At 30.8% G+C, this 72089-nt stretch overlaps 6 protein-coding genes and 1 pseudogene across 9 annotated transcripts; 3 read left to right on the top strand and 4 right to left on the bottom strand.

Moving 5' to 3' along the window:
- Positions 1–7375: 7375 nt before the first annotated feature.
- Positions 7376–8967, bottom strand: LOC123269191 (annotated as a pseudogene).
- A 31865-nt stretch (positions 8968–40832) lies between these two features.
- Positions 40833–41263, bottom strand: LOC123269247 (histone H4). The gene has a single exon (XM_044734850.1). It carries the CDS (start codon positions 41226–41228, stop codon positions 40917–40919), a length of 312 nt encoding a protein of 103 aa, XP_044590785.1. The 5' UTR covers positions 41229–41263; the 3' UTR covers positions 40833–40916.
- A 190-nt stretch (positions 41264–41453) lies between these two features.
- Positions 41454–41944, top strand: LOC123269227 (histone H3). The gene has a single exon (XM_044734828.1). It carries the CDS (start codon positions 41510–41512, stop codon positions 41918–41920), a length of 411 nt encoding a protein of 136 aa, XP_044590763.1. The 5' UTR covers positions 41454–41509; the 3' UTR covers positions 41921–41944.
- A 1207-nt stretch (positions 41945–43151) lies between these two features.
- Positions 43152–43642, bottom strand: LOC123269234 (histone H2A). The gene has a single exon (XM_044734836.1). It carries the CDS (start codon positions 43579–43581, stop codon positions 43204–43206), a length of 378 nt encoding a protein of 125 aa, XP_044590771.1. The 5' UTR covers positions 43582–43642; the 3' UTR covers positions 43152–43203.
- A 166-nt stretch (positions 43643–43808) lies between these two features.
- LOC123269239 (histone H2B-like) lies at positions 43809–44316 on the top strand. Its single transcript, XM_044734840.1, has one exon. It carries the CDS (start codon positions 43897–43899, stop codon positions 44269–44271), a length of 375 nt encoding a protein of 124 aa, XP_044590775.1. The 5' UTR covers positions 43809–43896; the 3' UTR covers positions 44272–44316.
- Positions 44317–52545: 8229 nt separating this feature from the next.
- LOC123269242 lies at positions 52546–54179 on the top strand. Its single transcript, XM_044734844.1, has 5 exons — positions 52546–52597; positions 52870–52922; positions 53047–53226; positions 53357–53859; positions 53972–54179. Exons 2-4 carry the CDS (start codon positions 52907–52909, stop codon positions 53482–53484), a joined length of 324 nt encoding a protein of 107 aa, XP_044590779.1. The 5' UTR covers positions 52546–52597; positions 52870–52906; the 3' UTR covers positions 53485–53859; positions 53972–54179.
- A 3113-nt stretch (positions 54180–57292) lies between these two features.
- Positions 57293–69023, bottom strand: LOC123269217 (protein Fer3). Of its 4 annotated transcripts, none has more exons than XM_044734816.1 (4): positions 68670–69023; positions 60141–60277; positions 59901–60072; positions 57293–57871 (listed from the first exon to the last, which is right to left on the bottom strand). In XM_044734816.1, exons 1-4 carry the CDS (start codon positions 68715–68717, stop codon positions 57719–57721), a joined length of 510 nt encoding a protein of 169 aa, XP_044590751.1. In that variant the 5' UTR covers positions 68718–69023; the 3' UTR covers positions 57293–57718. The 4 variants fall into 4 exon arrangements, with proteins under 4 accessions (XP_044590751.1, XP_044590752.1, XP_044590748.1 ...); XM_044734817.1 differs by having other exon boundaries at positions 59901–60060; positions 68670–69018; XM_044734813.1 differs by having other exon boundaries at positions 57294–57871; positions 60141–60301; positions 68670–68996.
- Between the last annotated feature and the right edge of the window lie 3066 nt (positions 69024–72089).

The raw sequence follows: 72089 nt of genomic DNA, 5'->3' as shown, positions 1-72089 counted from the left end.
AAGGCTAGCAATGATTTCTTGTGTGTCGATTGGTGGTAACCCTTTGAGGACAAATTTTTTGTCTAGTTCTTCTTTTTTGGTGTATCTATGGTAGCTTACTTTATTTGTATCAAGGTACTTGGTGATCGTTTTGTGATATTCTTCTGATGTTGTATAAAATGGTAAGCACGTTGGGTGTATATTTCATATTTATATCTGGAAGTATTTTTTTGACTTGTTGAATTAAAGCTGTGGTATATGTAATAGATAATGCTTTAATGTCTACTACTATTGGAGTTATTTTTAGTTTTGATAATGTTGTTGTTGTTTCCATTTTGTCTTGATAATCATCTTCTTCATCTGATTCTTTGTCCAATGAAAGAGCTTCGAACTTGTTGTGTAGTGGAATTCCTTTGTCGGTCTTCTGATTTTTGGTGTCTGGTCTCATGATGACGGAGTTGCTTTTTCTCTTTACAGAGTGTTTAGTTGCGTGTTCTTGAGGTTTACTAGTAGGTTTAGATTCCGTGTTGATGGAATTTCTAGAAGCGCTCGGATGAGCTGCTTCTAGGTTATTTTTGTTTGCAGGTATAGTCTGGTCTACGTTCATACGGAATGTATCTTCGACTGACATGCGCAGAGAGCTTGTTGCGTTCCTCACTTCAACTCGACTCGACCTCACAGCTTGGCTCAAGTCCACCGACCGACTCAGTCGTGTGCGGCGCCAGAGTGGTTATTATGCACAGATTCTGGTGCAGCACCCGACTGAGTCTGGTGCAGAACACGAGTGAGTCGTGTGCGCACACGACTCAGTCTGGTGTAAACTAATTTTTCTTCCATTTTTTCTTGCACACGACTGAGTCTGGTGCAGAACACGAACCAGTCGGGTTCTAATCTTTCCGTGTATCATTCAGCAATCAATTATTTTAATTTCGAAATAACTTTGATTTAAAAATTTCTTATCTTAAAACTCGTTTTTTCAGTTTACGAAAATCTGCATCCTTGAACAAGAGAAGGAGACTACCCTAAAGCGGGTGCTCAAATACTGTCTAATGAAACGCGAATATCAATATGAGTGAATGCCAAGATTTTTTGGCTAATACTGAAGTTTTGATAATTAATCTTATATAATTAATTTTCTCAAAATCGAAATTTAATAACAAAAATTAAAAAAAAAAAAAATATTCTGATCAGTCAACACTTGCCAAATTTATCGATAGTTAGAAGTTGAAAAAAATTGATTAGGTAAATAATTTGAAAAAATTTTGAAAAACGTGTTCAGCGAAGGAAAAAATAGACAAAAATTTTCATCATTCAAATTCTAATGTATTAGTTATACGTTTAGATCAATTTATTGCTTTATAAAATCTAAATTTTTTTATATCTTTCTAAATAATTTAAACATGAAATTATATGACGATCTACCGTCAACGACCATATCATGTTAAGCCAGCGTGGTTAGTACTTGGATGGCCAAACGCTTGAGAACACCACGTGTTTTTGGAATCTTTTATTTAAAATTTGAAATTTGTCAAAAATTAGATAAAAATCTGTTAAAAATATTCAATAAGAAATTAACATTATAATATTATAAATATTTAATCGTCAATATCTCTTGAAGTTAAATGAAAAAAACATCTTTTTGAAAATTTTCCGAACCATTGTTTCTTAAAAAATAAAAAAAAATAAATCAATTGATTCTAACCGGCTTAAAGTATTCGACCCAGACCTAATAAATAAACATAATTTGATTTTAAGATCGATTGGCGCAGTATAACATGAAATATATTTGGAGAAATTATTTTGTTAATGAAATTTAATTTTTTTGATCTATAACAAAATCTATAGGACCAATCATTAGATTAAACTGAAAAAATGAATTTTTTACGTTGTATTAAAACGATTTTTGCTTTCTTTTGAACATATGATATAAAATAATGAATAATATATAGTATGAGTAAAAGACACTTTCTCTTAATAACTTAGTGAAGTTAATATTGGTATATAAATATATGAGTTGTAACAATAAATTCACTATTTGATAAAATCGAATCTTGCCAACGCCCATAAGAAGGGGAAGTTGAGTATCGATCCGCGACGCCGCCATTGTTTCCACTTGACTACTTTCTTTTTCTTCTTTTTGTTTTCTTCTCTTTCTTTATTCTGACAATTAACTTTTGTTATTAAATCTCTCCATTTATTGAAATAATTAATTATCTCTTATAACAATTAATGATATACTTCAAATTTCTGAAGTTTAAAAAAAAATAGTACAATAATTATTTCATTATCAAAAATCATCCTTATAAGGTGCTGCACTCTTAGTTTTAATAAGCAAAAAAAAAGTGCCAGGTAGTCAGCAATAAATAAATAAAATATAAACTGGTATGATAACAGTAGATGGAATAAGAAGAAAGTTTTACAGTGTAGTGTAAGTGAGACAGACGAAGTAGATCAGGGCTCGTAACAGCGTGGTAGCTAGAACCTTATTGCCTGCCCGCTACTTCATTTTTCTCCTTAAAACTATTCTCACACAGAAGTGCTTTAAACTCAATATTTTACACACCTACACTTTTTTATATTACTTACTTCTATTGTTTTATGAGCTTGAAATTCATTAGAATATTCTATTATTCATTTTAAGTGGATAATTTTTTATGAATTATGTTAAAAATTAAGATTTAAATATTATTATTTAAATTATTTATAGTCGAAACTTCATCAAAAGATATATTTCATAATCCATAACTTGATACAAAAGAAAATATTTCTACAACATATAAAAACCAGTAAATTCTAATAAAATATTGGATTTTTTCATATATAATTCTGCAAAGGTTGATAATCTTAATTTTAATAATTATACTTCATGAAGCGTAGAAAATCAAGTTGGAAACTTAAAATCTGACTATAATTTTTGAAGTTATTGAAAAAATAACTTTTTTTAATAAATTATAATTCTTTTACACTAATTATCTGATTATGCCAGACGCTTTGTAGCAATTAACGTTGCATGATAAGTAGAAAATCTGGCTATACTTTGAAATTGATCAATGCAGTAGATGAAACAAGGTTGAGTTGCCATTTTAAATAATTTTCAAAATTTGGAATTTTAATATCATGAAAGTTTTAAAAATGTTGATTAAACTGAGACTTTTATACTAAACAATTTTTAATTTGTATTATCAAATCAAAATTAGTTTAAATGACAGTCATGTAATTAACATTTTTAATATAATACGTATATAAATGAAATATTTTATGAAAGTTTTAAGTTATTAAGAGACTCAATGATCACTTAATTTTGAGCCCTCATTAATGGTGAGAAAGCATGAAAACTAATTAGAAATAAATTTAAACATAAAATGGTTGAAAGAGGAAATTATTTTCTAATTTTCAAAAATCGAAAAAAACAATAATATTATGGAAGGTCCATGACCGAACCAAATCCAAAATTTCAACGGATAGTAATTTGTGGTTAGAACTAAAAAAATACACTCACTTTGAAAAACTCAAAAGTCCTATAGGTAAATTTACTTTACATAATTTCTTTTTTCAAAACAGTATATGAAAAAACAAAAGATTTTAAGAGAAAAAAATTTTAATTAGATTATTGTTGTGAGAATGATTAGCAAAAAACTGAAACAGAGCAATTTTTATTAAAAATTCGATATTTTTTTAACGATATATTTTCCATTAGAGCGTAACAAAAAAGATTTAATTATGAAATTTTCGTTTTTTTTTTTTTTTTTTTTCAAATTAAAAGATATTTATTAATTTGATATATAAAGATGTACAATAATCTATATATATATATATATATATATATATATATATATATATTATAATATATATATATATATATATATATATATATATATATATATATATATATAGGAGATTTTCACGTATATAGTCACTCATCACGATATCTCTGGAACCATAAGACCTAGAGACTTGAAATTTGGTAGGAATATTCTTTTTACCGAGTAGAGGTCAGCTAAGAACGGATTTAACGAAATTACACCCACAAAGGGGGTTGCGGGGGCGTTAACAATCGAAAATTCCCATTTTTAAACTATAGCTCCTATCGACTCCAAATTTAGTTGGAATCTCCTGTAAGAGATCTAGAAATAATCTATGAACGAACCCGTGAAAAAATTTTCTGATCAGACTATATCAGGCCTGATATAAACCGTCCATATCAGGCCTGATATGGAAATTGGCCATATCAGACTATATATGCCTTAATATAAGTATATCAGACTATGTACCCGCCTCCGTTAAAAAAATTATATATCATTATATTACATAATTATAAATGAAAAATGGCCCTATATAATTATATATAATTATTTCCATAGGAAAAAAAAAATCGGCGTGAGTGGGAATCGAACCGTGGATCTACCGCTTGAAAGACTAATTCACTACCCGTTTATTATAACTACAAGTAATGCAAATCGTATACATGATTGATTCGTAGTGAACAAAATTTTTTATCTAATTTATTAATTATTAACTGTCAATATTTATATATATTAATGGTATTTATATGGGATTTATAAAATTATCTATGTATACATGAAATCGCAGAAATGATTCTACGATATATTGTTAAGGTACTTCGTTGCTTTAGAATTTATAATTTCGTTGAAATTAAAAAAATAATCGAGGTAAAATCAGAATTGAAAGCTTAAATTTTGATAGAATTATTTGTTTAGTATATGGAACTATATATTGCTGGAGGGCCTGGCTAACAATTTTTGAACTTGACAAAACTAATAATTTTTGTGAAATTAAATTTTTTTTTAAGTTCCTATTATTTTATCCGAAAAATACTATATATTAAAAGATTGTTAATCATTAGAGTAACAGACTCTTAGATAGAAAAAGAGCATGTTTTATGGTAATCACAAAATACCCACTGGAGTAAAAAAAATTATATAGAATTCTATATGATTCATATATAATTTTATATGAGTTATATATACATCTATATAATTATAAATGAATTACATATGCTTCTATATAATTAGATATGAATCATATATAATGATATATAGTTTTTTTTACTCGGGTATGCTTTTATATGAGTACATAAGACTACTTATGTGCTGGTAAGGGTATGAGTATATCAGACTATATGAATCCATATCAAGTTATATCAAGCCTGATCAGGGATTTTTTTTCAAGTTTATCAAAATATATATAACTTTATAAGGTTATATCAGGGCATATCAGGACCTATTAAAAAATAATGTAAAATTAGATATAAGCATATCAAGCTATATCAAGTCTGATATAGACATATCAAATTGATAATAAGGCTTGATCAAGCCTGATATGGCCAATTTTCATATCAGGCCATATCAGGACATATCAAAAATTAAATATGGACATATCAGATCATATCAGGCCAGATATGAACATATCAAAAATTTTTATATGGCCTTATCAGCTCATATAAAGCCTGATCAGAATATTTTTTCACGGGAACTTTACGATATTACACTCCACAGAGGGTTGCGAAGGTGGGTATTAACAATGTAAATTTGTAATTTTCAAGCTATAGCTCCTACAGATTCCAAATTTTATAGGAAATTTCTGTACGTGATGTAAAAATAATTTATGAACGAATTTTACGATATCCTACCCCAAAGAGGATTGCGGGGGCGTTAACAATAAAAAATTCCCGTTTTCAAACTATAGCTCCAATAGACTCCAAACTGGGTAGGAATTTTCTGTAAGAGATGTAGAAATAATATAGGAACGAATTTTACGATAGCTCACCTCACAGGGGTTTGCGGAGGTGGGTATTTACAATTAAAATTTTTAATTTCCAAGCTATAGCTTCTATAGACTTCAAATTTTATAGGAGTCTTCTATATGTGATATAGAAATGATCTAAGAACGGATTTTACAACGAATCACCTCCAATAAGGATCGCGGGAGTGGGTGTTGACAATAAAAAATGTTCATTTCCAAAATATAGCTTCTGAAAACTCTAAATTCGGTAGAAATCTTTTATTTCTCCTGTAGAGATCATCTCAAAATGGATTTCAATAAAGTTTACTTCCGATAGCAATTGCGAGGGTGGGTGATAAAATCTAAAATTTTAATTTCCAAACCGTAACTTCGACAGACTTCAAATTTGGTGGGAGTCTTCATGTATCATGTCAAGTTCAGCTAAGAATGAATTTTATCAAATTCCAACCCCAAAAGGGACTGCGGAGGCGTTAACAATGAAAATCTCTCTTTTCAAAACAATAGTTTCTATGGACTCGAAGTTTTGTTGGAATATTTTATTTATAATGTAAAAATCATCTCGAATAGGATCTTACGAAATTTCTCTCTCACATAAGAGTGCGGGAGTGATAGTTGTCAAAAAATTCATATTCTTCAAATATATTTCCTACACTGATAAAAATTGACTTGACTCAAGAGCCAAAGTCTTGAACCAAGAATACCATTTTGAAGAAAATGATTTTCTTGAGTCAAGAGAATAAATTCTTGAGCTAAGAAATTATTCTTGGTCTAAGAAACTTTTCTTGAGTCAAGAATTTATTCTCTTGACTCAAGAAAATCATTTTCTTCGAAATGAAATTCTTGGTTCAAGAGTTTGGCTCTTGAGTCAAGTCAATTTTTTTATCAGTGTACAAATATAAAATTTGATAGAATCTTAAGAGAAACAGGTAGTTACAGGGATGGCCTCCAAGGTCAACGGATTAAAATATTTTCCTTTTTTAATAATTATATTTTCTTACCACAATCGTTTCTTTGGCAGCGGCGAAAAAGTCATTGTAAGGTTTCTTAAATTTAACTTTACATGTAGCTATATCGTCAACGGACTAAGTATTTTGCATACATTTTATTTTTGCTGATCACATAACCAATGAATTGTTCTTATTACGGGATCGCGGAAATGTAACAGATTAAAATGAAAACATTTTCTAAACACTTGAGATGTGGAAAAGAAATTTGGCTATTCATTTTAAGAGATTTCATAAAATCAAAAATTAAAATCGTAAATCCAAAAATGATTATTCATTTTTGGAGAAAGCCACGGGAATGTTATAGTGATTGCACACTGAAAGTTACAATGGATATTCGCTAGAATTATGACATGGATAAAAGGTACAGGCCAATCCGATAGAATTTTGAATCTGTGCAAGTCAGAACAATACTCCAATTAAATTTCAAGTCTAGATCTCAAAATACAATTCTATAAAGTGCCCAGCGGACCGGGCGGGTAACAGCTAGTTTATAATATATTTACACAATAATATAATAACCAGCGAAAATAGCTAGGTTTATTCACAAATTTACTCATCAGATTTGTTTCCAAGTTCACTCTTCACTGTAATATTGCATTATAAATAACATAATGCATACAAATACTTTAGAAAACACGATCTTGATAACCACCAATTAATACACTCATAGTAGGTCTCGCTGCTCCAGGAGGTATTGGTCCGTGAAGATGTTGCGCGGGTCCTAGTCTTCGTGGTCGTTCCAATAGTTCAAACATACTCTGCGTGTGCTGGGTCATCATTTTACTTAAGTCGGAAGGCATTGGATTGGTCCAGAAGAAATCATGGTTTAACTTGGTAAGTCTATTTTATATTTACTTTTTATAGTAAGACTATAAAAAAAAAATGCTTACCGTAAGATGGACGGTGTGGCTTAATGTATATAGAATAAGCGAAAGGAAATTTAGTATAGACCGGATAGCTTAAATGGTAGAGTAGCCGACATGTCTTCGGAAGGTTCTGGGTTCGAATCCCAGTCCGAGCTATCTAATAATTTTTTCTCGCATATTCTATAAACTCACATTAAGATGATCCTCTCCACATTCCTTTCTCAATCCTTTCCTACCAATATCCTGTTACGTGAATGTGGAACGCTTCACGTAATAATTACCGTAACTCCTATTCCTTCCCGCTTCACAGCATTATTTATATTTTTACGGCAAGCATTTTTACAATAAGCATCTTACTAAATTTATTTATATTAAAGTCTATTTTTCGTAAGTCTATACTAAATTATTAACGCCAAATCAGAGTCGGATCTTTGACTTGGATCAAGAATCAAAAGTTTATCCAGTAAATCACAGGCGTAGTAATTCTTGATGTATGGCTTTGTCTTTAACTCTTCTTTTTTGTCCTTTAGGCAATTCCATTTTATTAAACAAGTGGAAACTTTCAACACCTGGCCAAACTTCTGGTGTAATAGAACCATACACAATTGTGATATCAATGTCAGTTGTTTTTGTTCTGTGGCACCTTGAAAAATTGGAGATCTGGTCCACATTTCAGCCATTATGCACCCTGCACCCCACAAGTCCATGGAAGGTCCATAATTTCTATCTCCTAGAAGTAACTCTGGTGGCCTGTACCAAAGAGTTACTACACGATTAGTAAATCGATTAGCTTGACCAGATTTACGTGCACTGAACGCTCTCGCTAACCCAAAGTCAGCTAATTTAAGAATACCATTTTTAATCACAAGAATATTCGCTGGTTTTATATCTCTGTGTAAGATATGATTACTGTGAATGAAATATAAGCCACTGAATAATTGGTGCATTACTTTCTTAATTTCGCCCAAATTAAATTTGACATTAGCATTGGAGAGTAACCCAGCGAGATCGTGTTCACAGAACTCGAAAACTAGATAAAATGATGAATAATAGCGATTGTTTTGAGTAGCTGGAGTTCGACAAATTTCAATTAGATTCACCACATTTTCATGCTTGAGCAATTTGAGTATTTTTATTTTTCTTAATGCAGTGATAGGAAACCCTTCATCTCCGTTATCCGATAGAATTTTTTTCATGGCAACAAATCTTTTAATTTTCGATCTATCTCTAGCCTTATACACCTCTCCAAAGGTGCCATGACCAATTTTAATAATTTTTTTATATTTTGATGCTTCAGGACAGTGAAAAAAATTAAACGACTCGATATAATTTTCTTTTCCGTTAGAATTCATTTTTATGGAACTAATTTATTTCACACGATTAGAAAATATAAAGTAAACTCGATCTATCCCCGTGTAAAAATGATATGATATCATTATGACGCTCATAATGAATATCATAATGAATCTCATATTTTGGCACTAATATGAGATTCATATAAAAGCCATATCAATACATTTGAAACCTGTAATAAGTAAAATACTTATGGAAACGAATTTTTTTTTAACTAGATTATAAAATTTTTATTTTTCTTGTTGGAGAAAGAAAATTTCTAGTAATTTGATTATGTTTTATTATAAAATTTGATCTACACAGATCGGTCACATGGGGATTCGTGACCAATCCATAGTGCCAAACGCATAATTTCATACTGAAGTCATAATAGTATCTGCGTAAACTCATGATGAAATCAGGCTGAAATTTTTCAAATTCATTATATTGTAATGATATTGTTGCCTTTTATTCATAATTCAAGAAAATAGTATATTACACTACAAGGGCAGAAAGTTGAGATTCCTGCACTGCGCGCCATGTGCCCGAGGCAAAGCCGAGCATCACGGCGCGCAGTTCAGGGCTCTCAAATTTCTGCCCTCGTAGTGTATACTAGTTTTCTTGCCATCCGGTCAAAAGTACGCCAAAAATTGCGTTGAAAAAAAATTGATGCCTGCCCCCGACATTTGCGGCACGAGCGAAGCGAGTGCTGCTGGTCGGGAGGGCAGGCATCAAATACACCTGTCAATAAAGATATTAATTTATAATCTATCATACTACTACTTTCTTTTAAAAAAAGATCTTAATTTAATTAAATAAATTAAAAATTATAAATATATTAGAAATTAACTCTGATTTCAAAAATAAAAAAAAATAGAAAAATGAAATAATAATCATAAAATGCATAGAAAAAAAAAATTAAGAAAAAAATCTGTGTATTTTTTCAAATAATTATTTGTTCAATAATGAATTTATTTATTTGAAAATATCTATCAGAATAAAAAATATTTCTCGTTTTTTTTTTTGTAATTTAAATATTTGATAAGTCTCATTTCATTAAAATAAATATTTATTTTCTTTAATTAACTTAGTTTCAACCTAAAATCATCGACACATAACAAGACAGATACATTCATAACAATCACAAGTAAGGTTAGGCTTATAAACATAAGTAATAGAGTGAGCGCGACTACCGACTTTCGGACTTTCTGCCGTCTCGTGTCTCGTTGTCAGTGCATGAATACATTATTTCGGCTCCCCGTCGTAGGGCGCATGCGCGACTTGATCACGGCATAAAACTAAGGCTTTCTGCCGTGAAATCGCAGCGGGAACCCCGTACTTTCGACCGACGTAGTAAGAAAAAAATTTTTTTTCTGCCCTCCAGGCGGAAAGTGGCAACTTTCGGCCCGCTGCGCTAAACGAAATTGCCGCTTTCCGCCTCTGTCGGACAGAAATAGTATATTACACATCTAGGGCAGTAAAATAAGAAATGTCTCAGATCACATGTAATTGTTGTCCGAGGCGAAGCCGAGGTCAATAAACATGTGATCTGAGGCTTTCTTATTTACTGCCCATGGTGTGTATACTATTTTTCTCCTCGACGGAGGCGGAAAGCGGCATTTTCGTTTAGCGCAGCGGGAGGAAAATTGACGCTTTCCGCCCGGAGGTGAGAAAAATAGTATACAAACCTATGGCAGGAAAATAATAAATATCTCAGATCACATATATGTCGACCTCGGCTTCGCCTCGGGCAACATATATGTGTTCTGAGACATTTCTCATTTTCTTGCCACAGGTGTGTAATATACTATTTACTGTTGGAAATTCGTTAGGATAGTATCTCCATGATGATATTAACATAATTTCATTATGAAATCATAATGATATTGAATTGAATTCAAAATTTAATGATGATCATATCTGCATAAAATCATAATGATATTGTTAGCCTTTTTAAATCGTGATATAAAGTTATTGAGTCATAACTATATACAGGAAAAAATGCAAAATAATTAAATTAAAGAAATTTTTAGGACGATATAAATTATTTTCAAAATAAAAAATAATTATTTTAAGACGAAAAAAATTTTTCAGTTGAAAATTTTTTTTAAACCAGGATAGTCAATGTTTTTCTAAATATTCTTCCCAGTTAAGAAAATCAAGGAGGAAAGTTAAGTAGATCAACAGTATAGTGCATGATAAAAATACTGTTTTTCTCAATTGTTATACATTTCCTCTGATTAACAGAAAAAATTAAAATTTTACTAATCTACTTAAGAAAGATTCGTTCTCACAGGTATTTTTCTTATTACGGGTTTCCAAAGTATTGATATGGCTCATATATGAATTTCATATTAGTGCCAAAATATGAGATTCATTATGAGCTTCATAATGATATCATATCCACAGATTCGGTAGAATCTGGCGCCAAGTTCCGTTCAAATCCGTTGTCAACGGAGCGCCAGACTACCGACTATGTTTACTGTAAGCAGAACGGTATTTTGAGGTTGCAAAATTTTATTTAATTCTACGGTATTTTTTTTTCTAAATTGTATATTATAACAGTAATTCATACTTTATTTTACTGTTATTAATTAATTATATTCACTTGTAACAATTAATCTGCTTGAAATTATTAAATTTTATCAGCACAAACTATACCCTAGCGGATCCGTATACACTGTGTATACTAGGTGTAAATTCGGTGTAAACTTGGTGTGGTGTATACTGGGGGGATACAGTAGGTATATTTGGTATTTTTCGGATAAACACTTAGTATAGATGAAAAATACACTCAATATACTCGGTGTGAATTCGAATCATATAACACAAGTTCACACCGAGTATACACCAAAAAAATTTTTTATCTCCAGACAGTGACAAAGTTGTCAGAGTTGTCAGTGAGAAAATTTTTTTCGAATAAGGGAAGTAGGTATGGATCGCCTGGAAATGACCTGAAACGAACAAATAACATAAAATCAGATGAACGTTTCTTGGTGTATCACTTTCAACGCGTACACTGTAAAAAATTTTCCAAATCCCATTCTAAGAGAAATTTTGTTCAACAAAAAAAAATAAATATTTACTTGAAATAACCTAAAATAAATAAATAAGAGGACATTAAGACGTTTAATTTTTTTGGTGTAACATGTTGAATGAAAAATTTTAAAGGACAAAAAAATTTGTAAGTCCTAAAAACTTAAAAATTTTCCAGTCCTGTCTAAGAGTAATTTTTTTCGAATAAAAAAAAATTATATCTGTATGGACTGGAAATAACTTGAATTGGATAAGTAAAATAATTTTAACATGTATTTTTTTTTAGTTTGAAAACTTCACTGTTTATATTGTCCAAAAATCTCAATATTTGTTGACTTACGCAGGCACCTTGCGTAGTTTCAATACATTCTGTACTGTGCGTTAACCTACAAATAATATAAATTTAGTCATTAAGACTGTTGTGAATGATATATTCATTAATGTAATTATTCATGGAGTGAATAAAAGTAAAAATACTTATTTTACTAAATAAACAAAGGATCATCCTTATTTCTAATATTTTTACTTTCTTACATCATCGATTCGTTGCAAATTAGGTTTAATTATTAAGTGCACTAATCTCAAAAATAAAAAAAGTTAACATAACATACTAAAACGGCTTGAATTTTGATGTTTGAATTTGTCGCAATGTTTTTTGTGTGAGCTTATGTTCGGCGAAGCTACAAAAATTCGGCTGTCTTTATGTTATTTATCCATTTTCAGCCAAAACATACCTATTTTTTTTTATCATGAAAAATTTTCTCCGGAGTCAGACTTCAAAATTTTTTGGCTGGTGTAAACCCGGCATTAAAGATACACCGGAAAATGGTGTCTTGATGTCAAGTTATGTATCAGTTTTAGGCAGCTTATTGTTGATCTACACATATATTTATGAATCGAAAAATTATTCTATTTGACACTTAGAACAATTTTAATCTTTGGGACTTTGAAATTTTTTGACGGTGTTAACCTGGCATAAGTCATACACTGGAATATGGTGTTTTAATGTAATTGAATTTATCATTTTCTGGCTGTTTGTAGCCCATTGATATTTAAAAATTATAAAATTTTTTAGGATTCAACACTTAAAAAAATTTCAAGCTGTGGGACTTAGAAATTTTTTGACGGTGTAAACCTGGCATGTCATACACTGGAACATGGTGTCTTAATGTCATTGAATTTATCAGTTTCTGGCTGTTTGTAGCCCATTGTTATTTAAAAATTAAAATTTTTTTTACGATTCAACACTTGGAAAAATTTCAAACTCTGGACTTTAAAAAAATTTTCGGTGTATACGCGGCGTATACTTTGGGTGAATTCGACACGTATACACTGTGTATACTTGGTGTATACTGAGCATAAACCGATCCGTTAGGATAGCAACGCAAAAATTTCGATCCTGACTTTTTTTCGATGGGCAAAGTGATCTGCCACAGACTAAATAATCCGAGAACGCATAGTAATCCTTCACTAGATGGGAAACTACAGTTAAAAAAAGATATTTCACACCTGTGGCAAGAAAATGAGAAATGTCTCAGAACACATATATGTTGCCCGAGGCGAAGCCGAGGTCGACATATATGTGGTCTGGAGATATTTATTATTTTCCTGCCATAGGTTTGTATACTATTTTTCTGTCCGACAGAGGCGGAAAGCGGCAATTTCGTTTAGCGCAGCGGGCCGAAAGTTGCCACTTTCCGCCTGGAGGGAAGAAAAGATATTTCACAGCTTGCATCTACACTCGCCAGGGTGCACTGGAATTATTTTTACATAAATTGTAGCTTCAAGGGGATAGTTTGCTATAAAAAATGCAGCCAACGCGATTTTTAAGTTGGTACCAATTGTAAATTTTTATTATAATTACAAAAAATACTAAAATCCGAACAAAAACAGTTTCACTGTAAAAAAATTCGCGCCAAGTCCACGTTCATAAGACTATTAAGAAAAAAAAATTTCTTTTTTTCTTTACAAAAAGATATAAAATAAAAAAATTAAAAAATCCAAGTAACCGATATGATTGGTTATGATTTTCGGAAATTAAAAAAAATTTTGTTGTAAATTTAAAAATTAAAAAAAAAATTTTTGGAACGTACTTGGTGTGCGTCATTATGTATTTCAATTTTTTTAAAGTCCTAATAAATAGATTTTACGAATTTCATAAAAAGTAAAATATTTTGCAACCACGCACACTAAATACGTTCCAAAATTTTTTTTTTAATTTTTAAATTAACAACAAAATTTTTTTTAATTTCCGAAAATCATAACCAATCATATCGGTTACTTGGATTTTTTAATTTTTTTATTTTATATCTTTTTGTAAAGAAAAAAAGAAATCTTTTTTTCTTATTAGTCTTATGAACGTGGACTTGGCGCGAATTTTTTTACAGTGAAACTGTTTTTGTTCGGATCATTTTTACACGGGTCACTTCACTGATGAATTTGAATTTTCCGAACTTGCTTTGACTTTACAATATTTTCTACTTAATCTTTCAATTCGAATTTTTTTTTTTTTCAGATTTCAGAAAATTTTATTGATATAATAAGGCGTTACAATGTTCTTAATGGTATATCTAACCATTTGTACATTATTACATATAATTTATTATTTTATTACAATCCCGTCGATTGGACTTGGCTAGTATTTAATGTCGATACAATCTAATTTTAGTATGGTAATTACAATATCATTTTGTTCATTTTTAGGGAAAAAGTTACAAAAAACCTAATAAGATATATTTATATTTATGCTACTTATACCTACTATCACATTATGCTTAGACTAGTTACAATTGTTAATGACTATTTGCTGAGGTACTTTATATTTTAGCCAGGGGTTTTTATCCCTGATAATACAAGTGTTTGATAATATTTCTAACGTATTGAGTTTATTGGTATAGAAGTTTATTGATTGTATGTGTATTATATGTTTAAGCTCTTGGATTTTCAATGATTCATGTATATCTTTTATTCTAGTTCTCGGTTTGGCATTAATTATCATTTTAAGGCATTTATTTTGTATTATTTGTAGGCGCTTATAGTTTGTATCACTTGTGTTACTCCAAATAGGACAAGCATATAGTAAGATAGGTCATATACACATGTTATATATTGTTAACTTGTTTTTTATAGATACTTGACTGTTGCGATTTAGTAAATTATATAGCATAGAGATCGCTATGTTCGCTTTGTTAACAATTGTTTTTATATGATCGTTAAATGTTAATTTATTATCTAATGTAAGACCCAAATATTTGGCTTTATTTATAGTTTTAAGTATTTGCTCGTTCATTTGTAGAGTTGCAATTGTTTTCTTATTTTTATGTGAACATATCATTAATTCGGTCTTATCAACGTTGATTTTTATTTTCCAGTTATCATAGTATTCTTCAAGTATATTTATGTGATTTTGTAATTCGCGTATTAGTATATCTTTGCTAAAGGATGATGCTAGTATAGCTGTATCGTCAGCAAATAAAGCGATTTTAGTTGTTGCATATTTTGGAATATCATTAATGTACAGCAAAAACAATAGTGGCCCAAGGATAGATCCTTGTGGTACTCCGACTGTTATTTTACGAGGTGTACTATATTTATTTCCAATTGCAACCACAAATGAACGGGCTTTGAGGTAGTCCTTTACAAATTTTATTATATACATAGGTATTTCGTACATTAAGAGTTTGTGTATTAATGCTTTGTGCCAGACTGTATCAAATGCCTTTTCAATATCTAATAGCAATAATCCAGAGCTTCGATTTTTGTTAAAGTTATCAGCAATATAGTCGGTTACACGGGCTAGTTGTTGGATTGTACTATGTTTATTTCTGAATCCAAATTGTTCAGCTAATAATATATTATTTTGGTCTAGGTGACATCTGACACGTTTGTTTACAATTGCCTCTAGTAGTTTACCTAGCGTAGACAGCAGACTTATAGGTCGGTAATTTTGTGGGAATAGCTTGTTTTTACCTGGTTTGTGAAATGGCAATATTTTTGCACATTCCCATTCTTGTGGGAAGTATGATTTTAATATGCATGCATTAAATATATACATAATTTGTACTATAGCCTTTTTGGTAAAATGTTTTAGTATTATATTTTGTACCTGGTCAAGGCCAGGGGCTTTTTTTGCTTTTAGTGTTTTAATAGCTTTTCTTATTTCATTAGGTATAATACGTGGGATTTTGGTTATGGTCATGTTATAGAAATTTACACTATTGTAGGATTTATTGACTATTTTTTCTATTTTGTAATTACTCAAATTAGCTGTTAAGTTATGCGTGTCCTCGAAAACATCGGCTATCGCTTGAGCTTTAGATTTATTGTCATATACTAATCCGGATTTTGAATGTAATGTAGGTATGTAGGCATTTAGAGAGGGTTTGAATACGCAGACTGCTGTAATTAAACTCTGCGATGGAATTCACTCTGCGATTAATGAGTCAAAAGTTACTGTTGCCGTTTTCTTTGATCTGAGTAAGGCTTTTGATTCTGTTAATCATAAGAGGCTATTGCGTAAGTTATACTGTATGAATTTCTCTGAAAATGCTATCATGTGGATGAAGTCTTACTTGGAGCAGAGGAGGCAGCAGGTATTTGTTGATGGGCGTGCGTCATCGTGGAAGGATGTTTTGAATGGAGTGCCGCAAGGCAGTGTACTTGGTCCCTTGTTATTTTCGCTATATATCTCAGATCTTTCCAAGCGGTTAAATTGTCAATATTTATTTTATGCTGATGATTTGGCGATATATTTATCTTGTTGTCCGGACCAAGTGAATGATTGTATTGTGGTACTTAATGATGAAATAGTTAAAATTGTGGAATGGTGCAAGATCAATTATTTGAGATTAAACGCGTCTAAAACAAAGGCTGTTATTTTTGGCAGTAGAATTAAAGCTAACTGTAATAGCTGTGAGTATGCAGATGTCATTCTGGTAGATGGCTGTATCGTTCCTTATGATAAGTCTGTTAAGTATCTTGGTGTGCTGATTGATAATGTTCTTTCATGGGAAAGTCAGACTGTGAGCGTGTGTAATCGAGCAATGCGAGTTTTGGCGCAGTTGAAGGTCAATAATGAGATCTTCAACGAAAGATTACGTATAAAGCTTGTTACTACGTTAATATTTCCTATCTTTGATTATTGCTGTGCAGCGTATACAAATATATCTAACAGTTTACAGATGCGGTTACAGCGTAAAATAAACTCGTATGTTCGGTATATTTTTAAGATCCCAAGGTTTGAGCATGTTACGCCGTATTATAAGAGACTGGGTTGGCTCAAGCTGAAGGAAAGGAGGAATTATTTTATAGCGTGCCTTTTCTATAAGGAAATTGTAATGCATTACTGTCAGCAATTTGGTGGCAGGCTTGAATTTCTTCCGGTTGCGCTACGCAGAGGAGATGTGAGAGATGATTATTTGCGTTTACCGAGATCTACTTGTAGTATGTATGATAATTCCTTTCTTGTTCTTGGCATACGCATCTGGAATATGTTGCCGGTGGAGATTGTTAGGGCCGAAAATTACGAAATGTTTCGTAGTTTGTGCCGTGATTACTTTTTGCACGGTAATGATTAATTAAAATATTAACAGCATTACGTTATTATTATGCTATAAACTAATGTTATATTATTTTATATTAGAACTGCTGAACTTCATCATGATACTGTATTATCATTTACTTTGTATTTACTGTACTTATTATTTTGTACTATTTTGTATTATTTGATGATGGTCCTGAGGGAGCCTAGGCTCCAGGACTAAATAAACATTTATCTATCTATCTATCTATCTATGTTATTGGATTTACTTTTACTCATTTTTACTGCGTTCCATAACGATTGGTCTTTTATATTTAGAGCTTTTAATTTGTTGTTTACTATTTCATTGCGATAGTTTTTTATAGCTAATCGTGTACTGTGGACTAAATTATTATATATATTTTTATCTTGTTTATCAAGCGATCGACGATATTTCCTACGATAATAATTGCGTATTTTTATCATTTGAATAATGTCTTTAGATAATTTATCTGTTTGATCACTTAATGTCTTAAATGGTATGGTCTCGTGAATGGTTTTTTGCACTTGTTTGGTAAAGTCTACTACTGCCATATCAACATCGTCTATGGAATGCAATTTATTATTAATTATTACGTTGGTATTTAACTCGTATTTAAATTTATTCCAGTTTACTTTAGTGTACACTGGAATTCATTTAATTTCTTGTGAGTAATCACATTTATTAATAATTACTTGTATAGGATTATGGTCTGAGTCAAGCTCATCTAAAATTTCTGGTTTAATAATATTTACATTTTTAATTAATGCTATGTCAATTGTTGAAGCTAATGTATTATTAATAGGAATGCGTGTCGGGCCGTCGGGGTATTGTATACTTATCTGATTATTTTGAAAGAATTTAAACAAAATTTTCCCACTATTATTCATATTTTTACAATGCCACCGTGAATGTTTGGAGTTTAAGTCCCCAATTAGTAGAATTTTATTATTTAATTTGAAAATGTTAGTTAAGTCGTTTTTACTTAAGGTTGTGTTGGGAATTCGAATTTTCCAAATTTTAGAAGACTATCCTGATTTTTTCAATGTAATCAGCGAGCCAATCCTGTTGTGTTTAACGAAGTAGGAGGGATGAACATGATTCTATTAGCTTGTTACTGATGAAAGAAAATCATGAGAACAATGGTTAGAGTAAGGTAACCAAGAAACCAATTACAATGCATAGAACATATCCCACCATCGAAAATTCTCGTGTCTTAATTTATTTTTGGTTCCAAGTGATAATCACCACAGTGTTCTCTCTGATCGTTGGGTAAAGTAAAAAATTAACTCATAACGTAATTGCCATGTTCACTTGTGAAGAAGGTTAAAAAAATTAAAGCTGCATATTACAGATCTATTTAAGCTGTGCTGATCTTCAATTTCCAGTAGATAGTATTCATCACATTTTGCGTAAAGCGAATTACGTAGAAAGTATCGGTGCTGATGCTCCAGTCTACTTTTCCCCTTTTGGCATAGAATACGTGGCCGCTGAAGTTCTTGAGTTGGCTTGGAACACCACGTGATAACGAGAAGACCAGGATCATCCTCCTTCATTTAAAAAATTAAAAAAAATAGCTCGTAAATTTAACCTCAAACTTTAATGAAAAAAAAAAAAAAAAAAAAAAAAAAACGGCCCTTCTCAGAGCCACTAAATTTTTCAACGCGTAAAAAATAATCGAGTTAATTTAATAAGTACGAAGAAAAAGAGGTTCAATAGAGCTTAAGTTAATCGACTAAAATAATTCAAAATCAATCACATTCTTATTATGCCTACTCAGTTCCATTTCGGGTGAACAGTATTTCTAGAAACTTTTGCTTGTTTGATCGACACAGTGCCGTAAAATCATCGAATTTTCTGAAAAATTATCGTACGCACAAAAAAAAATTTTAAATTAAAGTTTTTGACTAAAATTACATAATTCAAATTATTTTATGCAAAAATATTTTCATTTAAAATTCGGGCATAAATTTACTCTTGAAAAATATTTACAAAAAAAAATGTTTCTTAATTTAATGGAACGGGTCGAATATTACTCACATTCCAGTACTGACATTAGATAATGTGATATTATTGTAGATGTAATATCATACCACTTTCAAATCAATCAATATTAAATGAACTTACTAGTTTCCAAAAAATTTTTTTGCATGAATGCTATTAAAATATATCATCAAATCAAAAAAATAATCAATTTTAGATATTAATTCATATTCATTCATTAAACATAAGCATAACAAAAAAGACTGTAGGGCAATAGGGCACTCGTGGAGCGCTGCATGCTTCAAGCGAGTAATAAATGAAAGCTGACCCGGATAAGAATGAAAATCAAACATATTAAAAATTATCGTATAATTATCGTGCAAGACTCATTTTATCGTAACTTTTCGTAAAATAATCAAAGTTGGATATACGATCCTACACGCATAAAAATGATTTTGCTGAAATAACAAAAGACGGGATAACTGAAAAATATGTTCTGGTAACAAATGAGTATAGTTCTAGTAACAAATCTATTAGTCGCATTAACAAAATGTTTTAAGTTGTACTAACAAACCAGTCTGTTAAATCACCAAATCAATTTGTTGTCCTAACGAAATCATTTTATTGCAATAACAAAACTAATTTGTTGCTAAAATATTTTCCAAATCAGATATCACTGATTATAGCATATTTTTAAATTATGGATTCTTATAAAATTTAATGTAACATTTAATTTAAATTTATTTCTTATTTTAATAGAATAATTTTGCTGTTTCAACAAAAAAATTTGTTATACCAACTAAATTATTTTGTCAAATCTACTTAAAGATTTTGCTATTGTAACCAAATTGTTTTGTTGTTATAACATATCAATAACTTGCTATAACCTAAATTTTGTTATTTTAACATATAATTTGTTATCCCTATATTAACAAATGTATTAGTTACTAGAACATATCTTAGGTTATTTTAACAAAATTTTTTTCTGCGTGTAATTTTTGTACATTATTATTATAACTTCGACTTTACTTACATGACTTACTTCTAGTAAACCTATTTGCAAGTCTATATCAACTTATTTATTAACGAATTCAAGTATTCTCGACTATTACTCAAGTAAGCATTACTCGAGTAAGCAAGTTTGCAGTAAGACATTAAGAGTTGTCTATATATTAATTGTAAGTACAGTTGAAGGCAAAGCAGGTATAAACTACGCTTCGCCTCATACCTGCGCTCAAAATTCCTCGTCTTGAACCTTTACATACATTACTTACTTTCGGTAGGACTAATTGCAAAGTCTCTAGTTCTTTCTTTACATGTCTTTTGTGAATTTAGTCTTAATAGAGCGTAATTAATTTTCGGTTTTGAGTTAAGTGGAGTATTGTGAAAATTGATTGGGTTACAGTCTATTACCCATGTGTATAAATACCCCATCAATTTATCGAAGAAAATCACTCTGCATTTTGCTCTAACTGAAAAGACTTACTTTCTCTGACATCAAGCTATTCAACATCTCCACATCAATCATGGCACTGTTACAAGAAATCAGAGCTTAATACCAAAAGACCATCGACGACTACTTCTACGAAGCCATCGCAACTCGTAACTACACTAAAATCAACGAGCTCGTGTGGGGTAAGAATCCTCAAATTCCGGCGATGACAGTTAACGTGCAGAGGTTTTTGTATCTGGCACTTTCCGTGGAGAAGTTCCCCGCTGCTCAGGACATCGTTGACTTTTTCGTCGGCGAAAGACTCCATAGAACAGTCAATTATGAGGATGAAGACAACGCTGGCTGGGATCCACTAAATCTGGTAGTTGAAGACAACAACTACGACGGAGCTACGTTTCTTCTAGATAACGGAGCTGACCCGGATGTGGAGACTGAGGACGGAACTCAGCCGATAAATATATCTGTGGATAACAGGAACGTCCAGATGACAAAGTTACTGATGAGCTATGGTGCTGATAGTTGTGGCAACAGGGAAGCTTTTAAAAAGGCAGTTGAAGAAGGAAAATTCTCTAGGCTTAGATTTCAGTGGGATGGAGAAATAGAAGTCTAGAAATTATCTGCATAGATTGTCTTCAAAATTAACCAAACGGTTCTTTTCAGAACCACCACATTTTTGAATACGTAAGAAAAAATATCAAGTTTTCAAACACATACCTTTTCCAATTCCCATTACTTTCTTTTACTTTAAATCCTATCAATAATCGGGAGAACAAGACATCATTCAGAAGAAAAATTAAGAAAACGGTTGACCCTAAAGGCCATCCCTGCAACTTCCCGCTAATTCCGTTAATACCTGGGCGCTTAAAATTTCACGTACGAAATTTTTGAGCTCTTCGAGCTCAAAAATACAATCTGTGTGTTGTTTTGAGCTCTCCAAGCTCAAAAAGATACCTTTTCTATGCTTTTGAGCTCTTTGAGCTCAAAAGTCTGATAAAAGTTTCATAGAACACTATTTTTTGAATTTTCAAACCGCAATAACTTTTAAATGAATGAACCGATTTGTACGCGGTTGGTGGCATTCTACGCAGTTTTTTAAGCCTCATAAAGAATTTTTAAGTTTCAATTGGTCAAACTAGAAATTTCGGAATAATTCAGAAAAAGCACTTTTTTGGGTTTTCTTTCCTACACGATATCTCTCGAACGAATGAACCGATTTTGATAAGATTTGCGGCAATCGACGTGGTTTTTTCATGTTAAGAGCTTATTAGTTTCTGGAGAGGATTAATTAAGCCGTTTAAAAGTTATTCCAAAAAAACCACTTTTGAAAAAAATTTTTTTTATAGTTTTTTTTAGATTTTTCGAAATCCATCGGTCCGATTCAGTCCAAATTGTATTCAAAATCTAAGTTTGGCCAAGCCCTTTCGAATGGCACCAACCGCGATGAAATCGTTTTTACCATTCAAAAGTTATAGGAGGTTTACATACTTACACACACACACACACGTCGGAAGAAGCGAAACCCCCACCGGGCGCGTCCCCAGGTGGCGGATAGGGGGGGTCCTAACCGGTCGTAAGATCGGCGGATTGGGGTGAAATAAAATAGCCGTCGTGGACCAAATCAGGCATCGGAGCTGAAGAGTAACAGCCACCGTCCGTGTATCCTTGTGGGTCGGAGAATCTGATGCTAAAGACGAAGGTCATACTTCCAACAAGTCTAACAAGAGGAAGGACCGAAACTCCCCGGATGGAATAGATGGGCGATTGACGAAGAGAAAGGACTTGAAACCAAGTCCTCCAAAAAACGTGATGAAGCAGAACGCCGAAAAAAAAGACGCGACTGATTGGAAAGATGTCCACACAAGGAAAGAAAAACGGAGGCTAGCCAAAGAACAGCTCCCAAAGGAGCCTTCAAAGAAGCCCAGGCCGGAGCCTAAGCGCAAAAAACCGCTCAAATGGATCAGACCCGACGCACTGATCATCGGCCCGGCCGAGAAAGCAAAGTACGCCGAGATTCTGCGTCGCATGAAGAAAGACGTCCCTGATGAATAAGTTCGCACAACGGTGGACAAGATCAATAAGACCAGAAGCGAGGACTTGCTGATTACGATTTCGCGGAAGAGCATGGACAAAGGCCAAGGCCTGCAACAGACCATCGCAAACATTCTTAAGGAGGAGGCCAAAGTGATCTGCAAAGGGCCACAAGAAGACATCGAGATCCGAGACCTAGATGACACCACAACAAAGGAGGATATTCAGGCTGCCCTGCATACGGTAACCAAGGAGCTCTGCGAAATACCACCAGAGACAATCAAGATCCGCAAAGCCTACAGAGGTACCCAAACCGCTGTCGTGACACTACCGGCTGCAGCAGCTCAGAAGATATTAGAAGGAAGCGGTAAATCCGAATTGGCTGGGTCAACTGCCGAATTAGAGCCACGAGGAAACCTACCCAATGTTACAAATGCTGGCATTTTGGGCACCACGGATCCCAGTGCAGAAGCAAGACAGATCGATCCAAGCTATGCATCAGATGCGGCCAAGAAGGACACAAGATTGCGGACTGTAAAAACCCAGCGAAGTGTGTATTATACGCGGAAAATAAGAGCGCAGAGAACGCTGCCCATCACGCCGGCACATACAGGTGCCCGGTATACAAAGAGGCACTCCAGAGAATGACAAGCAAGCAAACATGAGGATATTACAGCTTAACCTCAATCACTGTGAGGCCGTGCATGACCTGCTCGTGCAGACCGTGCGTGAGTTAGAGCTTGATTTAGTAATAATAGCAGAGCGATACAGACACCTGAATAACCAACCTTGGGAAACTGACAGCACCACCAAGGCTGTCATCTAGTCCTGTGGCAAACTTCCCTTCCAGAGCATAGTGAGCAATGATAGCATCGGCTTTGTAGCAGCGTCTATTAACGACATCTGTTTTTATAGTTGCTATGCACCACCTAGCCTTTCCATTGCCGACTTTACTGACTTCCTGGATCGACTGACCGAAGACGCAAAGCAATACTACCCAGTAGCTATAGCAGGGAACTTCAATTCCTGGGCGGTAGACTGGGGCAGCAAGCAGACTAATGCGCGAGGCAAGGCACTACGTGAAGCAATGGCCTCACTGGACGTGGTCCTTCTCAACATCGGTGAGACACCAACATATACCAAGGGAGAGGCTAGTTCGATAATAGACCTCACATTTGTCAGCAGCAGCTTATTGAAAGGAAACTATTCTTGGGAAGTCTTAAACACCTACACCGCCAGCGACCACAGTGCAATACTTTGGGAAATATTCGCTGGCCGGAACCCTCAAAGAGCAACTAGACAAACTAATGCAGCTGGATGGAAAGTGAAAGACTTTGACTCGGAAGCTTTGGTAGTAGCCTTAGACAGTGACTCGACCATCATCACAGGAAATGCTGTAGAGAAGACGAAGGACTTAATGACGAGAATTGCCGAGGCGTGCGTCACCTGCATGCCCCGTAAGCGTGGCATCAATAAAAAACCATCGGTGCACTGGTGGAATGATCAGATTAACGCCCTTCGCACAGCTTGTCACAAAAAGAGAAGATTATCATAGCGTGGCCACCGACAACCTAACTCTGCGGAGCTGGTCTCAGAATACAAAAAGGCCCGTCGAGAACTGAACAAGGCCATCAAAGATAGCAAAAGACGCTGTTGGAAGGAACTCGTCGATGAGGTAGAAAAGGACCCATGGGGCAGACCGTATAGGGTGGTCATGACCCACCTGAAGCGCCAGCCAATGCAATCACCTACGTGTCCACAGCTCCTGGCAAGAATAGTTTCTACGCTGTTTCCTCGACAAAGTAAGTTCGGCTATTCTTCATTGCCAGTAAATCGAGAAGACATTCCACCTGTCACAGAAGAGGAACTGATGGAGGCGTGCAACCGAGTAGGGAATAATAAGGCGCCGGGATTGGATGGAATCCCGAATATTGCATTAAAAATAGCTATTAAAGCAGCGCCAAATCTATTCTTAGATACCTACGATTCGTGCCTCAAAGAAGGGATTTTTCCTAGAAGATGGAAACAGCAAAGACTTGTACTTCTCCCTAAAGGGAAGAAGCCACCGGACGAGCCATCATCCTACCGACCACTCTGCATGCTGGATACAGCGGGTAAGTTATTAGAGCGTATAATGCACTAACGAATAGAAGCAGCCGTCGATCCACTCCTAGCAGAAGGCCAGTATGGTTTCCGGAAAGGACAATCAACGCTGGATGCGATCAACCTGGTGGTCGATACAGTTAAGGAGGCAATCGCTGGAAAGAGATGGGAACGTGGCAGAAAGAAGTATTGTTTAGTGGTAGCCTTGGACATCAAAAATACCTTCAATTCCGCTAACTGGGACTGCATCATGCGAGCTCTCGAAGATAAAGAAGTGCCAGGATACCTGGGCAGAATGGTAGCAAACTACTTTACAGACAGAGTCCTCAAATATGACACGAAAAACGGTCCAAGGGAGTACGAAATAACCGGAGGCGTGCCACAGGGCTCGGTTTTGGGTCCTTTGCTGTGGAACATCATGTATGATGGTCTCCTGAGAGTTGCATTACCATCAGAGGTGAAACTTGTTGCATATGCCGATAATGTAGCGGTAGTGATTGTCGCGAAACACTTGGAAGAGATCAATCTGGCTTTCGATATCACATTTAACCGGATTAATCTATGGATGGAGATGATGAAGTTGGAATTAGCCAAGCACAAAACTGAAGCTGTGCTCATCACCAGCAGAAAGATCGTAGAAAACATCAAGCTGAATGTTGGCGAGCAGGAGATCGCATCGCAACCATTTATCCTATATCTGGGGGTGACGCTGGATGCCCGACTGAACTTTAAGCAACAGGTCGAACATGTAAGTGCTAAAGTATCAGCGGTGGTAACTAGTCTATCAAGACTGATGCCGAATGTTGGAGGCCCGAAGCAGAGCAGGAGACTATTGCTGTCGTCAGTAGTCACATCAGTGCTCACATATGGAATATCCGTTTGGACAGACGCGCTGGAGACCCAAGAATCATGGAGGAAAGCCGGACCGGTCTACCGATTAAGTGCACTGAGAGTTGCAAGCGCCTTCCGCACAACATCCGAGGAGGCAGTGTGTGTCATTTCTGGAACTCTGCCTTTTAGAGTCCTAGCTGAGGAAAGACGGAACCTATACCACCGAAAGAGGTCATCTACACTGAGCGCTGAAGAACTGAGAATTGAAGAGCGACAACATAGTATAGCAAGATGGAAACAACTATGGGATGCTGCGGAGAAGGGAAGATGGACTCATCGACTTATACCAAGGATTGACGTTTGGCTTAACCGGAATCACGACGAGGCCAACTACTATCTGACCTAGATGTTGTCAGGACACGGCTGTTTCCGGGAGTACCTTCATCGCTTTAAGCACGATAATTCCCCAGAGTGTCCGTCTTGTCCAAGAGTTGCTGAAAATGCGGAGCACGTTTTATTTGAGTGCCCTCGTTTTAACCCACAGCGTGATGAGTTAAAGAAGATCCTGAACAAGAAAATCACACCAGAGTAAATAGTAGAAGAAATGCTGTCATCCGAAGCTGCCTGGAACGCCACAAGCACGTTTACCACCGAAGTGCTTACAGAGCTGCGTTCCATTGAAAGACAAAGGGCAAATGACAGAAGCTAGAAGGAAGGAAAAATAACACCTTAGCCACCAGAAGGAATAGCAGTAGCTAGATCCTCCCCTCACGAAGTAATGCCTGACGGCGGTTTCCATGAGGGATTAGAGGAAAGAAGCAAAGGGGTTTAGGGTTTAGTGGGTAGGGGTATTGGCGTCGAGTTTTAGTATGACGCTGCGTCGAGTTGCCACATATCCAGGCCGAACAGCTATGCCTGGAATCCGTAAAAGGGATTCCCCCCCACATTCAGACATAGTGACACCCTCGCGGGAATAGTCAGGGAAGCTTCCTAGGACCTCAAAACGTCGAGATCTGATGAAAACTCGATTTTCGAAAAACGGGGTGAAAACAATAACTTCCCGATTTTTGAAAATTTTCAATTTTCTTAGCGGGAAGTTAAAAATGTAAATCTAACAAAATACCATTTGATGACTTCTATTTTTATACGTACCAAAAATTTTTCATGAAATTTTATATATTCTTGTAAAATTTTATTAAAATTAAAAAAATTTTACAAGAAAAAAAAACCAAGTAACGATTATGACTCTCAAAGTTCTGATTTGATTTTAGACTAGAATAGAATTTTATTGCAATGGGGTAAAGTATTTTTAAATTAAATAAAAAATTAAGAAAAAATTTTTTTACAACTCTGATGCACATGGTTGGATTAGTAATTTTTCAAAGTTACGGAAAAAAAATAGAATGAAAATCGAAATTTGTTTATAATGAATTGATTATAAAATAAGCAATAAAAATTCAAATAAAAAATTCTTTTATAATTATATTGAGGATTGTGAATTATGATTTAAAAAAAAATGATTTCTTAATAAATAAGTTCAATAGTGGATAAATGAAAAAAACAATCATAAACATTTTTTTAAGAAAAAAATTTTTTTTTTTAATCATTATTTATATTGATATAAAAACAACCAAAATTAAGTGAAAAAAAAAGTTGTTTTTTTCTTCATTTTTTTTAAATATCTCCGAATTGGCTGATCCGATCGACTTCAAAAACTAATCAGCTCTTAACCTTGAAAACCCGCATCGATCGCCACGAAAAGCGTCAGAATCGGTTGATGTGTTCGTGAGATATCGTTGATAACGCAAGAATCATAAGACCATTTATTACAATTTTTACATTGAATCCATGACTCTGAGAACTCTGAGGAAATTCCATTGCAATACAGACAATGGCAATCATCATTTTTATATTTAAAATGTTTTTTTTTTCAAATTTTTTAGTTTTGATTTTATTTTTTTTTTTTTTTTTTTGTTTAATTGAGGCCTTTTTTTTTTCTTCATGTTGATTTTTTTTTCTATGAATTCTTGGCGATACTCAAGACTCGTAAGAATCGTGGTTTTCTCTAGACGACATTTTCTGGGAGGAGAGTCTCTAGATTTTTATGGTAATAGCTTTAGTAAAAAAAAATTTTTTTTTAATTATTTTTTGAGGAAGGGGCCGTCATGCCCCAGAAAAAAAAATTTTTTTTTTCGATTATTTGTAAAATTTCAACTGATTCGTTCGAAGTAGATGGAAAATAAATGAATTCGATGGTTAAAAACCACAAAAAGGAAAAATCGGCTTAAGGGGGCCTTCGTGCCCCAGGCTCCCCTACACTTTTTATTTTTATATATTTATATATTTATAACTAGTTATAATAATTAATTAATTATAACTTAAATGACTAAATGTATTTGTGTTTTATAGATGTGTTCGAGGCAATTGGTGATAATTAACGAAATATTGCACTAAAGTGAAATTAAAATTCAATATTATAAAATAGATTTATCTGATAATCTGATTTTCGCAAATTATAATGTTGAACATGACTCTAAACAACTCACTAATTGTAAAATCTAAGTTTTGATTCCTTAATGAGCACAGGTACGAACAGTTTTATAGAGTAACCGTACTATAATTATAGCAGCCACGTCAAAATCAAACTTATCTTTCATATAAATTATATTCTTAGTTCGGAAAAAAAATAAAGAAATTTTTTCAAGCATTTCAAAAAATTTTCATTAGGCGTTTAAATATAGACAGTTATTCGGGAAAACCCGAGTCAAAATTAAAAACATATTTTGAGCCTCCACAACCTACTCGAGGAGTTATAGGCTGAAATTATGGTTTTAGATTTTTTCGACTATAATGACGCGTATGTCAGAACCGTAATTTCAGCCTACAAGTGGTATATTTACTAAAGTTAGGCTGAAATCACCGTTTTAGAACCATAAATTGAGCCTACTGAGCCTACATCTCTACCGTAAAAAAGATCCTTATTGGTTAATACGATGTAGGCAAGGGGAAAGAAAGGAAAGGTGAATGGATTCAGATAAAAATGGCTGCTGTTAGCGGCATGCTATGTCCGGCGCATGCCATTTGATAAAAAAATGATAAAAAAAGGATTTTGCCAATGTCATATCTATATTTTATTTATATTGTAGAGCTATCGCAAGTTCAGACTGTGTGACTCTTAATTTAAACCTAACATTCGCTAATTATAGAAATAACATGAAAATCCGTTCTAACCGAGATTCGAACCCGAGCCGCGCGCTTGCCAGACCGATAACTAACTCCTACACCGTACGACCGATGAGTTGATTTACATCTCATCATTCTCATAAACTAAATTTATATGGTGACGATTTTTCTGAAATTTTTGTATCTTTCTCTACCCTATTGAAAATAATTTTCAAAATTTTTTCAAATTTTCTTACCCAACCAAAAAAAAGTTACAAGTTATTTAAAGAAAAATATGTTTTTTTTTTTGTTAAATAACCATAACTTTTTTGAAAATTGACTTATTGGGATGTTTTTTTTTGAAAATTTTTGTTTTTAAATGTACTTTTTAGAAAAAAAATAAAAATAATAATTTGGATCCATATTCAACGTTTTTTTTGAAACTTTCGGAAAAAAAACGAAAATTTCGGGATAAATGCCATTTTTGATTTTCGATTTTTTTTTTTATAAAATATTTCAGCATTTTCTGCGAATTTCCTGAAATTTTAAGAGTGGCATTTTTTTTCTTACTATTTTTTTTTAGAAATGAAAAAAAAAATTTTTTTTAAATGTTTGTTTTTCGTTACAGCACTAAAAATTTTTCAGCAGATTTAGAAAACTTCAAAATCCGAGAAAAAAAAATAAAAAACAAAAATTAAAAATAACAATCATCGAAAAGATTTGATTATTATTTTTCAATGAAGTCAGATCAAAAATTAAAAGAAGCATTCAATTTTTTTTTTGTATTTTTTTTCCAAAACTACATGCAACAACAAAAAAATGAAATTGTTGTTTGATCCATTTTGGAGCAACGCATGAACTTTCAAAAATTTTGAGGTAATTAATTTCAAACAAAATTTGTTTGAAATTATTTTCATTTACACAGCAAAAAATATTTTTGTTGAATGATTTATAAACAGTAGACTTGAATAGAATGTGATTTCATTTTTTTACACGTTTAAATAATTTACATATCCTAAATTCAGGAGAATTTGAGTATTTTCTCACTATCAGACTATAGTTTTGAAAAAAAAAAAAATAATCCATCTTATCGATGAGTCATTTAAAATTTTTTTTTCTCGGATTTTGAAGTTTTCTAAGTCTGCTGAAAAATTTTCAGTGGTATAACGAAAAACAAACATTGAAAAAAAATTTTTTTTTTTCATTTCTAAAAAAGACAATATTGAAAGAAAAAATAGACAAAATAGAAAGAAAAAAAATGCCACTCTGAAAATTTTAGGAAATTCGCAAAAAATACTGGTTTTTTATAAAAAAAATAAATCGGAAATCAAAAATGAGCATCATTCCCAAATTTTCGTTTTTTCCAAAAGTTAAAAAAAAACGTAGAATATGAATCCAAATTATTATTTTGATTTTTTTTTTCTAAAAAGTACATTTTAAAACAAAAATTAAAAAAAGAAAAAATCCCAATAAGTCAATTTTCAAAAAAGTTATGGTTATTTAACAAAAAAAAAAACATATTTTTCTTTAAATAACTCGTAACTTTTTTTTGGTTGGGTAAAAAAATTTGAAAAAATTTTTAAAATTGTTTTCAGTAGGGTAGAGAAAGATACAAAAATTTCAGGAAATCGAAAATCGTCGAGGTCAAGAGTGGTCGATTTGGCATGAAATGCCCCATATATAAACCCGAATATGCTAACGATAAACATTAGAAAAAGTTTAAGTTGAGATGTTATTGCTTATTACTGTCCGTATATTTTATGGATTATTGATCAATTGTTGCAACATTAATTACAATAGTCATAATTTTTATTTCAACTACACTTAAAAAATTTTTTGCAACGATAAAAGTTAAATAGTATATTACACACCTGTGGCAAGAAAATGAGAAATGTCTCAGAACACATATATGTTGCCCGAGGCGAAGCCGAGGTCGACATATATGTGGTCTGAGATATTTATTATTTTCCTGCCATAGGTTTGTATACTATTTTTCTGTCCGACAGAGGCGGAAAGCGGCAATTTCGTTTAGCGCAGCGGGCCGAAAGTTGCCACTTTCCGCCTGGAGGGCAGAAAAATTTTTTAAGTCCAGTTTTTTAATTATAAAATTTTTGCTATTATAAAAATATTATATGTTCTAAAAAATAAAAAGATGGAAACAACCTACAGACCCTCGAGGTAGGCTCTTTAGGCTCAAAGTACAGTTTTAAATTGTGATTTCGACCTCAACAGCCTATTTTTGGCCGATGAGGGTGAAAATACAGTTTTAAATTTCCATGCAAACCCAACAATAAAAGAAAGGAGGCTCAATAGGCTCAAATCATTTTTTTAATTTTGACTCGGGAATTTTTTTTATACCTTAGAAAAGCTTTTAAGATGATAGGCAAAAAACTTTTTTTTTTTGGACTACTCTAATATATATATGACATTTTCTACTTTTTCGAGAATCTATTTTTTCACGTGTAATTTATTTCACCAACTTGTCAACATTAATTTGAAATTAGCAAAAAAAAGTTTACGGTAAAACATACAAAACCGTTACAGGCGAGATCACTGCTAGTTATTTATAAATTATAGAAGATGCATCTGGAGCATATATAAAAAGAAACAAATCGTTGCAACCGATGGATGCACTTGAGTCTTCATCGTTTACCCTGATGAGTGGTCTCTTATGGATGATAGCACTCGACATATCGGACTGCGTTTAAAAGCATTAACGATTTTGCCGACACAAGACACAAGTAGTTGAGCAACAGGAGAGACCACTGTCTGTCTGATACTTATATCCGGTAATTACGTATAAAAAAATTTTAACACCTGGCAGAATTATTTTTTGAAATAAATTTTTACTCCATGAGTCTCAATAAAGGAAACAATCTTTAAAAACTAATTTCAAAAAAATTTTAAAACATTAATCAATTTTTTAATGGAAAAAAAAAATTTTTTAATTAAAAAAAAATTAAATCATAAAAACTATGAAGCAAAATTGTTTATTTTTTAATTTTATCAATATACAAAAAAACAGAATATGTATTTTCATAAAGACAAAATATGTCGATAGACAATTTAAAGATTTTCATGATTAAATATTAATAGATCTCGGAAATTATAAATTTTTATATGATAAGAAAGCAAAAAAATGAAAACAAAGAAAAGTATAAAAATATTCAAGAAATATCAAATATATAATACGTACAGTAGTACATAAAGATGAAGGAGAAATATATATAGCAAAGTGATGAAATTACGTTTTATAATTACATCTCGAGAGTTCATAATTGGTGCTCACTACGTGGGGGATGAAACTTATTAACGTTCAAACTCTAGCTCTGGCATTGTTCCAGTATTATTATATTCGCGTGTAGACTTATATACACTAGTATATATTCTATTAGCATGTAACTATTTTTTATTAGGGGTTTAAAAAGGTTATATGGCAAGAGAATTTTATTAAAATATTTTTATAACTATATAAACTCAGAGTATTTGTTTGATTATTTAAATGAATTAATAAATATTCTGAATTGATGTAGTGAGTATAAAATAGTGGAAAAAAAATAGTTTTTGTGCAGAGCAAAATTTAATACTCGTAATTTAGGTTGATCATGCAGCTTAATTTAATAAAATCACCGCAAGGTATATAGAGATAGAGAGTAAAACTGTGTGAATAGTCGTGGGTTTAGTTTGCACGAGGATATTGTGGGTATATAAGCTGTTGGCTTGAGCTTTCATGAGATTTTGACCTAACTCAATTATAAATTTACCGGACATTATCCTTCTCACCTTTCTGTTCATCTCATGAGATTATCAACAGCTAACATCATTCATTTTTCATTTTAACATTGATTATATATCCAAGAATTTGAATTGGACTTTTGTCATATAGTATATACAGAAAAAATAAATATTTCTCACAAATAAATCAATTTATTTGAGCCGTTTTTTTTAATATTTCCATATAACAACTAATATATAGATTTAGTACAAGTAAATATGACAATTGACTCGGTTTATTTTATTATTCGTCAGAAATATATCATTTATTTGTGGTAAAGATGCTAAATTTGTAAAAAACAACGTCATCCTTGGTATTTAAACTCTCAACTACTGCTCTCATGACGTCACTTGAACCGCGCCAAAAGTGACCGCCATTATTACCAAGTGTTGATTGTTTTGGTGACAACTTAAAGCTACATCAACCCCGGGAAAAAATGATCAGACCTGATCAGACATGAAAAATGACCATGCCTGATCAAGCATGAATTGACCTGATCAGACATGGTCAGGTCTGAAAGCCCATTGTTACTTTTAATTAATTATTTCGCTTAATTTTATGGATATAGTATTTGATAGAGACATACGCAACTCTCTATAATGAATTAAAATTGAAAAAAAAAATGATTACATATAATTATACGACTGTAACACCAGCAGTCACCCATTCAACTACTAACCACGCTCAATGCTGTTTAACTTTGGTGATATCCATGCGCTTTGAAGTTCCCGCCTGCTGTGCTGATATCTTATGTGACAACAATTCTATGAAGTACATAACGTATCGAATAAGTTTATCATAAATATAATATAAAAATTGATTTTATAATATATTTTGATAGTCCTAATTTATTTATTTAACCGAATCTCATTATAACATCACATTTATTTAAATAATAAAATAAGTAATGATTTTAATATTAGGCAGGAACAGAGCAGACTAAAACATTCCATTGGAAATGTAACAAATTTATTATTTCAAAATTATTTAAACGTAATGAGAAATATAATTTTTCATATTTTGTGATGACCAAAAAAATTTTTTTCGTCAAAAAAAAAATTTTTATCACATCTCTGACTATGCAAGTCTGATCAGATCTACCCCAAAAAAAATGAACAGACCTGACCATGCCTGTTCATTTATGATCAGGCCTGAAATTAGACCTGCTCATGTCTGCTCATGTATGATCAGGCCTGAATTTAGACATGGTCATGCCTGTTCATGTCTGAAGTGTTAAGTACGCTCAGGCCCGATCATACCTGTCCATGCCTATTCATGCTAAGGACCAAATATGCTAAGAAAAAATTTTTGAATTTGTTCAGTGTGTACTGTGTGTATATATGTGTATGTACATTAATTTCGATTAATAAATTTGTAAACTATCAATAAACGGTATATTTTATTATTCAATAAGTAAAAGTATTTTGATTATCATTAAAAACCTACCGTAGGGTAAATTTAATTAACTTTTCTAGGCATGAACAGGTCTGAGCATATTTAATGCTTCAAACATGAACAGGCATGAACAGGCCTGAGCGTATTTCCCGCTTCAGACATGAACAGGCATGGACAGGCCTGATCAGACATGAACAGGTCTGATCAGACCTGAGCGTATTTAACCCTTCAGACATGAACAGGCCTGATCAGACCTGAGCGTATTTAACCCTTCAGACATGAACAAGCATAAACAGGTCTGATCAAACATGAACAGGCCTGATCAGACCTGAGCGTATTTAACCCTTCAGGCATGAACAGGTCTGATCAGACATGAACAGGCCTGAGCGTATTTGGCGCTTCAGACATGAGCAGGCATGGACAGGCATGGACAGGCATGATCATGTCTAATTTCAGGCCTGATCATACATGAACAGGCATGATCAGGTCTAATTTCAGGCCTGATCATACATAAACAGGCATGGTCAGGTCTGATCATTTTTTCCCGGGACTTTTCAAAAAACAGTTTATCTGCATATATAATAGTGTTTGCATAAATAATATTAATTAATAACTAGTAATTAATTGGGGATTAGAAAAAGTCATACCTAACTTATATGGTAAGTTGTTTAAAATATTATATTTTACGAAAACAAATCTAAATTATTCTTTACCTATAATAAACACTTTTATTCAATAGATGACACGAAAAATATTCTATTATTCAACTAAAAGAATAAAAAATAATTTATTTTTTCATTTTAAAGCTAAGGTAAAGTACCCAGTACTGGAACACTAATAAAAATGAACAGACTTGAACAGACTTCGAATTGTTGTAATATGAAATCCCTACATTTACTGTGAGTAATATACGCATGTTATAATTATTCAATGATTCAGTAATTGATTTCTGTAAGTTTTTTCAATTAAAAATCAAAACAATTATATTTTTGTTCACTTAAAAGCTGACATGTCGAGAATAACCGACAGATGCTATTTTTTCATGAAAAAGCTGTTAAACCGTAAACTGAACAATCAATAAGAAAAACGGTGTATCATTATTTCAATACTCATTAAATGATTAATGAATAATCAATACTCATTAAAGATTAAAGAATAATCATTATTTTTATATTAAATTTTAGCGTCTAACTATACCTCCAATTTTTTGAAGTGGTACCCAGAACTTGAACAAGCTAGGGCCGTGTATAATTTTAACAGCACTCTAACCTCTAATAGGTAAACTAGTGATCACTGATCAGCATTGTGATTTCTATTAATTACTGCAAATTATAAATAAGTTTTATAGCTAAAAATCAGTGTAGTTAAGAATGATTGAATCTTTTAAAATTAATTTTTTTGATTTATAATTGAAAATTTGCTTTGTCATTCATAAAAAATGTAACTAAAAAATTAAATACAAATATTTCTCATTTTTAAATGGACTTATTAAATATTCATAGTATTATTATTAATATTAATCAATAATATGTTATAATTCTTTTGATATTTCAATGAGAAGTTAAAAATTTTGGTGTGCTTATTGCCATATATTTTATTAGTTCAACTACTGCTCCCGGAGTGTTCAACTACTGCGGCTTGTCAGAATTGATTGATGTTCAACTACTACTCCTTTGATAGTCTATCTTAAAAACGTTGTCGAATTATAAATATTCAATTGTCTGCGTTATTTTTACCTTAAGTATTATAATTTCTGAAAATTGATAAAATAAATTTTAAACGTTCATTATTTTCGTCACCTATGATTTATTTACCACAAATAAACCATATCTTTACCATAAATAAACTATTTATTCTACGCAATTAAATCGCTCAAATATATTATATATTTACCAGAAATAAATATTTATTTAAGTATATCTATTGTATCGGTCCTCAGATATCAGAATTCACGTAAAATTTCATCATTTCATCTGTTAAGTAGTTAAAAAAGACTCGAAAAAAACATTGGTTAAAAAATGCATGTATGTAAAGCAGGGATGAGGGCAAAACGAATTATTTAATGAAATACTTAATTTTCGGATACCCAATATAGTAAATCTTTTTTTTTTTTAACCGTTTTCAAAAAAATAGTACAGTTTCAGCTGTCTTTAAAAATAATTTTCATTGTTCGTGGACAAAATACCCATGGGGGTACTCCTAAAGAATTGAAAAAAACATTTTTCCGCGAAATTAGAATAAGCTTAGAAAAAAAATAATTCTTATCGACAATTGAGCTGAAAGAACTCATTTTTAACTTAATGACTGAGGGCACGTGTTTTAAAACATTTTTTTAAATGATTTTTTTTTCATAGATTAATTTTTTGAAAGTTTTTATACTCAAATTGCAGAAAAACTTATTTTTTAATAAATTCTGAATATGTCAATCTCAAGTCATTAAAAAATAATTCTTTTGATGAAAAATTATTAGTACTTTAGATATCATGAATTTATTTAACGTGCCAGAAAAACTTCAAAATTATTTAAATCTATTTTTAGATATTTTAAAAGCTTCTTTGAAGGAAAAATTTTTTCATTTAATTTTGAGGGTACCTTATTTTGCCCCTTTTCTCCCCGATGTATTTATCTAGTTTTAGAGGCGGGTAAAGTTGGATCATTGAATTCTTTAAAAAGTGCTCTAACTCCTGCAGCACTAAAATATTTAAGTATCGCTAATTTAAATATGATTAAGCAACTAGATAATAATTCGATGAAACAGATAGAGCTAATGTCAGAGTCATATTATCGGATGGATAAACAAGTGTAAATTAATCGCAAGGGTGCACTTGAAAAGGGTTGGTGGACAAATATTTATGAATCTCTGTCAGTAAGCTACGTGTAGGGTGTGAAAACATGAAATCCCGCATGACAAAACGATCAACCTGCTACCCTAACCCTATATTACGCTAAAGGTATAGTATATGCCCGTAGTTGAAATATTCCCCTTATTTATACGACATATGCCATACTTTTTTTATTCACTCACTCACTCATTCAGTCTCTCAAAAAGTATTTTAATATTATAATCCGACTCTTCTGCCTTGGATTACTGAGAACGCCTTTTTTTTATTATCACATTATACTACGGAATACTGAATAGTCTATTTATATTGTCCTACATGTAATGTATACATTGTCTGAAAAATTCAAGGGGCCAATCATTCTAGATTTCATCAATTTTTATATAAATGATTCCTACTATTTTGATGGATTATTTTGTATCATAATATGAATAAGCTTCGCTTTTTTTAACCGCTGGGGAGTTGAAATTTTTTGCCCCCGAGAAAATTATGATGATAGTAATTCTATTAAGATTTTTATCATTTATCATTTTTTCATTTGAAGCTAAGCTCAAAATTTTTATAATTTTTACTTTTCGCTCTAAAAACTAAAAATTTTTCAAAATTGCGAGAAGTTTCAAGGATGAAATGTAGGGTCAATGATTAATTCACAAAAGAACTTCAATCAGTTAAAATTATTACAATTTTTTTTTAATTAATTATAATGATAAAAACTATAAATTATTCAAAAGCAATTCGATCAAAATATAAATGAATTTTCAACAATATCAGAAAAAAATTAGATGACCATTACATTTAACATAAAAAATTTCATATGTGTAACGTTCATATTTATAAGATGAAATTTTTATTTTATGATTTATTGATATTTTAAAATGAAAAAAAAATTGAAAAATAAGAAAATATGTATAAATTTATATTTTAAAACAGCGCCATCTTATTTCCTAATTCGCGGGAACGAGCGCAATAAACTGGAATCAAGAGGGTTGGACGCGCGAATGATACTCTGGAATTCCCCCAGGTACCTTTTAGCCTCCACTCTCCAGAAAGATTTCAGTGTCTGTGTAATGCTACTGATGCTCGAGAATAAGACGAAAACAAAGATAGAAAGTATAAAGATAAAAAAATATCAATAGGAAAAAAAAAAATTTTAGCACATGAAAACAAGCTGAAGAAAATAAAAGTAAAGACGAAAATTTCATTAAAATCGGCCGGGAGGGAAAACAAATGGCCTCAATCATTCCGCTAGCGCAAAAGTCACCCTCGGCAGTCCTGTAACTTTAATATTTAAAATGTGATTTGTACCAAGCCACCGACACCGAAGAGACCTGCTCAAAGAGAAACGATAAAAAACTCTTTCATAGGCCAATTGATTTTTCTTTTCTGAAAACTATGGGATTTATTGACAAGTGAAATATTGTTGTTATTGAAGAACTAACACGATATATAGACTGCGTATGTATATTCTTGATTCAATAAATATGTCTCGATTTATTTTCAGAGTAAAATGTAAAAAATAACAAAATAAGAATCAAAAGTGTATCACGTACGTTATCACTTTTCTTCATAATAAATTAATTTATTTATAAAAATTTTTGCAAATTCGGTATTTTTTACTACTTACCCAAAAATATACAATAGTAGTTCACGGTATATAACTTATATCATCAGATAAACTGCAGCTTATGGAATAATGGAGTAAGAAATATTCGACTTACCGACAGTTTAAAACACTCTTGTCGATATGATAGAATTTTATTATTTTTCTGGTATATCCCTGATAGCCACAGTTTCAGACCAACCAAGTTGGTGTCAGATAGTTGCCACCAACTTAGCGACAACTTGCGGTCAACTTCCGAATTTGTAACTGTTGGCGCCAAGTTGGCTACAAGTTTCTGAGAAAAAAGAGACCAATCTACTGCCGCAATATATCGCCAAATTTCTTGAGAAACTTATCGTCAACTTGGTGTGAAAAAGTTTCAGAGCAACTTTTGCCGACAACTTGGTGACAACTTGGTGAACAAGTTGACACCAACCGAGTTACTTTCCAAGAGTTGCCGCCAAGTTGGTGACAAGTTGCGGCAGTAGATTGACAGAAAGTTGAGGCCAACTTGGCTATCAGGGATTATATTTTTATCTATTGCAGTCAAAGAATAAGTTAGAAAGCGTAGGGTTGCAGTTTAGTTGTTGGTAAGTTGCTCTTTAACTTGAATGCAACTTATTGACAGCAAAATTTAATCGACAGCTACCCCAATAACCAAAGTTGCAGTGCAGAAGTTGCTATCTACTGATTGTTGTCATTCGGGAGTCAAGTTGACTGCAGATCCAGACTTTTCAAATGTTGCTGTTAGATTGACGCCAATCTGCTAACGCAGTTCGGTATCAATATGCGGCGCAGATTGGTGGCAAACTGACTGCAAAAGTTAGAAATCCAGAATTTGCTGTCAGTCTGCATCCAAATAGCCATTAATGTTTGGCATTCTAACAGCCTGAATAACCCATTTTTCATTGACATAACAGAAAATACTATAGTTTTTGCCAATCTGCATGCAGTTTACAAGCAAATGAAGTGCAAATATTGCGTGCCAACTTTTGCAGCCATTGTGCCACCAACCTTGATAGCCACAGTTTCAGACCAACCAAGTTGGTGTCAGATAGTTACCACCAACTTAGTGACAACTTGCGGTCAACTTCCGAATTTGTAACTGTTGGCGCCAAGTTGGCTACAAGCTTCTGAGAAAAAAGAGACCAATCTACTGCCGCAATATGTCGTCAAATTTCTCGAGAAACTTGTCGTCAACTTGCTGTGAAAAAGTTTCAGAAGCAACTTTTGCCGACAACTTGGTGAACAAGTTGACACCAACCGAGTTACTTTCCAAGAGTTGCCGCCAAGTTGGTGACAAGTTGCGGCAGTAGATAGACAGAAAGTTGCGGCCAACTTGGCTATCAGGGAATCTGTTCCGCAGATTGTCACCAAACTGCGTTGACAGATAAATGTCAGTTTGCTACTAAGTTATTGGGGTATTTTTGTTGTTATCCAGATTTGTTGTTACCCGTTGTAGACGAGTTAACTTCAAATTGCGGTCGCTAATTTCATTTAAACTTATGCATACAAAATTTTATCCAGCAACGCTTGTCGTAAAGTTGATGTCAAATTTACTGCTGGCAACTTTGTCCCTGAGAAACTCATCCTGATAGGTATGCTAACTAAAACTTGCCGTCGATCTGCGTCCAGAATGGGCAACGAAATTAACGTAAAGGGTTGAAAAAGCAGGAGTTTCAGCAAAGTTGATAGTAAGTTACCCTGCAATTTGCAGTCAAGACTTAACGTGCAAATTCTTTCAGTAAAATTGTAGTAGAAGGGTTGACTAAAAACTTGATGTCAACTTGGATTCCAATTCCGGCCGGAGAATATCATCAAATTGTATACATTTTTGATTTGGTTGTATATTAATACGTAAGCTTGGCATCAAATTGACTTCAAAACACTAATGATGATCAACTTGTTGTTTGGTGTAGGGCAACACTGTTTTTCGGGCCGGAATTTAACATCCAACTGTTGAATGAAGTCAACTAGAAGAAATTACGAACCAAATCTCAAAAACTTACCCAAATATTGCGTTTATAAGTAAAGTACTTCAATTAACTTAAACATTTTCGCATTTTTCTATGTACAATCCAATTGACAGCGGAAGTAAGAACCATTGTAGCGAAAATTAGAACTTATATGATTTTCTTAGTATGAAAAATTTGGTGGCCCTGAAAAGGGCCGTTTTGTTATAAATTTGATGGTAGAATGCAATATTTAACCTCCGAAACCGTAGAGAGTACGGCCCTGACGTTTCAATGCGTAGACTACATCCATGGCTGTGACAGTTTTACGCTTAGCATGCTCGGTGTAGGTGACAGCGTCACGGATGACGTTCTCAAGGAAAACCTTGAGCACACCACGAGTCTCTTCGTAGATCAATCCAGAGATACGTTTGACTCCACCACGACGGGCCAGGCGACGAATAGCTGGCTTAGTGATACCTTGGATGTTATCACGAAGAACTTTGCGATGACGCTTGGCTCCTCCTTTTCCCAATCCTTTTCCTCCCTTACCACGGCCAGTCATGTTAATATCAGTTGAATTAAGCTTCTGATCGACTCAAGAAGTAAACTCAGTATAGTTGAAAAACGTTAAGTCGAGGCTAATTTAAGCACATCTACAACGTTTCCCCCACCATCGAGTTCGAGTGCAGCCAATCAGCACAACCCAGATACTTTTTCCCCCTACCGAAAAAAACACCTGGAACACCTGGCGCAAGTTAACAAAAAGGCGAGCTCTTCGAGCGAACATCATATTTCCCGTCTAACTTTAGATCGCTGAAGTCAGATTACTGTCGCTAAGTCGTCATGGCCCGAACTAAGCAAACCGCTCGTAAGTCTACTGGAGGTAAAGCTCCACGTAAGCAACTTGCCACCAAGGCTGCTCGTAAGAGTGCACCAGCTACTGGAGGTGTCAAAAAGCCTCACCGTTATCGTCCAGGAACCGTTGCTCTTCGTGAGATCCGTCGTTACCAGAAGAGTACGGAGTTGTTGATCCGTAAATTACCCTTCCAACGTCTTGTTCGTGAAATTGCCCAGGACTTTAAAACTGATCTGCGATTCCAGAGCTCCGCTGTAATGGCCCTTCAGGAAGCCAGCGAGGCCTACCTCGTCGGTCTTTTTGAAGACACCAACCTCTGTGCCATTCACGCCAAGCGTGTCACCATCATGCCCAAAGACATCCAGTTGGCTCGTCGTATCCGAGGAGAACGTGCCTAGGTTATCATTTTTAATACAACATTTATAAAAAACGGCCCTTTTCAGGGCCACCAAATTTTTCAAACTGAGAAAATCATTCAATTTTACTAATTGTTTATGTTGAGAATTGTATAATTACCTAGAAAATTTAAGATCAATGAAAAATAAGAAAATAGAATATCGATGACAATCTTCTGTTATCCATTCTCATCTTTTGTTGAAAAAGAATCTTTTTAATTCATATTGTATGAATCATCTCCTCTTCAAACTAATGATTTTTTCGAAAATCCCATTATAGCATGACTAATGTTATTTCAATAGTTAAAGATATCTCAGTATCTCGTAAGTTATTTTTCTCCATGAATTATATAGTTTAATGTTAATTATATTTTAATTGTTCGAACTACAGAACTTTTCTGATAAACAAACAAAAGAAGATGACATGAATTTTCAGAAGGAATATACAGATGTTTTAGAATACAATGAATTTGTCATTACTATAACACATTAAAAAGAAATTTTAATTAAAGAGACTTTAATTATTTTTTTCAATATTAACCTCCTAACTTTAACGAATAAAAAACTTTACATAAGAAACTTGGATTATTGTAAATTATAAAAAAAAATTTGATAATAATACACTACCGATGTAATTTTTGAAATATTTAAAGTTGAATTTTATGTTTTCAACTCGTTTATTATCAGCTATTTATTCGAATAAAGATTTGGCTACGTCGCATCAACAGCTGAAAAAAAAAAGAAAAGGATAGAAATATAGTTACAGAGAGAGAAATATTTAACTCGTACACTCATGCACGTCTATGTATGGGTATAATCAAATACGCTATTACCAAATATGTTTATTTAATCCGACAAGTAATAAATACAAAAATCATTTTATTACTTTATTTTATTAAATAAGTAAAAATCATCAATTATTAAATTATTTTAAATTAAGATAAAGAATTTTGACGAATATTGGGAAAACTGAAAGTAAAAAAAAATTAAACATAATTTTGACTCATAAGTTACGCTCGAATCTCCTTAACGACCTCGCTGTAATTTTAGCAAGTACCAAAAATTATACTTATTTGTTGTAATTTAATGATGCTATACTCTATCAATATAGATGAAATAATGCTGGTAACTACATTTATTAATTTTCAAGATAAATAATGATAATTTGATTAAGTAAGTAATTAGGCTAGAAAAAAAATTTAATTAAACTAGAAAACTCTTTACGTATTGAAAGATTTGGTGGCCCTGAAAAGGGCCGTTTGATTTTGTGTGCAAGAGGATTATATTTAAGAGCTGCTTTTTTCGGTCTTCTTGGGGAGAAGGACGGCCTGAATGTTGGGCAAAACACCTCCTTGAGCGATGGTGACTCCAGAGAGAAGTTTGTTTAACTCTTCGTCGTTACGGATGGCCAACTGAAGATGACGGGGGATAATTCTAGTCTTCTTGTTGTCACGAGCAGCGTTTCCAGCCAACTCCAGAACTTCAGCCGCTAAATATTCCATGACGGCAGCAAGGTAAACTGGAGCACCAGCACCAACACGTTCAGCGTAGTTTCCTTTACGCAACATACGATGGATACGACCAACTGGAAATTGGAGACCAGCACGGCTTGAGCGGGTCTTTGACTTTCCCTTTACTTTACCTCCTTTACCACGACCAGACATGATGAAAAGTTTATAGAATTACAAACTGAACTCTTGACTTGAACGGACAAGCCCTGATTATGCGGCTCGCACTCCAGACCTTGAGTTTTATAAGGCTTGTGTGAGTAGCATGCGGCAGATGTTCTGGCAGCTGGACGTTGGAGGGGGTAGAGCATACGTTGAGTTTACTTGGTGTTCATCCCCACTCTTTGTAACTGGCTTTATCGATGCTCAACTTCCTACTTTTCTCTTTTAAAACCGAAAGCAAAGTTGGGCTCACCATCATTCGTCTACTGTGCTTCTGTACGTACTTACATACTCAACTCAGTATCCATTATGCCGCCCAAGACTAGTGGTAAAGCTGTGAAGAAATCTGGCAAAGCTCAGAAGAACATTACCAAGTCTGACAAGAAGAACCGCAAGAAGAAGAGGAAGGAAAGTTACGCTATCTACATTTACAAGGTTCTGAAACAGGTCCACCCTGACACCGGTGTTTCCTCCAAGGCCATGAGCATCATGAACAGCTTCGTCAACGATATCTTCGAACGTATTGCTGCTGAATCTTCCAGACTCGCTCACTACAACAAGCGTTCCACCATCACTTCACGGGAAATTCAAACAGCTGTCCGTCTTCTGTTACCCGGTGAATTGGCCAAACACGCCGTCAGTGAAGGAACCAAAGCCGTTACTAAGTATACCAGCTCTAAGTAAACTTCCTCTCTCTGACTAAAACTAAACCAAACGGCCCTTTTCAGGGCCACCAAATTTTTCATTACGTAAATTAACCGAAAGTTTCATCATAGCGTAATTCTACTAAAGTAATTCACCATCTGACACTAGACCAATAGCAAATCTCTCTCATTTAAGTAAGGTCTTGGATAGAATCGTTGCAAATCAAGGTGTTAATTATCTAGAGCAAAAGGAACTATTGCACAAATACCAATCTGGCTTCAGAAAATATCACAGTAGCCGAACAGCTTTCTTAAAACTCACTGATGACCAGACATGCTTTAGATGCATGACAGTTAAGACTAGTGATGTGAAGCAAAGCATGTGCTCGTCAAATGCTTGTCAATTGACCAACTAAAAAAAATGACCACCGGTCATTTTTCGAATTATATGGCGATTTAATTTAAAAGCTAAATTGAAAAAATTTTTTAACTTGATCAAAAAATGACCGAAAAATTTTTGACGGTCATTTTCCATCTAAGTAGTTGAGCAAGCCAGATTTGTTTACTACGCACTGAAAAAAAAGTTTTTTTCTACCAAGGAAATGTTTCCTTATGGGTAAAAAATTGGTATTCTTATGATTAAAATACGAAAATTTTTTAACTTTAAGAAAACAGTTTTCTCACTGTAAAAAAACTAGCCTTATAATAAAACGTGGTATTTTAAGGTTAAGAATACCAGTTTTTTTAAATCAAGAAAACTCGAGTAAAAAATTTAGTATTCTCGGTGGAAAAAAATTTTTTTTTCAGTGCCAGCAAAATTTTTAGATAAATTTTGTGTTTGTATTATTAGATATAATGATTGTTTTTAATAAATAATCTGTAGAATCAATTTGAGCAAACAAATTTCACCGGATTTTCAAGTCCAAAAAATTGACCAAAAAATGACCGAAAAATTTTTGACGGTCATTTTCCATCTAAGTAGTTGAGCAAGCCAAATTTGTTTATTACCGTCAGAATTTTTAGACAAATTTCGTTTTAAATGTTTAAAATATGGGGTTGCATATGAAATAGATTAATTTGATTTTTTTTTGGGTGGAATTTTAGTAAAAAGAAAAAAAAATGCTCATGAATTTTTGTGACTGACCAAAAAAAAATGACGTCAATTGACGAGCATATGCTCATCAATTGCTCGTGATTTGACCAAAGTTGAAAATGGCCGTCATTTCGCATCACTATAGTTAAGACTAATAATGCTGTAATCCATTTGAGTTTGAATCACATTTTTAAAAAAATGGATTTACGTCCAGCGATTGGCATTATGAAAGTAACGTTAGGATTAGTTGATAGTCATTTATTATGAAGTTCGTGTCGAAAACGAGCTTCAAAATTAGTAAAGGAACAAACAAATCCTATTGATGATCCTAATGTTGATGCAAGTGACCACCCGGGAAAAAATGATCAGGACTGATCAGACCTGTTCATATCTGATCAGGCCTGAAATCCGACCTGATCAGTCCTGTTCATGTATGATCAGGCCTGAAATTAGGCCGGATCAGACCTGTCCATGCTTGTTCATGTATGAACAGTTAAATACGCTCAGACCTGATCAAGCCTGTTCATGCTTGCTCATGTCTGTTCATGCCTGTTCATGTCTGAAGCATTAAATACGCTCAGACCTGATCAGATCTGTCCATGTCTGAAGTGTTCAATACGCTCAGACCTGATCAAGCCTGTTCATGCCTGCTCATGTCTGAAACATTAAATACGCTCAGACCTGATCAAATCTGATCAAGCCTGCTCATGTCTGAAACATTAAATATGCTCAGACCTGTCCATGCCTGTTCATGTCTGAACCGTTAAATACGCTCAGACCTGTTTATGTCTGATCATGTATGATCATGTCTGATCTAGCCTAAAATAGATAAGGATTAAAACTCCATATATCAACTGACAAGAACTGTTCATGCATGATTTGCCTTCTTAAATGATATTTTAAGTCTGGAAGAAAAATTTTATCGAACTATAGACTGCAGTTCTATTTTTAAAATTAATTTGTTCCGTATGACGTATCAGTTTCTATCCCCTTATAAATTTTAAATGTACATCTTTCATCAAAAATTTCGGCTTATATAAGCATGAACTTTTTAATTTTCCATGCTAAAACGATGATTTTTAACGATGAATTTTGACGCAATGACATTTATATATTTATATATGTATGTAATTTATATATGTATGTATGTATATATATATATATATATATATATATATATATATATATATATATATATATATATATATATATATATATATATATATACACATTGACAATTTTTAAGTAAAGGTATTTTCTAAACCAGCTCGACGAGGTAATTTAGAAAAATGCAAAATTTTTTGAAAATTGCACCATGTGGACAAATGCAAAAGTTAGATTTCTAAGAAATCCGATAAAAATTGTCTTCCTATATAATTAAACACAGATTAAAATTTTCAAAGTGGTGGTAAGAGGGTGGAGGTGGGCTTCTTACTTACAGTATTTGCTAGTTTACAACATGCATAAATTAATTTTTCAGTCTTGTGCGACGTGCAAAATTTGTCAGCCTTGCGCATCATACAAAATTTGTCAGCCTTGCGCGACATGCAAAATGTGTCAGCCTTGCGCGACATTATTCATAATTATAGTACATTTTTTATAAAAATCTTAATAATAATATTTAATATTTTTCAGGGAATTCAAGGAAAACGAATCAACCGATTGACTTATACGACACATCATTAGAAAGGGTTTATCAAAATTTAGATTTGATTAGCTTTGAGAGTTTATCCATCAAGCCATTCAAAGAAATTGAAAAAAAAGTTTGAATTTTTATTTTTTTTAAAAAGAGTTTTGAAGTGTGCAGAAAAATCATAATAAAACCATGCATACATTTTTTTGCTTAAAAAACTGCGTCGAATGCATTTTTTAAAATGAAAATCGATCAACGCGTTCCAAAGTTACAGCTGTTTAAAAATTCACAAAATTTTTATTTTCGATTTTTTTTTTAAGATTACATTTAAATTACTCAATCAAACGATATTTGTTCGTACATACATACGTAGTCTTTATCAATTTACCTTTTATTATTATTATAATTATCATTATTGTTACATAATGATTTTATTATATTTAAATAAACATTAATTATCTGTTATTTATATTATAATAATTTGTGTTGTTATTGTCATATTATAAATTATTATTAATCCACAGACTTGCTACAATATCAAATTTCATAATAATTAAATATTTCTTTTTTTTATAGATTTATAATTAATTTATTTTTATTTTTATGATCACAAGTCTCATGTTATAATACTGTACTATTATACATTTCTATTTACTGTTATAATACTGTTATTCCTGTTATAATACTGTGCTATTAAAAATTCCTTTTTTTTTTTTTTTAATTATAATTAACTTTTACTATTTCAATCTTATTCATAAGATTATTCTTCTTCACAAGTATACTTACTTTGGTTAGATCGCTGTTTTTTTTTTTTTTTTACTTTTTTGTTATTTTTCTTATTATATTTTAAATCACTAGTAATTCACATACTATTGTTATGTATATTGTAGATATGTTCAAGTTACCACCTCCGTATGTATCAGGGTGTTTCAAAAAAAAAAAAAAAAATTTTTTTTTTTAATGGTGTTGAAAAGTTGAAAGTACATTTAAAAATAAAAATTTTGGCGCCTATTAGAGCCCTTAATATTAATATTAAGGTTTGCCTCAATTCATTTGTAATTTTTCTATTTAAATAACACGAGAAAACTTTTTTTTTATTTTTGAATTTTAATTACTTCGGAATGGCTTGTTTACGCAATATCCCAGAGAGAGGTCTTATAGGAAATTTTACGCTCTACAAAAAACGTTTGAAGGTCAAAGTTCCTCAGATCAACCGTTTCAAAAATATTTTCAATCAAAAATAACACCAATCAAAAATTTCAAATATTTTCCAATAAAATTGCAAAAAAAAATCATACTTTATATTGATATTGTTTTTTTTTTGTAAAATCAATTGAATTCTGTTAATTTGAGATTTTCATTTTTTTTTTGCTTATTTACTCCATACGTAACTCACAAAAAGTACAAATACATAAATATAAAGGTTAAAATTATCAAACAAATGATTTTTGGGTCTCTTTTATAACAAATTTATTTTATTTTCTACCAAATACTAATAAATTCTATTAAACAATCAATTCTTTATAACAAAAAACAATATTTAACAACAATTCATAAAATTTTTTCTAACTTGAAAATATTACAGTTTTATAAAATTATTTTTATTGCAATTAGGATATCGTTTTCTGTGTTCTGTCACTACTTGCAATAAATACTGAAGCTGTTCTTCATTTTTCGTTAAGCATCGATTGTACTGCTCTATCAATGCCACGCCGCGTTCTGCTACATCATTTACAACTTGAAGTTTCTCAAAATACTCCAAGGTTCTTTTGTAATTTAGATTCTGAGACCACAAAGTTATATCCTCATCAATGAAATCATACGACAAATCAAACGATTTAAACAGATTTATCGATCTCATAGATACAAATTGACTAAGATCTTTATTTAATAATGACTCTAAATTTTTCTTATCGATTATAAAACGACTCGTTGTAGTTTCATTGGTTTCACAGTTTTTTAAAGCATGAACTATTCTTCTTTTTGTTTCAACTGAAACAGTTTCGTCAAAGAGAGATAAGACAGACAACTCGTTATTTAAATACCACAAGTGATTGGCTAATTTTTCTGAGCATGCCCGTGAAATAGTATTATTAAATTTTTTATATGAAATTAATTCTTTAATTAAAGTTAAATCATTATTAGGTGCTGCTATAGCGCACGGCGCAGTATACCAAGCTTTTAAATAGAATATTATGATAAATAAACTAAGTTCTCGTAATCCAGCTATTTCTGATTTAGTAAGATGAAATTAATTTCTAAATAAAAAAATTTTTAAACTATATATTGCTTTAGCCATCCACCTTGCATGATGGACGGCTCCAGGACGCTTAAATGTAATATTTGTGGTAGTAGCACTCAAAAATATCGATGATAATTGCAGGAGTTCACGGTAATCGTCACGACAATGATCCATCGACAAAAAAAGTTCAAAGCCAAAATAAAATTAATTACATTGCAACCTCAAAGTAAAGAACATTAATTATTATCAACTGATGTGAAGTAAAAGTTACAAAATATTTTACAAATGCAATTGTAATCGTTAATAACGATTAAGAGTGTAATAATCATGTGAAATTGATTTCCAATATTTTTATTTACAACGGGGTTAATTATTAAGTGTAAAATGGATGATTATACGGAACTTCATAAATTTTCATGTTTCACTTTAACATCAGTTGATAATTCTTTAGCGCTGGATTAAAAAATTTTACTTCTATTGTCTGGGCTGTCTGAATTATTTTTTCGGTTACCGAAAAATTCCTACTGAGTAAGGTCCCTCCTCCCCCCTTTATCCTTTATTTCCCCAGTTCCCAAATTTGTCTTTAATGACAAATTTAGCTATAAATTATGGCTCTTTACCGTAAGATGGACGGTGGTGTTTATCACTCGGTAGGTCTTATTAGGTGACGGAATGGTAGTTACGGACAATGTCTCGGATAGTTTAACTGGTAGAGCCTTTGGCGCGTAACCAAATGATCCGGGTTCGAGTCCCGGTCTGGGCTGTCTGAATTATTTTTTCGGTTACCGAAAAATTCCTACTGATGTGAGTAAGGTCCCTCCTCCCCCCTTTATCCTTTATTTCCCCAGTTCCCAAATTTGTCTTTAATGACAAATTTAGCTATAAATTATTTTCGTCCTTTTTTTTTATTTATAATTGGCTTACTATAAGGATACCGAAATTAGTTCACATCTGATAATTTCGCTTTTATTGTCATTAAAAAAAAAAAATTCGTAATAAGAAAACAATTGAAAAAAAATATTCCATTTCTAATTTTCTGTTTAAATTTTAAAATATGGTTATCTTTTAATACTCTTATTAATTAAAATGTAGTTTTTTTTTCCAAAATTCTTAAAAATAAATAAAGAATAATAAATTATCTGTTAATTTCAGTATCAGCATTCTTTTTTTTTTTCACATTTTCATTGTCAAAATTTACTCTAAATAGTTTTGCTTATTAATTACATTCAATTAGAAGATATTATCAATAAAATACATTTTTTTCATAAATTAACAAGAAAAATGCAATTATAAAGATAGAGATATCATAGTCAAGAATAGAAGCACACCCACACGCTTGAGCGTTGTGAGGCGCGTCATATCGAAAAATCTTAGAGCTAAAGTTTCCTCATCCATTATTAGCAACTCTGATTGTTATATTTTTGTATGTCGGATTTGGCTATAAGCTGCGTTGATAACATCATATACTCACTAATAATATGGCCTAGAGAAGACATATTTTTCATTAAATCTCTGTAGTTTAGATCAATCATTTTCATTTGGAAACAGTAAAGTTTCTGCACTTTAACAGTAAAGTAGTCTTCACTTCAACACTAGCGGGCTTAAAAACCATCTGAATTACAATTTATTTATCACATTCAGACTTGTAATAGATCTTGAATCCCAGAATTTCTCTTGCTTTTTTGCACCTACTGATTTAAGGCCCGAATCCGTAGTAGATTCTGCTAACAGTTTATCCAAGTCAGACTTTTGGATCTTCAGTGTATCTACATGCACTCTATTAATCTATTGTCAATAAACAATCATAAATAAATATTAAAATTAGTATTGATCATATATGATCGTTAGGATTGATTATATACTATCAATTAATTATGAACTATAACATTAACTATTTTTTAATACATGTTTTATGAGTAAAAACTTACAATTACATCAACATTATGTTTGAAATCGCTGTCAACAACCGGCCTGTTTTGCTGAAGCACGTCTTTGTCCTTCATGAAGAAATCTTCTGTCGAGTAACTATAGCAAAGGTAACAAGTGCTTGAGGGACACTTTTTTGATGCTGTTAGTCAGTTCTTGCATCTTAGAAATGGTGACACTAAGTTGCTGAGGTCCTATTATGTTGAACGTCAGTCCCTTGACACAATAGTTCCTATTGTTGTAAAGATATTCGCTGTCTTTTTTAAATTCTTCCGTGATAGAATTCCCTGGAAAGCTGCTAAACAATAAAATGAAGTTTTCATACGTGTTGATAAAAATTTTATAAGCTTGACAATTGTTTAAGTGTAGTAATCAACACTTATTTAATATTTTTTTTTCATTGGGTCAAACTTGAATAATTATGAATGTAAATAGAAAAATAAGCTTTTGATTACACTTGTTCAATCTTAAATTAAAAAAATGCATACTTACCTTGCTTTTCATTAATTTCTTTGAACATTAATTAATAGAGTATTTTTACTTTTTTAACTTGCCGCTAAGAAAATCGAAGATTCTTAAAAATCGGGAAGTTATTATTTTTACCCCGTTTTTCAAAAATCGAGTTTTCATCAGATCTCGATGTTTTGAGGTCCTAAGAAGCTTCCTTGACTATTCCCGCGATGGTATGCGTGTGTGTGTGTGTAATGATTCGTTCGTGAAATTTCGTTGTCAAAAAAAAAAAAAAAAAATGTTTTTATAAGAATTTCTATGAAATTTTTAGTCTGACAAGTTCGCGCTTTGAGATTTTCCCAAGAATTTAAAAAACTGCGTGGAATGCCGTAAGCCTCGTAAAAATTTGCGATTTGAAAATTAAAAAAATTGTGTTTTATGAAACTTCCATGAGACTTTTGAGCTCAAAAGCATAGAACAGCGATCTATTTGAGCTCTTCGAGCTCAAAAATGAAATAAGTTGAATGTTGAGCGCTTAGGTATTGAATTAGCAGGAAGTTGCAGGGATGGCCTTTAGGGTAAACCGTTTTCTTAATTTTTTTTATTTTGTCCTTCTCCACAGCGAACTTTCGAATCTATATAATTCTATTTTTTTCGCAGTTTGATAATAAGAAAAATACCAACATCTCGTTTTTGACTAATATTTTTCAAAAGTCCATTTAAAGAGCATAAAAAAACTATTAAATGGGTTCTGTTGACGCCCCGTTTGAAAACATCCGATTATTATTTGAGACTATAGTAAGTACACGCTACTGCTCATGAGAGCACACGGACACACTAATATAACGCAGATACGAGCTGCCCGCTAGACGGTCCGCAAAATGGGGGAAACGCCCAGAAGCCTCAGAGGGTCAACAATCGATATCTCGAAATATCGAATTTTTTGGGTTATAATAAAATCATTTTTGGAGGGAAAGCTGCTATTCGTTTTTACTCGATTTCTTAAATACAGAAAATTAAACGTAATAAAAATTAAAAATAAATATTTTACATATTTTTCTAAGTCACGTACGATTATTATTGCATTAGTTTCTTGTTATTAATAGTATATACGGTTAAAGTTAAATTAAAGTAATTTTTCATGTAGATTTCTTTTTTCCATTTTTAGGTTAAATAATTTTTAATGTTAATATTTTACATTTGTGCTTATGTATTTTATATTTTCTATATTTAATTATAAAATTATAATTTTATTATTAATTTTACATATATGGCAATTTATATTGATTTGCAGATTGTTGTTAATTTGTTATTGTAGAATTTGTGGAAAAATGGGCAGCAACGAAGGTAAAAAAAAAAAATTTTTTTTATAAAAATATTTTATTTTAATTTGACAAATTAATAAAAATTAAGAAATAGTAATAATAATAGTAATTTTTTAATGTATTTAATTTTTATTTTTTATTTTTAGAGGATATTAATGCTTTGAAGAAACGTATTGCTGAGTTGGAGAAAGAAAAGGAAATGGTGATTGTTAGAAATATGTACATGGAACAATTTTTAAAAGAAAACAATAAAAATATTGTTTGGACTCATTTTCCTCCACCACCTCCTCCACCAGCTTCTTCGCTTGTTAATGTTCCATCAAGTGGTAATTACAATATTTTAAAAATAGAGTTTGATATTTTTGTAATATATATGAAATATATTTTGAAAAAATATTTAAAATTAAGGTCATATATTTTGAATATTTGTAATTAAATATTTATAAAAATTTGTAGGTTCAGGTTCACATTCAAATGGAACGGAATCGTTAGAAAATTGTAATTCTAATGAAAGATTACAATCGTTAAATCAATCACAAACACCGCAAGATTTCAGGCGTATCCGAAGAAAACGATGCAACTGAAAAAAAAGAAAAGATCAATGATGAAAAGATCGATGATGGGAAATCAAGAGTTGTGCAAAAAACTAAATTTTTAAATGATAATTTGGATCCTATTGCATCTTCGTCTGATGGAAGCATTGATAAAGGAAATATTTTAAACAATAAAAAAAAATATACCTTTTACAGTTACTTCAGTTGTGGACAACAATATTAAACTTCATCACCATCAAAGTAAAGTTCAATTAAGTGTAGGTTTAAAAACTGATCAAAATGCTGTTGTTAACAAAAATATTGCACAAAATACAAAACAATCTAATACTACACAGAAAAATTTGAAGAAAAGTGATTCAAATATGGAGGATTCATCAAGTTCATCTAAAAACATCAATAAAAATGGTAATTAATTATTATTAAATAAAATTTGGTTAATTATATAAAATTAATGATAATTATATTTGCAAAAATTGAAAGTAATGTAAGCAGAGTTGTCAAAAATTTGTTGTTTCAGTTGTAGCTAAAAAATATCGAGGAAAGAATGGCGTTCAATCACATCGAAACTGGCGATCTCGGGGAGGTTATCGCGGAGTAACTGGACATCGGGTTACCTATGATGGAAAAATGTTATCTATATATTATCAAAATTTTGATAGAAATAAATCATTTAATAATGCAGATAATTCTACTACTATAGAAAAAATTGATGAAGTTGAAAATTTAACCGATAATAACTAAGGAAAAAGTAATTGATAAAGATTTTAAATATAATATTGAAAGTAATAATAATAATAATAATAGAATATTATGAATCAACATTGTTGCTTATATTGAAGAATAAAATACAAATTTTTGAATGAGATTTATTACGGCTAAAATAATAAATATTAGTAAGTAATTTTAATATAAAATTTAAATAAACAAATTAAAATTTTATATTAAAATTACTTACTAATATTTATTATTTAACACCTTATAAGTCTCGTTCAACAATTTTTTTTATTCTTCAATTCAAGAAACAATGTTAATTGATAATATTTTATTATTATAATTAATACTGTTAATACTATATTTAAAATCTTTATCAATTAACATTTTTATTATTAACTAAAAACTTTATCGTATGTTAAATGATCAAATATCACTGTTATTTAAATAATCAAATATTGTTATCGTTTAAATCTATATAAATTTCACTTAATGCTATTTTTTACTAAACAAGTACTTTTTTTTCTATATTTAACTGTGACGGGTGGGCCTACCCTCCCGTCAATATTATGATAAATCATATATATTTCTATAAATCGATGGACCAACTTGCCCACATGAATTAGATACCGAATTTCCGTTGTATTCCGAGCCTGACTCTGGTTACGGAGAATCACTACTTACACGTGGTAAGTACTAGGGAACTTGACAATAACCACCTTGTTCCCAAAGGCGGAATAATCTGAGTTCAACCGCGGAATAATACAAGTTCCGCGCAGTGATACAGGTGTTTGGTGGCATCCGCGACCGAGGTTACATAAACCTGGGACCTCCAGGAGGAGCGGCCACTTGTAATCAGTCAGTCGTTTAGTCTGTCCGAATCTATGTCGATTCCGAGCTAATGAGCATCGAAATTAATTGTCTCCTAAGACTCTCATTCTCGTTGCTGTCCCATCTCTCTCTCTCTCTCTCTCTCTCAGTTATAGAATCAAAAGTATTGCATCAAATGGATTATTGTACTGGATTAGATTTGCTTTCATAAATAGAATTAGTTTGTAAAAGAGACTCTCAGGGCCATTTCGGGCAACTCCCATGCTTTGGGGACGCCCAATAAACAATTAGTACCGTAATTCACGAGTATTCTTCATTCACTGAGCGACCCACCCTCTTATCAACATCTAAATATTTTTCAGTGAGACGCTGAGCTAGTCCGGAGGTCTGTTTACGTGAAAGGTAAATAACCAGGTGTAGGCTCACACGTAACATTAACAAATTTTTTTTTACTTTTTTGTTACTTTTCTTATTATATTTTGAATCTCTAGTAATTCACATACTATTGTTGTCTAACATTTTAAATATTTAAATCTTGAAATATAGTAAGAAAAGTTACAAAAATGTTGAAAAAAAAATTTGTTAAATATAAAGAAAAAAAGAACTTATTTAGTAAAGATAAAAAAAAACTAAGTGAAATTGATATAGAGTTAAATGATGATAATATCTGATTATTTAAACAAGAATGATATTTGATCGTTTAATTATAATAAAGTGTTAAGTTGATAATAAAAATGTATATTGATAAATGTTTTAAGTATAATATTAAAAATAATTTTAATAATAAAATATTATGAATTAACATTGTAGCTTAAATTGAAGAATACAAAACAAAGTATTGAACGAGATTTATAACTACTAAAATAATAAACATTAGTAGGTAATTTTAATATAATAAAATTTTAATTTGTTTATTTAAATTGTAATATAAAATTTAAACTTGTTTATTTAAATTTTAAATAAACAAATTAAGATGTTAGATTAAAATTACTGACTAACATTTATTATTTTAGTCGTTATAAATCTCATTCAATAATTTGTTTTTTATTCTTCAATTTAAGCAGCAATGTTAATTCATAATAATTTATTATATTATTTTTATTGTTATATTTAAAGACTTTAACAATTAACAATTTTATTATTATCATATTAATTATCGTTTAAATCTATATAAATTTCACTTAGTATTTTTTTTACTCTATAAGTACTTTTTTTTGTTATATTTAACAAATTTTTTTTCTTTACTTTTTTGTTATTTTTCTTATGAAAAAAAAAATTTTTTATTGAACATTTCATAAAGTGGATGAAAACATTTAAAATATTTTTTGACATAAATTGATATACATATATTTAATAAAATGTAATCATATATAAATTATACTTATTACTATCATAATTAAATTCATTGTAATAAATTATTATTATATAATCATATATAAATTAAAAAAAACTGAAATTGGTTTTGCAGATCGCACTAATTTCCTTATGATATACGGTCTGCCATCTATCACATCTTTAGTGAATAAAAATTCGAAAAATACCTCGACATTCACCAGTACCGCCATCTCTTACCGCCAACAACATCTTATTTCAATTACTTACAATTGAATTATTTATAAAATTGTGACCCAATGTTTATTTAAAATTTCCTGCCGAATTTTCGGAATATTACAAATAAACAAATACTTATTTATGTTACAAAAATTGTTTAGAAGCGCTAAAGATTTCGGTTTTTACATTTTATAGACACAAATTTAAAATATTGATGAAATACTAATCACATATCGATCGATAAATAAATCTGTAATTTTTATTGCATAAAATTTACAAAATCAAATTCTTTAGCACATTATTATATTATTTTGAACATCCATGCAAATTTTCAGGTCATTATATTAAGAACAACATATAAAAAAATTTGTTTAAAAAAATTCATCAAATTGTCGGTCATAAATCTGCACCCGTGTCCCAAAAAAATCTTCGCTACGCCGTGGATGAAAAGTTCGTTTATATTTTATCAAACTAAGCATTGAGAAAAAAAACTACAGATATTAGAAAGAACAAAAATTTGACTTCTGTTTCATTATGTCTATTATCTATATAGACAGCATAAAAATAAAACATTCGATGAAAAATAAGCTCACTCACGCAACAGTGTTGAATTTTATTTACTGAGTAAATATTTTTTCATGGAATGATTTTGAAATGATCCCTTTCTTTTTATAAGCCCAACAAACTTTAAAAAAAAAGCCATTTTGTAAAAACAGAAGAAAAAAGTTTTTTATGAGATCTTTTATTGATAATACTGACACAATTATTTTTCCATTACACATCAAATTTTATCATTTTAACATTAGGAAGACATGAACGTGAATAAATTATTTATTTAAACAATTAAAAAATACAGCGGTAATTTGTACTGAATGAATTTTACGGTATCTAAACAATTATCTTATTGTTCATACAGTCTTGATTATAGAATCCAAGTAGAAAACATGAAATGATTTTTGGTGCATAAAAATTTTTACTCGGAAGGCTAAAAAAGAGCCGAGCTTGATAATTAATTTACTGCCTTTTCAGATATATTGTAGCTTACAAAAATTGACTACTTATAGTTAAAAAAAATAAAATGAAATAACAATTAAAAATATTCCTTAAACTTAAAAACTTAAGTTAATACATACATTATATATAGTATACATAAATTTATAGCCATTTTGTCTTAGTTCGGTAAATAGTATTCCCGAGGAATGTAATCAGTTTTAGGACTCCCAGGTTCGATACCCAGTAGTTCATCCATAAATGCAATATAAGTGATTGCAAGGCGTAAAGTTTCTATTCGTGAAAGTCTTTTTTCGTATGCGAATGTCGGTACCTGAAAAATTAATTTAGCAATTTATTTTTAAATAACAATAATTGTACATGGAAAAAAAAATTAAACAATAATTATAGCTTAGTTTTAAAAAATACTATTTCAAATGAAAAATTACAATCTATAGATTGTGATCTTGATCCACCATAATTTCCCGCATGAAAAAACTATATATGGCTGAACATATATGGAAAGTTATATGGGGAATATGTGATCATATATAGCGGCAAAATTATATATATGAAATAATAAATGTTTTTTTAATATAATGAAGATATATTTGATTCAATATAAGTTCAAATATATTAGTGCCGTATATTACTTAGTATATGTTATAAAATATACTATTATTATATAAAAATTACTTATATAGAAAACTATATAATAGATAAATATATTTTTCGTAAAATATATGTTGAGATAGATTATTACTGTATACTTTCATTTATAAAATTTCAATTATATGGAAATATATATTATTTTATTATAAAATACCATACATAATACCAGATATTTATGATATGTTGAAATAGGTCAAAACGGAAAGATTAATAAAAAAAAAAAAAAATTAATAGTTTGTCGTACATCTTAAGTTTCAAGAGCAACTTGGTCAATCGAGTTTACGGTCGAAGCAAATCTGAATTTCAGTAAATTAGTAACACATCACGAAATATTTTCTTTTTTTTATAACTTTTTTTCAGAGAATTATTTGGCCTCAGCATTCTATTGTAATTTTGGTACCAATGCCAATATTAAAATTATATTGAACATATAATTTTAAGTATATTTTAAATTATACTGAAAAATACATTGTTCTTATACTATTTATAATATAGTGTTGACTATAATATGTACGATATATTTAATCATATATAGCTGAAAATATAATTGAAATATATGTTATGAGTATAACATCAATAAATAATACTACATACATCATTATTGTATATATGAAACGGCAAAATTTTGCATATGGGTCCTTATATAATCACATATATTTTTATATATATATAAAATATAATTTTTTGTATGTGATGAAGGATATATAGCTTTTTCATGCGGGTTCAGAAATCAAACATGAATATATTCATTAGTAATTATAATTACTAATCAAATTAGAAAATAACATTAAACTGTGCTAATTTTCATTGAAAAATAGAAATTTGGTATGTCCTCAACTTTAAAATGCTTTTATAACACTCAGTAACAATTATAATCACATACAAGAAAATGTACTTTTGACTTTAATAATACTAACAACAACAACAAATACAAATTGAAAAATTCGACCTAAAATAGAAAATTAAAATATTTATTAAATATTATTGTTAGTAGCAGTGATAAATCGTAATTAGTTGTAAAAATTAAATCAGGACTGTAACAAATTGCATGCAAAGCAATAGTGAAAATTTCATTTGTTTGTTTAATTTTATTCAAGGTAGAGTAATTATTTTTATTTTAACGATTTAAATTTTATGTCTTAAGCTTTACAATAATTACAGGAAGTACTACAAAAATGACTGTCATACTAAAGAAATTACAGTGACGATTGAAATTTAACTTAGGTGATACAGACATCATCATGTCGGTAAGATAAATAGCTTCACCAGGAGGTAAAAATTAATATTTTAAATTATAAGCCCGTGAAAAAATTTTCTGACATGACCTAAATAATGCTAGTTTAGTTTTGGAAAACAATCTTAAGAAGAGACTTTAAGTTATAGTCATAGATGCAAGTCAAATTTTTTTACTTCCGTACAATATAAGAGTCTCAAAAAATTGGAACTTTGAAATTAAATTGTTCCAAAACTGTATTGTTAATTGCACTGTACTGTTGATTTTAAAATAATAATAGAATGCTTCTAGCGAAACAACTACCTCAATATTGTGTTGCAACAGAAACAAAGATTTCATAGAATTTAATACAATTTACAAAATTTGATAAAATCAATCATTCAGTAATCAATTATAATTTTATGGAAAAATTTTCTCCCATTGCAAAAAATGACACTTTTAATACGAATTTGATTACCTTTTTGCGTAATTTATCAAAAGCTTCATTCAGATTAAACATTCTCCGCCGTTCTCGTATATTAGCAGCTCTTCTTTGCGAAACTGAAGCAACCCTTCGGCGAGGTTTCTTTGATGATGATGTCGGTTGATTTGGCATCCGTCCATTGTGACTATAACGGCTATCAATATCTCTAATTATTTATTTAGTAAATTATTTGTCTCAATGAATACTTGGTAAAATTATTTAAAAACAAAACACCTTTGATGAAGCAGAGCACAAGGTTGGCGATAAAAACCATTGACGTGGTCGTTGACGTGTGATAATGATGGAGGTGGTGTTTGATAAAGAACTGAACTATCCCACATTGGATATGATGCCATCTCGCTTCCGACGTACTGCGACATTTCGCTTGTTATTATCTGTAATTATTGTAATATCAAGTAGTTATACAATAATAAGAATAGTCATTATTTATTATGAATTTATACCAAATATTCGGAATATTCCACGTAAATGGTCAAATTTAAACAGACGCTATGTAACAATAATAATAATGATAAAACAAGAATAGAAATGAAAAAACGAAAATTATACAATTTTATGTGATTACAGTTATACAAGGTGACGATAGTGCTTCATAAATGACAAAATTAAAAAATTACACTGCTAAATAATAAGAAGTTTATACTCTAGAATAGTATATTTTTAAAAACAGTATTAATAGTTTAAAATATCTTTATAGTATTCAATGAATTAGTAAAGTGTAGTCATTTTCGATACATATGTGGTAAATAAGAGATTTTGATACCCTTGAAATTGCGATTCGAGTTTAAAGGGATGCTGCATCCTTTCTGGGATCGAATACATCATTATACATGGGAGAAAAATTGTAGAAAAAATTAACATCTATAGTAACATCGTAATCTACATGGAAAAAAATAATCGGTAGAGGCTACCGATTGGCGATCGGTAGCAGCTACCGATTTTTTTCGGTAGAGGCCACCGATTTTTTCGGTAGAAGCTCCCGAAAAAATCGGCAACTACTACCGAAAAAAAATCGGTAGCAGATACCGATTATTTTCGGTAGAGTCCACCGATTTTTTCGGTGCAGGCTACCGATTACCACATGGAGAGAATGTTATGTTAACGGTAAACATCCTTATTTTGTAGCTTCTACTATGCAGGATGGTTATTAATTTTTGCAAAGTTAAGATGATAAATGCAACTATCCGGCGATTGTAATTAGTACAATCAGTATATATTAATTCCCAGAATTATGATAATACGGTTTATTATCTAGATGGTAACTTTTACCATCGGAGATAGTTAAAATCTTCATGATTGTAATCATATAAAAACTACACAGGAAGTATAAAAAACTAAACTTTTTCGATTTTAGAGTCAGAATATAATAACATTCTAATGTTTGACATAAGAGTGAGTATTGAAGAAAGTATATTTATACTATTAAGAGAATAACAAAAATTTTGTCTCCAGGATAGTCATATGATAAAATCGGGTTTTTTTCTAGTGTGATATAGTATCATTACAAAGGTCTTGACTTGAATTTGCGCCTTTTTAAGGTTTCATATCATTCTCATCGATAGTCAATTTATCATGATAAGTATTTAGGCTGCATTCTAAAATGCTTCATTTCTAGACACATAATGAAGAAATGACCTTTTATCTTGTTTACTATTGACATTTTTAAAGATATAAGCTGATCCCGACATTACACTCATCGAGACCTTTCATTTGAGTACCCACATCAATTTTTCATATATTTCATATCTTTATTAGGGGTGTGCGAATAGTGTTCGAATCGAATAGTACTATTCGATTCAAAATTCGAATCGAATATTCGAATAGTTCGAATAATTCGAATAATTCGAATAGTTCGAATAATTCGAATAATTCGAATAGTTCGAATAATTCGAATATTTCAAATAATTCAAATAGTCGTTTTCTGTCGATAAACTAACTAATTTTGGTGTAAAAATTAATTCGTTTTATTTTATTTGACTAAATGGAGTCTTCATAATTATTTGATAGTAAAATATGCTTATTATATTTTTCATAAATACTTCTTGGTGTATTCGGACCCCCTACTTCGGGGCATCTCGCCATTTTGACATTTTTCCAGGAAAATTCGATTTTCTTTTAAATGAGATCTACGACACGATGATTCAGACATTGAAAGACTGTAAAAGTCGCAATGAAAAGCGACAATAATTAAAACGTCGCATAAGCTTTTTAATAAAAGATTTTATAGATATAATATTTATCATATTTGTGAAATATATAAAAGATTAGTGTAAGTATTCGAATGAAGAGTCTCGATAAGTGTAACATCAAGATGAGCTTACATAATTAAAAATATCATCAGTGAACAAAATACAACGTCATTTCTCAATTATTGACATTTTTTTAAATGTAAGCTCATTCTAAAGTTAAGCTAGTCAAGACCTTCTATTTGACTACTCACACGAATTTTTTCATATTTTTTATATTTTTATATATATATTTCTTCTGTGCGTGTGTTTGTCACTGAACTCCTCCTAAACGGCTGGACCGATTCTAATGGAATTTTTTGTGTCTTCCGGTCGATTCCAGAATGGTTTAGATTCCCAATTCAGTCCACAGGAAACTGTTTATTTAATAGATTTTTTACTTATAAATTGTTGTTGACCTTGACTACCCACATGCACTTTTCATATATTTTATAAATATCATATATATAAGATTTATGAAAAAATTCATGTGCGTACTTAAATGAAAGGTCTCGATGAGTATAATATCATAATGGACTTATATTTACGAAAATGTTAATAATTAACGAATTATAATGTATTTTGTTAACTAATGATGTTTTTAACGATATAAGCTCATTCCGATGTTACACTCATCAAGAGCTTTCATTTAAGTACCCACATGCATTTTTGATATATTTTTCATATATACATTATATATATTACATATATGTAATGTATATAAATATATGAAATATATGAAAATTTGATGTGGGTACTCAAATAAAAGGTCTCGATGAGTGAAATGTCGAGATGAGCTTATATCTTTAAAAATATCATTAGTTGACAAGATGCAATGTCATTTCTTGATTATTGAAGGTTTTAAAGATATAAGTTCATCCCGATGTTACATTCATCGAAATCTTTCATTCGAGTACCCACTTGCATTTTTCATATAAGATATATAAAAAAATTCATGTGGGTACTCAAATGAAAGGTATCGATAAGTGTAACTCTAGGATGAGCTTGTATCGTTAAACATATCAGTAGACAAAATACAAAGTCATTCTTCAATTCTTGACATTTTTTAAGACATAAGCTCATCCTGATGTTACGCTCATCGAGACCTTTTATTTGAGTATGCACACGAATTTTTTTTTTTATATATTTTATATATTTTACAAATATGAGATGTATCATTTGAATAAAATATATGGAAAAATACGTGTGGGTATTCAAATGCAAGGTCTCGATAAGTGTAACTCCAGGATGAGCTTAGATCGTTAAAAATATCATTAGTAGACAAAATAAAACGTCATTTCTTGGTTATTGACATTTTTCAAGAAATAAGCTTATCCTAATATTACGCTCATCGAGACCTTTCATTAAAGTATGCACACGAATTTTTTCATATATTTTATATACCTATATGATATTTCTCATATTTGTGGAATATAAAAAATATGTAAAAATATTTGTGGAATATATAAAATATATAAAAAACTCGTGTGGGCTACATAAATATTACTGTAATGTAATATAGCTATAGACTTAATTTATTTAGGTTAAGAGAAAAAAAAATTTAATTAATTAATCTTAACTAGAAATAAAGCTATAAAATTTCCAAATGCAGTCTATATATTGACACTCCTTCAATGTCTGATCTATCAGGTCCGTAGATCTCATTTTTTAAAAAATCGAATTTTTCCGAAAAAATGTCAAATTGGCGAGATGCCCCGAGACGGGGAGTCCGAATATACCAAGAGATATTTATTACGAATAATAAGCAGACTTTACTATCGAATAATCATAAAGACTGTTTGAATTATTTGAACGATTCGAATTATTCGGACAATTCGAATTTTTCGAACTATTCGAATTATTCGAACTATTCGAATATTCGATTCGAATTCGAGGCGAATAATTCGTAAACTCGAATATTCGCATACCCCTAATATTTATATTAGACTGTTTCAAAAAAATCGACAATTTTATTTTTTCTTATTAATATTGAAAATATTGTTCGAAATGACGAAAAAAAAATCCTGTAAAAATTAGAGCTCTTAATATTAATATTAAGTTAAGAGGTGCCGAGTCGAAAATTTCAATTTCCCATTTGATTAACGTGGGAAAATTTTTTTTTTTTTACTTTGGAATTTTATAACTCTTTAACAAGTCATCGGACAACTTGAGTCAGAACATATTTTTGTAGGAAATTGAACGTTCTACAAAAAAGCTCTCTTATAATTTTTCGATAAACCGATGCGTTTCGAAGATATTCAACTTTAAAATATAATTTATAATATTTTCTCATTTTTTTCCAATTTTTTGATGAAACTATCAAGTTTATCAAAAAATTTTGTCAAATTTCTAATACCATCGTATCTAAATTTGTCAATAAATTAAAATTATTTTTTTTTTTTTTCAGCTAATAATTATTTTTATTTAATTTTTTAACTTCCCGCTAAGAAAATTAAAAATTTTCAAAAATCGGGAAGTTATTAGTTTCACCCCGTTTTTCAAAAATCGAGTTTTCAACGGATTTTGACGTTTAGCGGTCCTAGGAAGCTTCGCCGAATGTGTGTGTGTGTGTGTGTGTGTGTGTGTGTGTGTGTGTGTGTGTGTGTGTGTGTGTGTGTGTGTGTGTGTGTGTGTGGCCGTATGTAAACCTCTCATAACTTTTGAACGGCTCGACCGATTTCATCGCGGTTGGTGCCATTCGAAAGGGCTTGACCAAACTTAGATTTTGAATACACTTCCAATTTGGACTTGTAGATTTTGATAAATCTTAAAAAAACTACAAAAAAAATTTTTTTTATATGTGGTTTTTTTGGAATAACTTTTAAACGGCTGTGCCGATTAATTTCAAAAACTGCTCTTAACATCAAAATTTCAATATCAGCTCTTAACATCAAAAAACCACGTCAGCTCAAAATGACACGAAAATTATATTTTTGAGCTCGAAGAGCTCAAAAACGTAGTAAGTGCAATTTGGAGCGCTTAAGTATGAAATTAGCGGGAAATTGCAGGAATGGCCCTTAGGGTCATCCGTTTTTCTAATTTCTTTTTCTTAACTTTGTGACATTAGAGTAGTTTTAATATAATTCTGAAATATTTTCCTGGACTTTTAAACGAAAAAATTTTCTTTTGGTACAACTCGTAAAAAAACTGATGACAGCTCCAAAAATTCTCTATAGTCACTCCTTGGATGATACTTCTGCAAAGAAGTTAAAATTCAAAATATTGATTAATAAACTGTTATTTTAAACTCGTCGAAAAGAAAAGAAATGATGAATGAAATTGAACCAAAATACAAATAAATTTTGAACCGATAAAGAGAAAAGTAAAAAATCTCCATATTTTAAAATTCTTTTTCTATCATTTTAAAGTCAATAAATTATTCAATCAGCAACTAACATAAAATATTTGTGAAAAACTTGAATTAATATATATTTTCTTCATCTAACTCTAACAATTCTTCATATGTTAGAGGTTTTTGTGGAAAATTATCAATAAATCCACGCCGACCTGATGATTTCTGAGCTAACAATAATTCATTTCCCTCTTCACTTAAGATTTTGGCTGCTATCTTGTGAGCAATATTAAATAACTCATTCAACTTATTCTTATAAACAGTTTAATTTTTGATTTGCGTGGATGATTGTTTTCGTCTACAACTATGCTGCAACTTTTCCACTTTTCGAAAATTCTCAATAACTTATTGATGGCATTTAAAGTTTATGAAGTAGGAATTTGGGCCTTTTTTCATTGTTCTTGAACCTCGGTCACAGTAAATAAAGCACTTTCTTCAATACTACATTTTTGTACTTTATGATTATAGAAAAATAAAACTAAAACGTCCCTAAAAGTTGGAAGTTTACGTCCAACAAGACCACTTATTGGAAAACCAATTAAATAAACTTCTTTATCCATTTTTTATAATCAATTTCATCTATTCGAAAAAGTACTCAGTTACGAAATAAATTAGAGAAAAATAAATATCGGTCAACAAATAATTGGACAAATAACACATAAAAAAAGAATTCTAGGATAAGAACTAATTAATTACAAAAAAATGAATTTAAAATACAAGCCAAAATATTCAAAAAAAACAATGATAAACTATAGCAACAATAAAAGTCCGAATTTGGAGGTAAGAACAATGGGTAATTATTACCCAAATCAAAAAAGCTCGGTTAGAACGTCGAGTCGCGAAACAATTAGCGTTGCAGTGCAAGGTGGTTAGATATTAAGGGAGGGGGCGTTCTTGAAGCATTTTTTATGGTATGGTAGTAGTGAAGTTAATTAAGAACAAATAGTACAACCGATGTCTTCTTTGTTTCGCGCTTCGATCATTTTAACTGTGAAACTAGCTTCGATATAAATAATAAAATTATATTAGCACATTTTTATTTAAATAATAAAATTAATTGCATAAATTTAAAATATATAATATTATGAACTTATAAAATCCAATAAATAATGGATAAAAATAATTTTTAGTTGAAAAAAAAAAAATTTGAATTTATTGGCAAATCAAGGTACGATAGTATTAGAAATTTGACAGTTGAATAAAAGAAAATATTAAAAAGAAAACATTATAAATTATATTTTTAAGTTGAACATCTTCGAAACGCATCGGTTTATCGAAAAATTATAAGAGATCTTTTTTGTAGAACGTTCAATTTTCTACAAAAATATGTTCTGACAACTTGTCCGATGACTTGTTAAAGAGTTACAAAATTCCAAAGTAAGAAAAAAAAATTTTCCCACGTTAATCAAATGGGAAATTGAAATTTTCGACTCGGCAGCTCTTAACTTAATATTAATATTAAGAGCTCTAATTTTTACAGGATTTTTTTTTCGTCATTTCGAACAATATTTTCAATATTAATAAGAAAAAAAAAAATTGTCGATTTTTTTGAAACAGTCTAATTTATATATTATACATATATATATATATACAGCATATATATATATATATATATATACTGTTATATATATATATATATCAAAAAGCTGCATGGGTACTCAAATGAAAGCTCTTGATGAGTGTGACATCAGGATGAGCTTACATCTTTAAAAATATCAATAATTAAGAAATGACCTTGTATCTTGTAAACTATTAACATTTTCATTTGAGTACCCACATCAACTTTTCATATATATTTTTATATTTATATATATATATATTCACATACAAAATAATTAAAAAAATAATTTTTTGGGACTTGGATGATATATTTCTCGGTTAGTTTCTAAACAGAATCTATACCGATTTTTTCGATTGCGGCTACCTAAAGGTATTTAATTTAATAAAAATTTATAATCAAAAAATACCTAATAAATACTCCTCATTTTTAATATTTTGTATTTAAGTAAGTGTTATTTGTATCTCAAATGAAGTTCCTTTTTTTGATTCATTAAGAAGTGAGAATTTAACTTCTCGTTAAGAAGATAAGACATTTTCAAAAATTGGTAATCGGTAGCCTGCACCGAAAAAATCGGTAGCCTCTACCGAAAAAAAATCGGTATCTGCTACCGATTTTTTTCGGTAGCAGCTACAGATTATTTTTTTCCGTGTAGGACCAGAATTTCAATACGGTTATTTTGATAATTTTACATTTTAAAATTGATGATGCTAAATCGTAAAAATTTAGATATTTACTACTTGTATAGGCATTTTTATGATGTAATATTGTAAATTTAAAAATGTAAAATTATCAAAATAACCGAATTGAAATTCTGGTCCTGGATTATGATGTTACCATTATAATTTTGCCTACAATTTTTTTTCCGTGTACATTGTGATTACATCAAAATCTTAAGCTCGTATTGCAAATCCAAGCGTACCAAAATCCCTCACTTTCCACATATATGTATATAAAAAATAGCTATTTTTACAGCACACCATTGCATATTATAATTAAAAATCGCTATGATAACAAAAAACACACAATCTTTTTGGTAATTTTTTTTTGTTCAATTCTACACTCTTTTTTTATCGATTAGGATTCTATGTTATGAATAAGTTGAGTTGATCATGCAGATGACATAATTTGAAAAATAATTTTAACCATACCGATCTGAATGATTGAAATTATTCTGACGAATATATTCTATAAGTTCCAATAATGATTATTTTCTTGGCATAAATTTTGTAAGTAATTCTTGTTAAAATTTTATTTGCTGACGTTCAAAAAAATAACTTCATTCAAAAGAAAAAAATTTGAACCAATATTTAAGATTCTTAATTCACAGATTTTTTTCTTGTTAATAAAGTTAATTTTATTTGTTATTTTTCAAAAATATTTCAAAGCAGTGCTTTCCATCAGCCACTAATGTCTTTCGATACTATATTTATAATATGAGTTTTCGTTATTTTCAAAACCACATTCAAAAGATTCAATCAATAAATTTTATTTTATAGTTTTATTGATTAAATTGTTTAAATCTTCAAAGTAACACCGAAACTTTATCCACAATTGTTAAGATGAATAGATAAAATAAATTATCAAAATAGAATGATGATGCTTACTGGTGCTTGATTTCCGTTAATTTCCCACAACGGTTCGTTGTAGTTCATATCCTAATAAAGAAATAAATTTTTATCTACTTTTGCTACTTAATAAAAAAATCACAGCACTTGTTACACTTATTTTGCTTGATAAAAAAAAACTACTTCACTAAAAAAACATTTCACTAAAAAAGGTACTTTATAAATAATTGTGGTTTTGAGTCCAAAAAAATGTGGATGTTTATTAGATAATATTCGATATGAGAATGAAGAGCTAGAGATTATCGACGGATCAAGACGCGGACTCTGCGGTACTGTTATCAATTGTAACCACGCCTACAATTGTTCTGATTCGTAGGTTTAAGGGTGTTATGAACTTGAATTATTTTGATTGGCCACACTATTAAGCGAGGGTGAAAACGCCCTTGCTTTTTTTCCTCAACATTCATTTTTTTACATATATTTCATGTTTATAAATGAAACTCCAAAGTTAGAAAAAATGATTACTAAAAATTTTTATGTATGATAAAATATAAATTTTTTTAATAAAAGTTTTTAATTTTTTACTTTAATGATAATAAAATATTTTAATAGTGAAATCGTTGTAGATAATAAGTAAATTATTGGAGCGATAAATATTCCTATAGACACGCGTCGCTACAAGATATCAAATTAAAAAATGAGAGAGTAGATTTAAAACATATTGTTGGCTGTCGATAGAGGATCAGGGTAAATGGTTTATAAGCCAGAATCAGAGCTAATCCAGTTAGGAGGGTAAGTGGGTAATGCCAAATAAAAAGGGAGCGAACTGTGACGGATCTCTTGTTATTTGAATAGCCAGTTATGGAATTAATTAAAGACGTATTAGTCAAGTGACTCGTCTGCGACGAATCGACTTTGATATTTGCGCACTATATTGCAACGGGGGTGCATAATATTATTTATATGCTAGATAAATTTCTGTTCAATATGTGAAATATCAGTCCTGTCATTTTTCTATTGTTTACTGAAATGTAAAAAACTTAAATTGATTGTATTGTAAAAATATCAAATTGTGGTTCTATAATACGAAGTTATGATACAATATAAACAAAATTCACTGATAAAAAAATGCTACTTGATTCAAGAGAAAAAATTTTGAACCAAGAGTATAATTTTTAAAAAATTTTGTCTCGAATCAACTTGAAAAGTTTTTGAACCAAGACACTTCTTTTTGTTTCAGTAATCTTTATTTATATTTTGAGTTGATTTGATTCAACACAAAAATTTTCTTCAAAAATTTTTTTTTGGTTCAATAATTTTCTATCAAATCAACTTAATTTTTCGGTCAAAGTAGTTTTATTTGAAACAATAAAAATAATTTTAATCTTTCTAAATATATTTTTTAAATTATAAATCTATTTTTCTTTGAACTTAAAGCTTATTTCGCAATTATGAACTTAAAGCTAGAAAATATAGCCACTAATTAGATATTCAGATCTTTAAAAGCTCAGAAATCTACACAGAAAAAAAGGTTTACTTGAACCAAGAAAATTAATTAGGAAGATTAAAATAGTTTTGATCTCAGTTTTTCATGAAGTAGAAAAATTCAATCCGCTTAAAATAATTAATGTCTTCATGAATATTTTTTTGAGTCAAAAAATTTTTTCTCTACTCAAAAATTGATATTTTCTCTGTGAAAATACTCTTAAAAAATAAATAAATATATATATTTTTTTATGTTTGGGCAATAGTGTCGTCAAACAACATTTTCAATTTGCGTCAGTTTTAATATGACGCAATTTTGTGATTCCAAATTGTAATGACATCCATCGACAATCAATCGATTTAAACAGTAATTTATAAAAAAAAAAAAAAGTAATTTTTCGGTAATTTTTAACAAATCGACTTTAATTTAATTTGTGGCATTTGGCGCAGTTTCTTGAGTTCAAAAAGTTTATCGAAACGGTAAAAAATCAAAAGATTAAAAGTCCTGAAAATATTTTTAAAAAATAACTTTTTGTAAATTTTTGAGTTATGATTTAATAACATAATTGTGTCTACAATTTGGCAAGAATGTTGAAAGCGCCGAATCCATGAACATTGATCCAAAGCGTCAGCTTGCATTTACGTTCCTCATATTCCAATAATATATATAATATACACATATATATCCACACCTACGCGATATATCCAAATAAAACTAACGCCTATGAAAAAAAAAAAAATAAGTTTTTTCATTTTTCAACTGACTTAACAGAAGTATAAAAAATATATCGATTACGTAAGCTAAAGACATTTATTGAAAATTTTAGTTCTAAACAATTATTTCCTATGACAAAGAAAATAAATGACGTTGATTAAATGTAAAAAAAAATCTTGTGGTCCGTTTTGCTATGGTTTATTTACTGAGTGAAGTACAAAAATTCACCCCTTAGTCCACCGAAATAACACGTGGATAAATGAACCGAGTAAATATTTCGAAATAAGAGTATAAGTAAGGGGAGTAATCCATATCTAATCACGTATATTAACTAGATATATTCAAACTTAAAAAGACTTGTTACTGTTGTTATGTATACTTATGCAAATATTTAAAGCTTCATGAAACTCGATTTATGTAATTAGAATAAACTTCTGGGCTTCCCGATGAACAAGTGAGATATTTAAAACAGAATTAATTAATTTTTTACTTAAAAAAATTTTTATTTTAAAGATTTTTTTAGCCGGGTTAAAACAAAAAAAAAAACAATAAGAATAGTGAGAAAATTTTCAATCAGTCGCCATGTTTTTTTAAATTAAAATTTTCAAAATTCCGTACATGCGACGATAACTACATCCTTACTGATTGAAAAGCAATTTGAGTTTTTATTTTCAGATGATCCGTTTTTGAGGTATCGAACCGACCATGGAGGGGGAAATTTTTTCTAGTGCTCTACGAGATTGTTAATAATTTTGTAATAATTAAATATTTTTCAATAAAAATTTAGGGTAATAATCTTTAATGTATCCTTAATAAAATAAAAAAAATACGATCCACTAATTCCTTTATTTTCCCTGTCAAAAAAATTCTCGAAAATCACCTCTATTTTTCGATCGTCAGTGGTGTTCCCCCTTAATCCGATTTTTGAACAAGTTTTCTTAACAGATCGGTCAGTTGAAATGAAAATACAAAACAACTTCGTGCTAGTGGCGACAAATAGTTTCATAAATTATATTTCGTTGACCTTAAACAACAATTATCTCACACATAAACATTATTTCCAACTTTTCATTATGAAAATCAACGATTTTCATAAAATCAGAATTATTGGTTTCACTACAGTTTTCGAAAATCGAGTTTATATCAGATCTCTATGTTTTGAGTTCCTAGGAAGTAATTCTGACTGTTCCTACGAGGATTCCACAGGGTTTCAATAAATTTCCATTTTCAATACTTCTAGAACCGATTCAGACCGATAG

This window comes from Cotesia glomerata, linkage group LG7 (genome assembly GCF_020080835.1).
Source record: "Cotesia glomerata isolate CgM1 linkage group LG7, MPM_Cglom_v2.3, whole genome shotgun sequence".
Taxonomy (NCBI): Eukaryota; Metazoa; Arthropoda; class Insecta; order Hymenoptera; family Braconidae; genus Cotesia; species Cotesia glomerata.
This window is presented reverse-complemented; position numbering and strand designations above follow the sequence as displayed.

Coding starts and splice junctions, on each gene's coding strand:
- LOC123269247 (XM_044734850.1), bottom strand. CDS start 41,228: ATGACTGGCCGTGGTAAGGGAGGAAAAGGATTGGGAAAAGGAGGAGCC.
- LOC123269227 (XM_044734828.1), top strand. CDS start 41,510: ATGGCCCGAACTAAGCAAACCGCTCGTAAGTCTACTGGAGGTAAAGCT.
- LOC123269234 (XM_044734836.1), bottom strand. CDS start 43,581: ATGTCTGGTCGTGGTAAAGGAGGTAAAGTAAAGGGAAAGTCAAAGACC.
- LOC123269239 (XM_044734840.1), top strand. CDS start 43,897: ATGCCGCCCAAGACTAGTGGTAAAGCTGTGAAGAAATCTGGCAAAGCT.
- LOC123269242 (XM_044734844.1), top strand. Junction 53,227..53,356: donor TGTTAATGTTCCATCAAGTG/GTAATTACAATA, acceptor AAAAATTTGTAG/GTTCAGGTTCACATTCAAAT.
- LOC123269217 (XM_044734813.1), bottom strand. CDS start 68,717: ATGAACTACAACGAACCGTTGTGGGAAATTAACGGAAATCAAGCACCA. Junction 60,302..68,669: donor TTAACGGAAATCAAGCACCA/GTAAGCATCATC, acceptor CAATAATTACAG/ATAATAACAAGCGAAATGTC. Junction 57,872..59,900: donor TTGATAAATTACGCAAAAAG/GTAATCAAATTC, acceptor TTAATTTTTCAG/GTACCGACATTCGCATACGA.